Below are 71,251 nucleotides of genomic sequence, written 5' to 3'. Positions count from 1 at the left end.
TATAGACTTAATGGAAGAGACAAAATGGGAACAGATGTCAAAGGAAAAGCAGTCCTACTAAACTCTTATTTTGTCACCATTTTCCTTTGAAGCGAGGATTTTTAAGTTGGAAAAGGTAGATTAAACATGGTTGTAATATGGAAGCCAAAATAAAAAGGAAAAAGTTTCTTGTTGCTCCAAAATAATAGCTGTCCTGGATTCTGGGGATTTTAGCTGACCAGAAAGGAAACAAAACCCATTTGTGCTGTGATGGCATACAGGGTTCCCCTGTCAGGAGGGGTAAAGGAGTAATAGGCATGGAACCGGGACCCTAAAGACCACCCAATTCAGCTCTTTGTCTCATGTCACTCTATATAGTTGACTAGATTTTGCTCAGTTCTGGGCAGACTATTTCGTGGGAAGCATTCTTCAACCATTCCATCCATGTCCAGAGGAGGAAAAGCTGATGGTAAAGAGTAGATGCTGTGCTGTACAAAGATCTCCTGATGGAAGTGGGGCCCCCTGTGACTATAGATGTAACTTTTGCATGGTACATCACCATTCGGAAAGTGCTTTCAGGTGCATTATCTTCCTTGATCCGCACAATATTCTTCAGCAATAGATGCTTCTGGCCTATTTGATAAGAAGGTTAGAGGAGCAACCCAACACTCTTGCAGAATTGGAAATTAGTTTACACCAAAAGCTCTGCCCACTATCCCAGGCTCCCTCGTGGTTGCTGTCTTCAATCATCTGAAGGGCAGTTGTGTAGAACAGGGATTATATTTGTTCTCTTAGCTCTATCTGGGATCCAAAGGGAAAGGAATTTCCCAGCAGGGTGGCACCCTGATCCTTGAAGTGTTCAAGTGGAACCCAGAGACTAGCTTGTAAGGTTATGCTACTGATTGGAGTTTGGTCTGATACCATAGTGGTCCTCAGACTTAAATTTCATGAACAAAACAGCAATGACAACAACAATAATGATAATAAATGGAGGACCGACATAGGATTAACACTCTTACCATCTGCCTTTTATCAGCTGGTTAAAAAAAGGAAACTGAACACTGAGAGAATAGTCTACTGCTACATTGCTTTTTTTGTTTTCACATTTTGCTGTAGACTGGTAAAAAATTTGTCACAAACTGGCAACAGTCCACAGCCCATTATTTGGGAAACATTGGATTAGAGGGTTTCTAAGGTTCTTTCTAATTCCAAAAATTGTACACCTCTAAATCATACATTTTGTTACCTAATTATGCCTTTCTTATATTTTAGCTAACATCCTGAAAGCATTCTCAGTGCCAAGCCTTGTGTTAAGTTCTTTACATGTCAGGCAACTTAATCCTCTAAATAACCCTATGTCATCGGTAGTTGCTGGTCCACTTTCAATGGAGACCGACTCAGAGAAGTTCTATGACTTATCCCAGGTCACACAGCTGCAAATTCAACTTTGGTCTCTGCCTTCAATGCCTCTGCTCTCAACGACAGTATTACATGTTTTATTATTAAATACAAACAAAGTATTTCAAATATCTTCCTAGACTCTGAGTTCCTATATGGCAGGGTGTGTACATTTTAGCTTCCAAATCCCACGATTGATGTTAGCACAGTACCTCTACTGCATTCAACAAAATTAGAAGGTATTTATTAAATACCTACTGTAGTTCAGCTCAGGGCTTCCTGAGGCTCACAGAAGATATTTGCTGATTAGCTGATCAGCAAATTAGTATAGGAGAATGTTGAATCTATGAAATTGGTTAAACAGTTCTCTCATTTCACTTATATGCTGTCTGAGTATTCAATTTCACAGGAATCACCAGCAAGGAGAGTCTTTTCTCTGACTTACTAACTCAAAGGAGGAAAGTCCTGATGTTCTATTGCTTCTTAGACTCTCCTCCCACGCCAAGGAGAACAGCAAGGACCCTGTCCTTTATTTCCTTCATTCTCCAAGCAGCACCAGCTGCTTGCCTTGCAGCCTGAAAGACCAAATAGACTCCCCTCTGGGTCTTTTTGAGCCTCTGCACTGTTAAAAGGTTGTTGGGAAGAACCCACTGTGAGCCAAATAGTGGGAAGAGCTGGTTTTCTGAGAAAAGGGGAGAGGACTTGGGGTAATATGGTGAAGAGGAAAGATTCGAGAGGGACCAAGAGCCCGGTGGTTGACTTCACAGTTTATTTTCACATATAATGTTCATGACGTGCCCACTGCCCTGTGTGCAGAAGGGGTTTTATTGTACTGCACTGCCACCAGAACAGTGAGAAACCATGTAACTTGCCAAGAACGTCCAATCAGCATAGTTGTTATCTGAGTCTGAGCACAGCAGATGTGACTGAGCAGCCTCCCCCAGCTTGTCCTGAGGACAGGGACTCAGGCGAGGCTGCTGGAGCTGCCCTTGCTGCCCCTCTCTCTGCCACCAAGCTGGAGCTGGATGTTCCTGTCCCCCTGTCAGCACTGCCCTTCCCACAACACCTTTACACAGTCATCCAGTGTCGAGGCTCGGGGATTGTGGGCAGATGAGAAGCAAAGTGAGAAGAGCAAAATCTATGTGTGACAACCTGAAGGTGGCAATAATCACATTTACTTGAAAATTGCCTAAGAATGAACTATGCATTCTTGGGTGGGTATGCAAATGCATGCAAATGAACCCAAATGAGAGACTCTCTTAACTAGTTTCTGCATCTGGATGTGGCCATTGTGGTGAGGCCAGAAGGAAGTGGGCTCTGAGTGATGGATTCTGCCCAGTTCTCCCTTTGGGCTGGGGGACAGGGGTGGCTGGATAAACATATTCTTTGTTCTCTAGGCCACCTTTTCCCCATAGCTGGGATTTGGGATTTGAGGATTTGGGCACGTAGCTCTTGATCAATCAATATATATTGCTTTGCTTCAGTGTGATCTGATCTGGAGAAGATGGGCTTTGTGTTCTCTGGCCCCTTCCTCATTCCCCAGCCCCTCCCATCCCAACCTGGCCCAGACCATGATGTGATAATATGACAACATTATCATGTTGCCCTCAGTACCACAATAAAAAGGGAACATTCTATACCTCTGAGCCTCAACCATCAGCTAGAAAACAAGAAGGCAGAAACTGATTCACTTTAAGGTCCCTCCCAGAAGGTCATATCTGAATGTCTGGAATCGCTGATGGAAAATATAGCAACAGGGCTGTGCTGTGATGACTCATCACCAGCTGGATGCAAGAGAGGAAGAAGCAAGGGCTTTAAAGTTGAAGTCGTTCTGGAACACAGACCCGGATTCAAATCTTAGATTTTTCTGGTTCTTAACCATTTATGCTTGAACAAGTTGCATAATTTCTGATTAGATATTCCGTTTTGGTACTTAACCTCTGTCCTCCGTACATGCATTAATACACACAACAGACATTTAACATTTAAAATGCATACTTTGTGTCCAGTACTGGGCTGGGTTATAGAAATTGAAAGATAAGGAAGCCATAGACTCTGTTCTTAAGACACCTAGTCTAGTGGGAGCAACACACAGGGACAGAGACTAAATAACACAGGGTAAAGTAACTATTGTGCCCAAGATGCTTTGGGAACACAGAACAGGTGCACTTAATTCACCAGCCCAGCCTATGGGGATGCAGAGGATAGTTACAGGTTAGGGGACACTTGAGTCGAATCTTGAAAGACAAGTTTAGGCATTGACCAGACAAAGGGGAGGTGTAAGGAGCTTTTCAGTCCAATAGAGCATCCCCATGCAAAGGCATGGGGCCCTGAGAGAAGGTGATTTGATTCTGGGGAGTTGTGCATCGTGTCTGGAACTCAGGATGTTTGGCGAGGCTGGAGAGGTGGGTTAGGGGAAGCTTCGGGAGGACTGTAGGTGCCATGCTAAAGCTTGGCTTTCCTCTAGGATGATGGGCCCATCAGGAGGCTGGAAATGCTAGTTCCTCCACTTGCCCCAAGAAGCTGGATCTGTGTAATCCCAGCCCACATCCTACACCGTGGACCAGAGCTACTCCTTGGCACAATTATGAGGCTGGGAGAGTCTATCTGGGCTCTCCCACCTCTGCTCCTCCTTCCATTTGGCTCTTTGTTCCTCCTCAGCTGCCTGATTTTCTCCTGTTGCCCTCGACCCTCCTTGGTGTAGCATTTCTGATAAATTAACTTGCACTTAGTGTCTGTTTCTTAATTCATTGCCCCTCTTAAGGGAATATATATGTTAAAAGCGGAACCCAGTTGAGGGCAATGTTTACCAGTGAGAACGAGGTTTCTAACAGCCATCATTTCAGGAATCAGCAGAGTGGACAGGGGTGGCAGGGACTGGGCTATGAGGCCTGACCCGCACCATCCCGTCCCATCCCCGTCCCATCCCCGACACTCTCAGACCACACAGTAGATCCGAGACAGCCTGCTGGAGTTACGTCGGTGCCACCAAATGCAGACAAGCCCTGGCCAGTGAGGATGGGGCAGCACGGCCTTTGCCTAAAGGGCACCGTGCCCAGACAGCATCTGGAAGGGGAATGTGATGTGTGGCTGTGCCCACAGGCAAGTGTGAGTGTGCCTGCCTGCCTCTGTGTACTGTGTGACCCTGTGCAGTCCCCTCGCTACCTAGAGGGAGTGATCCTTTTCCATTCTGTGGCTGGTAACCCCTCTACACGTGGTCACTTCTTAGCCTCTCTTACCTCATATCTGACTTACTGACAGTTTCCCACAGTTGCCCTTCCTAGAGATCCCGCTCACCCAGAGTAAGAGGAGAAAAGACAGGTAGAAAGACTGTATTTCCCATTGCCCCACAGCCCTCAAGCCTGTGCCACTTGGGGCAAGACTTGAGGAAGCTCTATCCTTCTGGGGCAGGGGGAGCCTGGAAAGGAACCTGGGTGTGGTTTTTATCTCACTTTGTCTAAAGCATGGAAACAGTCTGTGCAGGACCTCCCCCCTCCCCCCCCCCCACCCCACATGGTAATTCCTGAATTTTGAAGTGGAGTCTGGAAGGCAGGGAGACTGGAGAAGCGAAAGGTTCAGGGAACCAGGTCTCCTACCTGCTGGGGGTGGGGTGGTAGATGAAGGATGCTGGGTGAAAACAGAGCCCAGGGTGAATATCCAACAAAGTGTGCGGTGCTCCCCAAACTTCCATGAGCCAACAAATCACCTGGGATTTTGTTAAAGTGCAGATTCTGATTCAGTTGTGGGTCTGGGGTGGAGCCTGAGAGTCTGTATTTACTACAAGCTCCCAGGTCTTGCCAATATTGTGATCCATGACCCATACTTTGAGTGGCGAGGGTGTAGAATATGTAGCATTAATCTTTCCCAAAGAGTTGGGGGAAGCTCACCGTGGGCGGCTGAGCAGGCAAGTTCTCCCACAATAAGGAGCCTCCAAAAGACGCCATATTCCAAGGGACAGAAACTATAGGAGAGAACATGTGAGAAGAGCTGGAATGTGGCCATTTTAGGGTCCCTGGGGAAAGGTTGGGTATCATAAACAGCATTTAGGTGATATCACTTTTTGGCAGTCCAGGAACACTTTGTTCTCTGCCCTAAATAATACTGTAATGCAGCAAAAGCCAGCCCAAATGCCAGCAAGATGCCTGCAACAGTCCCTATTATTACCAGCACCATCACCCCCACTGGATCAGCCTCTCTTTTAAAGGCACACTTCCTGGGAGCTTCCTATTAAACTGTCTCAGACAGATTCTGTTAGCCCTTTGGTCACAGGGTTCAAGTGGAGACACAAGGACAGAAGTGGAGGTGAGTCTCAGCAGTCCAGCTCGTTCTATGTACTATTGCCTTTGTAAAAACGTTTCAGTGGAATGGCCCAGAAGGCAATGGACAATTTTCCCAATTGCCTGCCCGGCAAACTTTAATACTAATTGCATTGTATTTCCTCCTAGCTGTAACTCATTTTACAGCTTCCACATCTGTCAGTTCACTTAGTCTTTATGTCAGATCTGTAAGCTAGGCAGGCCAATGCCATTACCTGCTTTTTCTCAGGTGGGAAAACTAAACCTCAAAAAGCTGGTAAATGACACATTTCAGAATGCCATGATCCCTGTCTCCCAACTCAACCCAATGCTCTATCCAAATACCCATTTCTCATATATTTTGTATTTTCCCATGGAATTGAAATGACCCATGGGAGTCCCTAATTGATGGCCTGGAGTCCTGGGGAGTTGTCAACTCTGGTTTTTATAAGTTACCTAAATTGAGATAGTCTAAGACATGGCAAGGGGCAGGAGGAATTTGGTCAGCAATTTCTTAGTTTTACCACTTCTATTTATTAACGTTAATTCTAGTGAATAACTTTCTAAAATATGTATTTAGGCTTTTCTGCTTTATTTTCATAAGGCCCCTCATCTTCATAGAGCCTGTGTCAGAAAATAATTCTCTGGCTAAACGGGGTTCTGCAGTAGTGGAGCTGAAGTGATAATTTCTGACCACTAGATGGACCCCAGGCACCAGCTACAATTTTTCTGCAGCAGCTGGTGCCTGGAATGGTACCCACCGCCTGGAAAAATTCAGGTCAGGTGCATATCTGGCTAAGAATCCCTTTATTGTTCTACAAACCAGGTCTGGAAGAGACCAAAGCATGCCAGCTCTGAACCAGAGGACTTTAATTCGAGGATCCAAGCAAAGAGATTAAAATCGTCACAAGTGAGATCCAGACACCAGAATCAAAGAATATGCATTTTAGTCTAGCCCTTTCATTTAACATATCACCTTAGGGTTTTCAGAGTCTTCTAGTCCCAACTATTAGGGTTCAGAATATCCTGAATTGAGTCAAGGGCTGTTGAAAAAAATCTCTCCCTGGGAGATTCTGATGCACTGCCAATTTGGGAAAAAGCTGTTGGACTGGTCCTGGCTCTATCCCAAAGCATGGGATATCCCTCGACTATATTTTGATGATTTATTACTGTCCAGACTCAGCTTGAGTCCTTTCTGTTACTGTGAAATCCTGACTCAAATCAGTTCTATCCTCTTATTCTTTTCCATGGCACCAGTTCTTTTCTCTTGTAACAGCATTTGTAATTTATCCGTGTGTTTAGTGTCTAATCTCTGCCTCTCTTACTGTCTCTAAACTTAACAAAAGCAAGGCCCTCATCCGATATGCTCATCACTGTGAAACAAGAACACAGAGCAGTATAGAGCACATAGTGTGTGTGTGTGTGTGTGTGTGTGTATGTGCATGCGCACGTGTGTGTGAGTTATTTTTTTTACATTATCAAGAATGCCACAGCCCATTCCCTGTAATCTGCAATCCTGTTGAGGAAAGTCTTTCCTAACATTCAGTCAAAATCAATCTCTTTTATTTCTCCGCATCCTGTGTTTCTAGTTCTAAAGCTCCAGCTACATATATGTTTAATTCTTCTTTCAAGGACAACTCTGCAGTTATACAAAGATAGCTATGTATTTTTCTACATTTTTCCAGTGTCAATGCCCCACCTGCACTCAACCCTGCTCTGCCAGCCCCTGCTTATAGAAGAGGCATGGTCTCCGGAGTGGCGTGATTTTGGCAACCCCCCTTGGAAGAGCTCTGATTTGTTAGTGTCCCTTTCAACATTTGGTACCCAGAGCTGAGCCGTTTATTCCCCAAATGGCCTGTCCTGGGCAGAAGAGGATGGTGTAGTGCCCTCCTTGTCCTGTACACCACATCTCTTAATGCAGCTGGAGTCTGCATTAGCTTTTTTGGCTGCTACACACACTATTGAATCATCTTTAGCCTGTGCCCAAGCGAAACCTCTAAATTTTTTTTTTTTTTCATAAGAACTTTTGTTGAGCCAGGCCTCTTCCATCCTGCTTTTGTGCAACTGATTTTTTTAAACACAGGTTTTGCATTAATCTCTCAAACTTTATTTAATTTCTGCAAAATTTTTTTCTATCTCAGTGACCTTCCCTCCAACTTACTCCTTTCACACTTCCAGAGTTTCCATAGATCTCCCTCTGTCAAACAATCAAGAATGTAAAGTGAGCAGCCCTCTTCTGGGGCCTGAAGGAGTGGGTGTAGAGGAGGAGAAATGTGGTCATATTTTTGGAAGCTTCCAGGCTGATAGTCAAGAGAGTCCACTTCTTCCTCACCTCTTTCTCAGGTCACAGACAGAAACGGGCCAACTGATTTGTAAACAACTTTCTTTTCCAATGCTCCACACCCATCGCCTCTTTTCTGGGTAATTGGCCTTCACTGCACTGGCTTCCAGAATTCACCACATCTACCTCATAAGAATGTGAAAGGGAAAATGTCCCTTATTCTTGTATTTCTCTGTATCTGTACATAAAGAACATTCTGGATGTGACAGTGAGACAGAACTACCCATTGGCTGGGGGCTTTATGGTTTGCTAAGGGTCTGTAGCTGTGAAATAGAGGCCTGGACGGAGCAGTCTATGTGGTGGAGGGCCTGGTGGATTTCCAGTGTGTCCTGGGGTCCGGATATGTTCATGGTTATTAGAAAGAGGGTTGGGAAAGCCTGCAAACCAAGGAAGGAAGGGGACAGGAGGGGACCAGATGAGTCCAGAGAGCTGCTGATGTCCAGAATTGTGTCTGATTCACTTCTGTGTCTTCTGGGACCTCTCACAGTGTCTTGAACTTAGAAGGCACTCAATATATCCTTTAAATGAAAGGAATTATACACCCTTAAGTGCCTTAAAGGGTTAACCCGACCAAGTACCTAGAACTGCAGAGAGATAAATGTCACATTCTGGCTACAGAGGCCAGAATAGGAAAGAAGGAACCAGAGTTCAGAGGTTGGGAAGGGCTAGGGGGCAGGGGCACTAAACTGGAACTAAAGAAGAGGAGGAGGGAGAACAGAGAAGAAAAAAATCAGCAAGGAGACGGAAATGACTTTTAGATCCAAGGAGGGTGTGGGCTCTCCCGCTGACTGTGATGAAATGTGAGGAGGTGGCTAGGCTCCAAGTTTGGTTCTGAGCCGATGGAAAACTGTCTCCCAGAATTCTGGTGAGTCTCCTGGGACTCACTTTTCTGCAAGTAAAGACGAAGAATGACAGCCCTTCCCAGCTCTCCCCTGCTGTCCAAAGCTCGCAGCTTTGTCCCAAAGGAAAGCACACATTATTCCTCCAACGTGGCTGGGGAACTGTGGTGAAGTGGTGAAGTCCCCCAGCTTCAGCCACCTGAAAGTTGATCCAGAAAACAGGTTCCCAGAAATCGTGTGCTGACAGCCCTCCAGTCTCTTCAGCCCCCAAATGCTTGCACGATGTGGGAGAGGAGCCCTGTTTTCTGGCAGTTCTTCTGTGCTAATTCCTTGCTTACTTGTTCCTCTTCCCCACGGGACCGTAAACCCTCCAGGGTGGGGACCAAGCTTTATTCATATAAAATTAATTAATTCCCATATTTAGCGCATGTTTACTGAGCTCTGACTATGCTCCAGTCACAAAAGGGGAAAAGTTCTTGCACCCTTGGTGTTTGTTTTCTAGTGGTGGGAGGAAGGGTAGATTAGGAATAAGCTGGTAAGCAAACAAATGAAGAAAGAGATGATTTCAATGTGTGATACATGGTACACTGGAAACATCTCAGGTGAATTGGTGGGGAACCAGTAGGTGAGTGAGGTGGCCGGGGGCTATAGCCCATTGGATGTCAGGGAAGGTCATTCTCGGAGGAGGCGAGATTCACATTGAGATCTCAAGTATGGGAAGGTGTCAGTCACGGGAAAAGCACAGGAAAGAGCATTCTGGACAGAAGAGATGTCAAGGGCAAAGACCCTTAGAGTGGAAACAGGACTTTCCCATTCAAAGAACAGAAAGTCCCCTAGGTCACTGGGCCTCTGGCTTAGTGAGCAGGGAGGAGACTTATGGAAGTCCCAATAGGCAGTGGGAAAGCATATGAGTTTAGCTCTGGATACAGCAGGGGAGAACTAAATACCAAATTGGGGGAGTAATATTATATTTTCCTGAAAAGAGACTTCACAACTTTCATCAGATTTTTCAAGAGACCTGCGATCTCCCCTCCCCCATACATTGATGATACGTGATGTAGAGGGAGAAGAGAAGGCCCAGGCCCTTCAGAAACATCCAGTTTGGAGTCACATGCAGTGAATTCTTCCAGGATGCAGAGAATTACCCAGGAAAAAAAGTACAAAGAATGATCCTTGAGGAGGTCAAGGGTGGAACTTGGGACATTATCTGTGAAATCTTAGGGAATAAAGAACGTCTAAGTGTCCCCCAAATATGGTAGGAACATACCCCCAAATATGGGGAGAAATGGCAGGTTTGGGAATGTTGGGGAGCTCATGGGAGACATCAGATTTGCAAACAAATGGACAATGAATCAGAGATATTTGAGCATTGCAAGGACCTCTTCCTCTTGTTCCTACAACTGTGTCTAAAAGGTTTCTAAAAGTCTAAGGGTGATGTAAAGATGCCTAAAATCCCCCTAATACTATGCCCCTAAATTTCCCTAAGTCAGTTTTTTCAAGGACCCCTTTCTTCTGGAGATTCCCTCTTCGCTTCCCCAGATAGTTATAGGGAAGATGAAAGCTGACATGCATTTTGGCTGAATGGACTTCTAACCTACCCCCACACCCCGTGTGCCCCACGCCCCTCCTGCCCCAATCACTAGAAGATGTGCAGAGATGATTTGGAAGGGCTTGGACTTGTTTATTAACCTAAACAGTCACATTTGTCTGCAAGGTGCTCTACTGTTAATTAAAACTGCGATTCTCCTTGTGCCCAGAGAATAATTGGATAGCCTACAATGGTTTTCATGCAAATCCCTGGCAATTAGAGTTGGCAAAGAATTGGGTTTGAAACCCCAGTGAAGTTTTCAATCAGAATTCTCTGAGGGTGGTTTCTGGAGGAAGGTGATGATGGGGCTGGGGGTTTATACAAATAGGAGTAGATAAAAGGGTGTGAGGACCAGGTATTTGCTTCCTAAATCCTTTGGGAGGGGCTGCAGTTTGAAATCAATGAACTATGGGCATCAATGTGATTCTTCCACCTTCTCTTAGGAAATAAGTCTCTCTCCATAAAGAAGCAATGCAGACTGACCCTACCCAGGGCGTGGAGTGTTCCCAAGAGCTTTTACCCTGGCTGTCATCTTTCTGAGAGGATTTTTTCTTTAAGCCCAATAACTCATACACAGCTAAAGTCTCTGCCTTCCCTGAGATTAAATTCTTCAGGGTTCAAAGGAAATAAGATTTATATTCCTGAAGGGTTGCAGAAAAGATGCCCAGAGTTAGACTAGTTTGGGAGTGGTTGGTGGCATTCAGTGGGTTAAATGGACTGGGGTGACAGGACCCCAGGAAAACCTTAAAGAAATGACTGAAGCCAGGGTTAGACTTACAGAAGAACTATCCAAATGCAGTGTAGATAACACAGGGAAAGGCCAGCCCCCTAGGGGACTGGGGCAAAGCTGTGGAGATGGAATGGGGAGGAGATAGCCATGGGGAGGCGTCTCCAACCCATCCTGACCTCTTATCAGCTGCAGGCTTCTGCCTCTGCCTTTCTTTTGTGAAAGATGTGAGAGCTGTAGAGCTATCTGAGGGTCTCTCTAACAGGACTGAGCAAAGAGGGATTTCTCTCTGGAGGCATGGCTTGGGGTGTAGATAAGACAGCCCCAGTGGTCTTAAAGTAAGCCTCGCTTGCATCAGGTTGACACTGGAAGATTCAGCAAGTCGAAAATGCCCTCTTCTCTCCCTTAACTAGGTCAGCCTCTGAATCCAGTAGCTTGTAAGGAAGTTGGCCACTGTCTGAAGGATTGAGAGTGGTCAGGTGCCGGAGGGGGCACACTACGAGAATAGGCGGGAAAGGGAGTAAGAAAAAAGAGAACACTGGCACACATGCATAAACTGTGGTTGGAGACCTTAGCATAATTTAGGTTTGTAAATTATGTCTTTTTTCTTCATTTTCTCTGCCTTCCTTTCGGTTTCAGAATGTCTCCCGCCTCTCAATAGGTCCCTAAATCCCGCCTTTCAATTTAGGATACACCAATCGGCAGCGAATCTGGTGGTTGCTAAGAGACAGGAGGTGGGGGATTGAGAGGATTTGTCACAGCACCCACCCAGGAAAATTCCCCGAGCCTAGGATGCTCTAACTCATCTCTGCTCCTCTCCTGCACTCTCCTACTTATCTCCAAAGTCCAGAGTCAAGCAGAAACGGTTTAGGGGAGAAACCAGTTATAGCACATCTTTGCAAAACGAAAGAACATACCTAGATTCAGACAGATATAAGGTACCTCTCAAGCCTCCCCAGCTTTTTAACTGGGTTGGAAGGAGAAACTCATTTGTGTGTGTGTGTGGCATCTTGGGTGGACGGTGAATTTGTTGGTGCCAGTAGAAGTTGTTTCCCTTATGAAGTGGGGCTTATTCATGGTCCTTCCCATCATCACCTGAACTTGGCTGAGAAAAAGCCCTCAGGATCATGACTAAGCATCCAGAGAAAGGGGGAGGGGGGCGGGTGGGGGTGGGGGGAGGGCGCCCAGGGCGAAAGGCTACAGCGTGGAAAGCGGAAGGATGTATCTGTGTGGCAAACAAAAAAGGTTTATTTTGAGAGCTGAAAGGTGTTTGAAAGGGAAATTTGGGGGATTCCAAGAAGATGACCCAGCCAGATCAGGCCCTTCCCATTAAGTATCTCAGGCTTCACAACTTCTTGGTTTGTTTAGTTCCCTCTACACATCCTTCATGGAGAAGACCAGATACAGAAACCGGAGTACGGAAAACTCATTTGGTAAGGAGTGAGTTACAAATCCTGATTCCATATCCTGAGAACAAGGAAGGAGAACAGAATGAGGTGGAGGGAGAGGCCTAAGAGAGATCAGAGCATACACAAATGCAAATCAGACACTGATGGAGAGGCAAGTATACACGTAGACATCTGTTATTACATGCATGCATCTACGTGGATATGGGTTCTAACAGATTGAGGACAGACAGATGCACACATGAACACACACACGTGGGGATTAGGATTATGCTGAGGAATAAACCACGGAGAGATGGCTCCTGGGAAGTGGCTTTAGAATTATGTTGATATGTTCCCTGGACTAAGTAAGGTCCCTCAGGATGCTTCTCTCCACCTTCCCTACCACCACCCTGATCTCTAAGCAAAGCCAACAGGGAGACAGACGGCAGGGAGGAAGCCTGGACAGGCTGAGCAGGGAGGAGGAGTCATGCTCTGGCCTCATCTTCAGTCTTCTCTGTTTTTCTCTCTGGCTTCTATTCCGATTTCATTTGCTTTCTGCAACAGCTTCTCTTCTTTCTTTACTAGCTAAGCCATCTCTTCTAGTTTGGGTTTAGCTGCTCTCCTCATATTCTGGTGCCCCTGCTCTTCCCCCTTGAGACGGCAGTAACCCCACACCTCAAGAGAACATCTGTGTGCCCCAAGGATGTTTGCACATCATTCATTTTCTCCCCAGGCCAGCCAGAGAAGCAGCTGCCAGGAAAGTCTGGTGTGAAATCTCTCTCTCTCTCTCTCTCTCTCTCTCTCTCTCTCTCTCTCTCTCTCTCTCCATTCTCCTCCCTCTCTTCTACATCCCCAGACAAAGCAAGAAACTACCAGCTTCATAAAAACAGTGTACACTTTAATTCAGGTTGACAGGTGGGAAGAGAGCTAGGATTTGCATCCAAGGATGTCCAGATGAGAAGGCTGTGTTGCCGAGAGAGGCAGGGAGGGCAGAGAAGTTTGAATGGCCTGGTAGCAGACCTGGGCGAGGAGCAGGGGTGTAGCCACACAGTGCAATATTGCCAGGGCTTCTGCCAGGTCCAGCAGCACGTCCAGGGCCTGCTGGGCCAGACATGTTGACACCACCATGGCCCTGGACCTCACCAGGGAGTCCAATCCCAGAACCATGCCCTGAGGCCACCAGAAAATGAACCAGACACATAGGATATCAATCCAGGGACATGGCCCCCTGCCCAATGCCTTCTTCAGCCCCTTGGCTCCCAACAAACCCAGTGGCAACAAGATGAAGATGGCAAAACAGGCTGCAGCATGTATGTACCGCAAAATTTCCCATTGCCCGCTGAAGGTCACTGTGCAGAGTCCATGGGAAGTGTCACTGCCCAGCGTGATTGGCAGTGACAATAGGGCAGCCACTCCCCAAAGTCCCACACCGATCCCCAGCCTGAGGCCTGGGACGTGACCTATAGCCAGTTTGGGGCCCAGGCAGGCACGGCACCCTATCAGCAGAGCTTGGGCAAAGGCTGAGCCATACGAGACCAAGTGAGCTAGGTGGCACAGGGAGGTGATGAGGGCCCCACTTAGCCCCCGTGCCAGGATGGGCACCATAATACTGAAGAGAGCACTGCCCACAGCCAACTGCACCAGGATAGACCGGTTCTGGTAGACCTGACGGGGGAACAGAGGTCTGAGAAACGCGTAGAGGACAGCTCCACTGATCAGGATGCCCAGGACACTGACGAGGATGAAGAATGGCAGTGAGGAGTCGTCGAGCAGGACACAGGAGTGGCAGGGCGCAGCTGCTTCCACATCGGTGAAGTTATAGTCTGCATCGTACAACTCAAGAAGTTCACTCCAAATCTTGTCTTCCAAGGCCAGCTTAGTAGAGTTGTCATCAGCCACCTGGAGGACATTCTCAGAAGGGGCAATCAGAGTTACCCCACTGAAGGGTATCCTGGGAACCGAGGGCAAGAGGTGGGGAGAGAAAGACAGTGGGGATGTGGGGACTGGAAGAGCTGGATGGAGTGGGGATAGTGGGAGAGGACAAGGCAGTGCGACTCAGGAGGAGCAAAGAGTCGTAGAAAAGCAAGGGGAGGGACTTCCCTGGTGGTCCAGTGCAGGGGGTGCGTGTTCGATCCCTGGTCGGGGAGCCAAGATCCCACATGCCTTGTGGCCAAAAAACCAAAACATAAAACAGAAGCAATTTTGTAACAAATTCAATAAAGACTTTAAAAAATGGTCCGTGTCAAAAAAAATCTTTAAAAAAAAAATAAAAAAAAGAAAAGAAAAGCAAGGGAAGGGGAGTGGACAGAACTGGGAGAGCGGGGAGGGGGGAGGTCTGGATGGAACTGACAAAGATGAATGAGGAGGACCTAGAACACTGAGGTAACAAGGGGAGAAGGAAAACGAGGGAAGGGACAAGAGATGAGAGAAGGAGAGAGGTACACAGACACGAGGGGCAGACAGAAGGAGTGGTGGGGAGCAGAGAGGGAGGGGCCGTGGGCTCAGCCCCACACTCACCGGGTGCAGACAGTTCCCCATGACACTGCTGGGCTCAGGGCAGGCAGAGAGATGGGCTGGGATAGTTCTGTCAGTGGCTGTGGTTCCCAGATAAGTGTCAGGGACTAATGAAGGCCATCGGCTCTGGGCAGGGCTATGGGGCGGGCAGTGCAGGATGGGGATGCATTCAGGAAGTCTTTACCCCACGCCCACTGCCTGCCTGAGCCTCAGGACCACTTGAGGCCCTGGCCAGGGGCTTCCTGTTTTGAGGGTGGATTCCGCTGGTGGGGATCTGCACTCAGGAAAGGAAAAAGGTGGGGACCAGAAAGTGGGTATTTTCCCGAAGTTGGAAAGGGAGGCTTTCCGAAGGTGGAGAAGCCAGGGGGTTCCCAGCATAAAGGGATTCTTCAAGCACAAGGAAGGAAGAGGGGGCCAGAGGTGAAGTGTGAGGCAGAGATAAGAGAGGTGCTGGGAAGTTGGAGGGAAAGGGCAGCTGATGGCTCTCACTGCTTCTCTGTCCCCTTGAACTTGATCCAAGGAAAGATAGTTCAAAAGGGATGTGTTTGTGGGAGTGGGGTGTTAGTGGTGCTTGTGGCTGTGTCCATGTGGTGCTGACAGCCTGAGCCACGTGTGTGAGAGCAGCGGCTCTTTGTGTATCAGTCTGGGTGTAGGAATGTACTTCCCTATCTGCTCTTGTCTGTGTGTGTGGCTGTGTATTGTGTATCCTGTGTATCATATCTTAGTGCTAGGTTTTAGGCAGGTGTCTTGTGTGTACTGCTATCTCCAGGTCTGGGCGTTTCAGTGTGAGAGGAGGGAGGGCTTGGGGGCAGCTGTCAAGGTTGCATAATGAAGCTACTTCAGGGAGCGATTGGGCACTTGCCCAGCCATCTCTGGGCACAGCGAATGCATCTTCCATACCAAGCAGAACACATGACGTGGCAAGTTAAAGCAGGCTCTGGGGGACAATGGGACAGCATATTTTAAAATGGGACTGTTGCCTATGGGGTAATCTCTATTCATATTTCTGTTGGGGGACATAAAAGCTCTGGAAATGCTACACTGGCTTGGCATATTAGCAAGATGTAAAGTTTCTTGTGGTGGGGGAGAGATATTTCTCTCTGGTTGGCACAGGGAGAAAAGGTGTGTACCCTGCAGGAGGATGCCCCTAAACTGACACCTCTGCTCCTTGGTACCCCCTCTCCCCACAATCCCACTGCTTTCACGTGGTCTCTGCTCTTTTGTTCCCTCCACCCCTACCCTGCATTTTATTTCCTCACTTGGGGACGCTTAGCCTGGACACTGGGAGGGGTGAGTCATGGAGTGTCCGAGTTGGAACGAGGAGATAAACAGGGTTGGTTAGGCGACACACTTTCATTTGTCCAAGAAAGCGCGGGATGTGGTAGCGTTGGAACTGACGAGTGGTCTTTCCCACTCACACAGCGCCGCCTGGAGGTGGAAGCAAAGGTGCAGCGGGATGGCCATCTTGCTAAGATGGTCCCCTTTTCCCCAGGACTCAAGCTTCAGTTTCAGGTTCAACACGAGGTGGGCTAGAAAGGGAGTGGGGGGGGGGGGGTCGGTTGAAGTGGTCCCGGAATGGTGTTGGGGGGGGGGTCTCCTCCTTCTCCAGCACAGCCTGGCAGAGAGCATGGGGAGCGGTCAGGTGCTGTGGAATGAAAGGACTTGGCCAAAGGGGATGAACGCACTTCTGGCCCTTGGAGAGTTATATCCATTCCATACAAGATGCCCTGGGGGGAGCACGGCAAGGCACACACCACCCCTGGAGGCGGCACGTGCAGGGGGACCAGCAGAACAGCCCTTACACACACGCATCCAACAGGAGCAGGGGCGGCAAGAAGGAGGCAGCCGAAGGACACGGATAATCCAGATATATTGAGGGTTGCCCCTCTGAGATGAGCACAGGAGAGTTAGAAAGATTATAAAGATACACGATGCCCTCCCTGCTCCCTGCCCCGCGCCCCCCCCCGACAGACACACACACACACACACACACACACACACACACACACACAGAGCACAACGCCCCCTCCCCCTCCCCCCGTACAAATATGGCTTCTGTGTAATATGGACAGAGTGGTTCAGCTCGAAGAGGAAAAGTCATTTTCCCAAAAGCGGGTGCTGGGAGGCAGGGAGCCCACAGGCCTGGGGCCCTAGGCTGCCTTGCTGCTGTAAGAGGAGGGGACCCCGGGCTCTAACCAGCGGCTGGAAGGTTCACAACGGTATTACCTGAACGGAAAGGGGTGGCAGATCTGCTGGCTGCAGCTGCCCCCACCTTGCACGCCCCTGGGTTGTCAGGGCAGGAGGACATGCTGGAGGAGGGGGAGAGCAGTGCCCAGGGGCACCCTGGGTCTGAAGCAGGGCGGCCGGCTGGCGGGGAGGGCGAGCAGTCTCGTCTCTACGGCAACCGGCTCGGCCACAAGGAAGACAGAAAATCAAAAGCAGGGGTGGAGATGGGAAGGAGACAGGCAGCATCACTCCCAGCCCTCAACGCGCCGGGTACAGACTATGGGAACAAGAAGTGACAGTGGTCATTCCAGGGTCAGCGCCAGGGAGAGGCCTGGGGGATGCATAGCAAAAGGCTGTGGCACTGACTCTGTGGCTCTGAGAGGGGAAATGGAGGGGGGTTTGAATGCCCTGTGTTTTAGGAAGAGATGAGGTGGACAACTGAGCAAAAACACACCCTGGGACTGTTTTCTCCATGACAGATGGGCGCTGGGGACGGCATGGAAAATACCAGGATGGAGTAACCTCCCAGGTGAGGTACACAGCCTGCCTAGGGACCGTCAGCTCCCAAAGCCCTCCTTTACAGGAGTCCTCCTCCCACAGCCCACCCACATGCCCAGGAGCTCCTCTGCCTCTCGCTCACACACACATATGTGCACAGACACACACAGACACACACTCACATTATTCCCTTCGTTTGGGCAGGAAACAGCTCAGTGCAGTGAAGCTCCTTTTAGTATTTTTGTTGTTATGTCTGCCTGGCTGCTGAGGGAGGGAGGGAGGGAGGACTAAGGGACAGCTTCGGGAACGGGAAGGGGCACAGGGCAGCACAAGACAGGAGAGGAGTTGCTGAGCAATGCCATAAGATGAGTGGTTGCCGTGCAACAGTCCAGGGCTCGGGTGAGAGTGAAGGGCCCCTCGGCGGGGAAGCGGATGCAGTTTAGGGCCCAGAGCAGTGCCCCTCCCACAGCTGCTGGAGCAAGGAGGGGCAGCCTTGCTCTGCTATCCCTCACGAGGGAGGTTCTTGGGAAAAGGGCCTGGCTTCCTTCATTGTGGGAGGCCATCTCCGCCATCCTTCCTCTCCAAATCTGCCCCTCCTGCAAGGACCTGTGTCCTCCCCCATGGGGAAGCCCTGGGCCCCCCCACACGTGGCTGCAGGTCACATCCCCTCGGGGACCCCCATTCACTCCTTTCCTGTTGGGGTGGAGAAGGGGTGTCAGATGGTACCTGCTCCTGTGTCCAGAGCTCAAGGTGTGAGACTAACAGAGGAAAAGCCACCTCCAGCTCCTGGTCACAACCTCCCCATCCCTGGAGAAGTCCGGGAAGAGCCCCTGCTGCAGAAGATGGAGGGCTGGTGAGAGCTCCCCACCAACCTGACCCCACTTCTTTCCTGCCCTTACCCTCTCCTCATTCTCCCCCTAACACTCTGGGATTTTTTTATTTTTTGTTTTTTTTTGTTGTTATTGTTTGCTTTCCTCACCCCAGGACCCCTGCCCCTCCAGCCTGGAGACTGATTTGATTTGGGATTGTTACAAAAATAATAATAACCCAAACGCAGAGAAGCCACGGAAAGGGCTGAGGGCAACCCTCCCTCCCCCCGCCCTCCTCCCTCCCCATTCCAAACCGAGTACAAAACCGCACCCAGAGCAGACATTCTGTACAGGGGGGTCGGGGGGGCTGGGGAGCAAGCGGGAGGGGCGGCCCTGGGGTCGCTCTGTACAAGTCCAGGTTGGTGATGGCCCCAGCAGTCCCCACGGGGTCCTTGGGGGGCTGCCCCTAGATGAAATATTCCTTCTTGTCGTCCCCGCCCGATTGCCCGCCTTCTGCGTTGATGATGGCTGTGTCCGCATCTGGGGCATCGTCAGAGCCTTTTGCCTCGTGTGTCAGGTAGGTTCCTGGGGAGAGAGAGAGGCTCCTTTTAGGAGCAATTTCCAAACCTCTGAAGCCCCTCTGTCCACTTTCCCACCACCCACCCACACCTTTGCTTCTGTAATTTTCTCCTGCCTAGAGCTTTCTTCCTCCCCACCTGCCCTAATTTGCATCTTGCTGCCAACATCCAGTCACCTGACCACACCTCCAAGAATTAATGAATCCTGCCTTTAATTAGTCTGATCTATAATACAGGCCAAAAAAGAAATGGTGTGTGTATGTGTGTGTATATGTGTGTGTATGTGTGTATATATGCGTGTGTGCATGTAAGATGGTGATAGGGAAACTGCTAGGTCAGCTCCATGACAACGAACCTGAGATCTGGCTAGCATTTGCCCAGTCCACGTAAGTCCAGCAGCTGGCTAGAAGGAATAACAGAGGGGGAAGATCTGAGAGGAAGGCATGTGAGGAGAGGGGAGGGAGAGATGGCATGGATACAGGAGAGGAGAGGAAAGTAAAGGGGTGGTGTGAGGACGAGGCACAGGGAGACCAAAGGACAAAAAACATGAGGCTAAACAGAAAGGAGGAAAGTGCGGGAGGGAATGGGAAGAAGATGCAGAGTTTCGGCACTTCTGTGTCTCATGGCAGGAGACCCTGGAGGCAGAGCCCCACGGGGGCAGCAGTTGACTGAGTGGGAAGGTTTGATTTTACTTGGATGGTCGCCAAGTGATCAGGCTCTACTGGGGGGTTGGGGGTGCTCAGTCATCACAGGGTTGGCTGTGTTCTTTCTTCCTCAGACTCTCCAAGGGGCCGACTGAGTCTCCAAAGGCCCTTCCTGCAGCCTGCTCCTACGGCCCCCCACCCCCACTGATCTCCCTACCCACTCCCAGTTCCTCCTGATGCTTCCCTCGTGCCTCTGACCTTTGTGCCGGATCAAGTAGTGGCCAAGGAAGATGAGCAGGATGAGCAGCAGGAAGACGATGAACGCTACGATCCCACCAATGACGGCGTGGTAGGTGCTGGCAGATGAGGGCACCGGACTGGGGTCTGGAGGGGGCGCGATGCACACAGTCAGATCTGGGGAGAGCCTTTATCTTACAGCATTTCTGACCTGGCCACGGATCATCTTACACAGCAGAGAACGTGGACTAACATCAGGAGAATGGAGAGGCATCATCCAGCACAAAGGGAGATGTCCTATTTTGTACCTACTTTCTTACAGACTATCTGGAACATAGTAATTGTTTTTGTTTGTTTGTTTGTTTTTGCGGTACGCGGGCCTCTCACTGCTGCGGCCTCTCCCGCTGCGGAGCACAGGCTCCGGACGCGCAGGCCCAGCGGCCATGGCTCACGGGTCCAGCCGCTCCGCGGCATGTGGGATCTTCCCGGACTGGGGCACGAACCCGTGTCCCCTGCAGCGGCAGGCGGACTCCCAACCACTGCGCCACCAGGGAAGCCCTAGTAATTGTTTTAAAATAATGTCATCATGAATAAATAGATATATCTGCTCACACTTAACCTTTTAAGTTGAGTTCGTGAACCTGAAGCTTGACCTTGGTCAAAGATCATCACTTTAATGTCTAAATCATCTCTTGTTCTCTCTCTCTCTCTCCCTCCCTCTCTCTCTCTCTCTCTCTCTCTCTCTCTCTCTCTCTCTCTCTCTCTCTCTCTCTCTCTCTCTGTGTGTGTGTGTGTGTGTGTGTGCATATGGTGTGTCTGTCTGTCTCTTTCTTTCAATTTCTGGGTTATCAGAGTATTTCTTCCCTATCCCCCATGCCCTCTTACCCTCCCATCTGATTTATATTCTGAGCTGGCCTTTCCAGGGGGGCTTCTCACCATGTTCACCCATTGTCCTGATATCAGATAGGGAAGGAGAAGTGAAAAACTGATGGAGCCAGGAATAGGCACTTTGAGAGCACCTTACAAAAGACGATGGACTGTGACTCCCTGTATAAAGAACAGTGTTCCTTCTTGGCAGGGGAGCTTAGAGTTCCAGCAAGACGCAATCCTCCAGCAGGTCTCATCAGAGAGGTCTGGGACTCCATCTTCACTTCCCCACCAACCAAAGGTTTTGTGGGAAGGACAAAGACTGAACTGCTTCCTCCCATGATGGCAAGGCCTCGGCCACTGGATATAGAGAATCTGTCCTCCATAGCAGCGTCTATACAGGATAGATTCCCAAGCACAGGCTTGGCCAGGCATGCGAAGGAGAGCCGCAGCCTTAGTCAGAGTTCCACAGATCTGAGGAGACAGTGCACAGGCCCAGGACACAGTTCTGATGTGTCCCAAATTACATGAGCTGTAGTTGCGGCTCTCCCACCCATGGGAGAGCTACTGTTTTTTTATAGACTCAGCTTGAGCCTTGATGCCTCATTGACTCCTCATACATTTTGTTTCTCCTACCTTATGTCTCCTCAGGCTTGACTGGACCAGCTTTTTAGTTCCTTGCCTGTCTCAGCCTTATTTGGAAAAAAAACTTATGCTCTGGTTTTTATGCTCTGCTTGGGAGGGAGGGAGAAGAGGGTCCCCGGGGCTCTATGATAGGAGGGGTGGGTGTGATGTTGTAATCTGGAGGAAGCACAGTGAGGTTATCCACTGTTCTGCCTCTTCTCTCCCCTCTCCCCCCACCCCCGGGGAGAATGTGAGACACAATCCACATTAAAAATCAGTCCTGGATAATTATCCCAGAGGCTATGGGAATGTAAATTCCCTAGAAGAGCATAGGTCTGCAAGACCAAAATGAACTCTGGGGTCATCAGTTACATGTCACTGTCTCTAGGTAGAGCTCCATTTAATTTCACTCCAGGTAGTTGGGAGTCAACACGGTTTAGGATGATTTCGGGAAGGAGATGAAGTAACTCATTCTACCACCAGGCGTCAGCACTGGCAGCAGATGCAGTCAAACAGGACAGCGCTTTCTAGCACAGGGTGGGGAGCGGGGGTCAGCAAGAGACCAACCACAAAGGCACAGGAATTTTCTCTCACTGCCAATCATCATCAGAGATCTGGGGGCAGACACAGGACCTCAGTGCATTGTCCTTGCTCCTGGCACCCTACAATAGCTTTGTTTGTTGTGCTGAGGCAGCTCCCACATGCTGAGGTCTGCTCCTGGAGTTGGAATCACCCCATGTAGACACTTTGGTCCCAAGATCTCTGATCTCTTATTCCTGGGAGGCCTGGCTGCTATCCCTACACTGCTTTAATGGGCATTTCACATACGGGAGTCTCTGATGTTCCCCTGACGATGCATTTCCCCTGCTCTGAGGAAAGGCTTATTAAGGCTTTCTGGCAGGACCCCTCTGCTGTTGGGGTCTTCAAAAAACCTCCTGCCAACTCTGCATAAAGAGGCCTCTGTCCTAGCCTGTCACTTCTCCTGAAGCTGGATTGTGTGGTCACACCTTTGGGAAGAACTTCAGAGAAGGAGCCTCATCTAGTCTCTCTAGAAAATATAGCATCTGAAAAAAGATTCTGACTGTCTCTCAGCATAGTATGAACTTATCTCTATTTTCCACCTGGATTCTGTATAGTGTGTCCAAGGTCTGCAGAAACAGAGATGACAGCAGCAGAATGCATCCTGTACTAGTCACAGGAGAAGCAACTCTGAGGACAGACTGTTGCAAAGGGAGATGCATCTACACTCACACTTGAGCAGCTCTGGGGTCTCTACACACAGAATTCTTATTCTCGTTGCCAGGTGAGTGCAGGGGCTGGAGGATGGTGTTGCCTGGGTCACCAGTGCTAAACAAAGGCAGATGAAAGTCCACCATTCCACTGATTTTTCCTTATTCCACATTCTAGGATGGACCTAGAGCCTAAGTCCTCAGGCCCTCTGGCGGTGGGCTGTTGCCCTACTAGTCCACTCCCAACTAAGGTCTGGGGATGCTATCAGGAGATGGAAAGACCAGGGTACCAGATGTTAGAGGAGAGGAGAAGGGGTTTGCTGGAGGAGACCTGCGGAGGGCTCACCGTTCACATTGAGAGTGTAGTAAGCCTTGTAGCTGCCCATGTTGCTGGTGGCTGTGCAGCCATAGGTGCCACTGTCACTCTTGTTGAGGAAGGGGAAGATCAGGGCGCTCTCCTGGGTCATCTTTAGCGGCGGCACACTGCCCTCCTTCTCCCATAGGTACTGCTGGGGGCTGTTGAGGCAGAGAAATCGAAGTGTTGAGAAAAGAGTAGGGCAGGGAGCTAAAGAAGGACATAACAAAACAAAACTGGGACCAAGGAAGTCAAGGACAGTTTGATGAAGGCTTGAGCAGTTATAAGGGCCAGAGACACTGAGCTGCTCAGAGGCAGGCGAAGAGTGACTCCTTGGGGTTCAGTCTGGGGACGAGGAAGATTGCCTAGCTTGTATCTAACTGTGACTTGGTTCCTTACAGGAACCTCAGGGGCTCAGCCAGGGGGCGACGCCTCCCCACTTCTGCTGCTTTGCAGGAGAAGCAGTCAGAGGATGGGTGTTGTTAGACAGTGTCAGGGAATATGAGAGGCTCAGACAGTACGAAGGAGATGGGAAGACTTTAGGCAAAGTCTTAGTCTGTAGAGGTGTATTACAATCCAGGAAATGGATCTCCTTACGTGGGATTGCCACGCCCCTCGCAGTGCAGCAACAGCTTCTGGCCCTCACGGGGATGCGGAGGGTCTGGCCTAATCTTCGCTGTTGGTGTGTCTGTGGAGAAGGAAATGGGGTCAACATGAAACTCAAGGTCACCTCGATCTCAGAAATCATCCAGTTATGCATTTCAGCCGCCATCCCTAAAGGCCTAGGAGCCCAAGAGGCTGTGAACAAAGACCACCCCCCAACCTCTGTGAGCAAAGACCACTATTGCTGTTGGGTGTTTGAGGGAGTCATATGGCAACCTTGCAGAGGTAGAATTATGGAAGATCTGTCCTTGCTGGGGACCCAAGGGATGTCTTAACAGAGAGCTGAGAAGAGGGGGCGGTCACTGGATCATCTGTGCCTAGCACATAAATGGGACTTAATACATATTTCTGATGGAACAAATAAACTTGAATTTGATCACTGATTGAGTTCACAAGCTCTCCATCCTCTCTGCAAGGGAGCTTAAACAGGAAGCAATGCTTTAATGAAGAACATCATTTTTAGTGGCTGGTCCAAAAATGAAGTGAGAGCTTTGAAACAGCAAGAGATGGAGGTCATATTTTGGCTGCAAAAAGGCCCCGATGCAATATAGATGGGTTCTGGGAAGGAATGATGGCATCTGCCACCAATGCCGAAGGGCTGCTTAGGAGGCTGGGTCCAGATGGCCACATAGAACAATACAACCAGATGCCAGTTTAGAACAACAGATAAAGAGGCCGAGCTTCCCCTAAGGAAAGAGCCAACCTTAACATCCGGTTAATGAACATGTTTCAGTCCAATCAAACGGGACAAAGAGAATCAGGCCAGGTGAGAGAATGGGTGTTCCAGGGCCGCACAGCCAGAGAAGCCTCTAGTGCAGCACCTGGAGTATAGCATTTGTTGACTGACTGCTGATCACTGCCAGATGGTCCAGTACCTAACAGAGAAGTCTTTGGGGCTCAGACAGGGGAGGGCCTTCTTTAGCCCTGACCAGGGACCAGGCCCTGGACAAGGAGCCCAAGGCCAGGGGCTTTACATTCAGAACTAGTAATCAGAGAAACACCTTATAGCAATACAGAACTTTGAAGTTTACAAAGTTCTTTCATTATATAGTGTTTCATTTATCCTCATGAAAATTCACTGAAGTAAGAAGGGGCCACTTTGAGATTAAATGCTTTGGTGAAAGTGACACAGCTAGTAAACAGTGGCTCTGCGGCTAGAATCCAGAGTGTCTGTTTCCAGATTGAGAGTCTGCTAAACGGACAGTGACACCACCCCAAACCTACCTCATGGTCAAGTTTCAGCAATGGGTCTAGCAATTGATTTAAAGAGCACTGAAGTCAGGCCTGGATCTTCCATAAGGAAGAGATGAAAGGTTTTTTGAGTTATTTTAGAAAAACACCCAGCCTTTAGATAAGTTAGGACAAGAAGTACATTCTTTTATAACTCATTATCTTCTGCCTTTCTACTTCATTTTTATTCCCTTGAATTTTCTACTCAGAAAAGTTCTTTTTGAAAATTTGTAAATTTCCTCAGGTGAGTGGGTCGTTTCCCACCCATATTCAAGGCAGATTCCATAGAGGGATGAGGATCCTTGGAAAGGTTGAGAGTAGTGATTTTGACAGTGGCCATTTCAGGTCAGAATCCCAAGAACAATCATAGACCTGGGGCAGACTAGTAGGGGTTAGCATAGGGAGAAATCTGGGAATAAAGATGCCAGAGAGAGCATGTTTTCCTACTACCTCTTTTCTTGAACTCATAGTATGTTAGACCAAGAAGAAGCTTTTGTGATTCCATGTCCATCTTCTCATTTAGCAAATAAAGAATCAAGCTCAGTGGGGTAATTTCCTTAACATCACTCAGCTAGTAAGCAGTGAAGGGCAGACTAGAATCTGTTTTCTAATTCTTGATTTGCTACAGTTACTTCTACAATTTACAATCTAGATGCATAACTCTGGCCTAGCCCAGGAGATGGTAAATTTACCTATAGGGCCAAATCCTGCCAGCTACATGTTTCTGTAAATAAAGTCTTATTGGAACACAGCTACGTTCATTTGTTTACATATGATCTATGGCTACGTTCCTGCAGCAACAGCAGAGTTAAGTAGTTGAGACAGAGACCACATGGCCCTCAAAACCTAAAATGTTGACTATTGGGCCATTCATAGAAAAAAGTTTGCTGACCCTTGGCCTAAATCTGGCAACTCTTGTCTTTTTTTTTTTTTTAACCTATTTACTTATCTGTGCCTGGTGCTTCATATACAGTAACCCGCACATTTCTTTTCCCCACTCCCCATCTCATACCAGATCACAAGCCCATGACATACATAAAACTTCAATGCGTTGAGCGGTGGATCTGTCAGCTCCCTTTAGAGATTCATGGTTCACAGAGCATACAATGTCTGCCCCATCGTCCTCCCGGGTGACCTGGAAGGTGACTGAGCTGCTCACGGTGAAGGTTTTGCCATTGGGATCTTCCTGTATTCGGGTTGGTTCCCCTAGAGAGCAGAAACAGACACATACTCGCACACACACGTAGACACAGAGTGAGCCCTAACATGCAGAGATTGTGTGGGCCCCACTGTAGACATACAGATGGTGCGTCTCAACTTAGGCAGACTTAGGAAGTTGTGAAATGGATATGTACACACAAGGAGGATGGAGTCCCCAACGCACGCGCGCACACACACACACACACACACACACACACATGACTATACACAGAATATCTGTCATTCCCCTTTCTTCTACACCATGCCTTATGTGCACATACACAGGCTTATAGACATGTGCCCCTCACTCCCTCTCTCCTTCCCGCTGTCCCAGCACGACCTCCTCCTGTCACTCCCAAGGCAGGAGGAACTTACCATGAAGCTCTTGGTCACCCTTCCTCCAGGTGAGCTGGGCTGCAGGTTTGCTCCCAGAAGACTGACAGTTTAGGGTAGTTGTATCCTTTTCCCGTAACGATGACTTGTAGCCAGTGATTATGGGCTTCTGTGGGATTCCTGCCATGGATAGGGGATGGCCAGGATAGGAAAGAAAAGCACCCTGAGGTCACACCTCATCTCTCCCTGCTGAGACAGACTCTCTGAGGGTTAGGATATCTGAGTTCTATTTTGGTTTATGATGGGCAGAAGGCTAGAGAAATTATCTCTCTCTTTGATAAGAGAAAGACCACCCTAGGGGGAGGAGATATGGTGGTGGGAGATTTACCATACCTGAGATGATACATGACCCAACAACCCAAAAGCACAACTGGGTGGCCACAGACATATGTGAGGCTCAGGGAAGCAAAGAGGGAAACTGAAATGTGGGATCAAGATGAGAGCATGCAAACAACTGGGGTACTCATCTTGGAAATTATAATCATACACTGCACATACTTCTCATGTTTCCCTTACACAATCTTGGGAGGTAAGTGGAACAGACACTATCATCCTTTTGTTACAGGTTAGGAAAGTCAGGCTCAAAGAGAGTAAGAGATTTGTCCCAGAGCAAACATTAAGTAAAGGAGAAGATTAGACACCAGCACTCTTTGCATTTCATTCCATTGCAACGGAAACACACGCTGAACTTTCCCAAAATGCTTGGAGACTTGCTTGGCTCTAGGCTGCTTCAGGGGCCCACGCAGGGAGATTTGTTTGCAAGGAATCACGCTGTGGAGACACTGGGGTTTGGGGGCCTCACCGAGCACAGTGACGAGGGACTTGGCGGTTCTCACGGGCATAGTGAAGATGGAGCAAGTGTATTCACCCTCGTCTGCCAGGGCCACGTTGCTGATGCTGATGCTGAGCTCATGGGGCGTAGATCTAACCAGCTGAATCCGATTATCTCGAAGGGCTGGGGGAAATTGGGAGAATTGGAAGCAAGGCTTTTACTGGTGACTCATCTCTATCTTCCAATCCCAGGCCAGTTTTTTTTTTCAAGAAATGGTCTAGTGTGGTTTGGGGCAGGGGAAAAAAAACTGCTCCTGAGTTTGAGTAGTGTTTAGTTTATTCAGTTACTTTCCTGGGCCATTGGGCTCAATAGCCTCAGAGATACTCAGAAAAGTAGATTGGATTTGTGGGCTACGTTGGGGCAACACTGACATCAGCTGTCTCTTAGGGCACCTTTGAGGTGAGTCACTCCAGGACCCTATAAGACCATGCATGGCCTAGGTCAGAGCTGTAATTATGAAGTTTCTCTGGAACCAGCTGAGGAGCCCATGGGCTGTTGCTTCCCCAAATAGCATCCCTTCACGTTTCTCAGCATCTGGACTACAGGGACATTTCCTCTCAGCTCTGCAGCCCTCTTTCCCAGCCCACGTTTCCCATGGAGGCAGATAACTCGTGGGACACTACCTCTCTTCTCCCCAAAGTAGAGAGTCTGCTGGGCAGGGTTAGACCATTGCAGGGATGAATCCTCATGATCTTTGACTTGGCACTTGAGCACCACGGTGCCACCAGCCACCACTGTCTCATCAGATGTCCAGGGCTGACTGTCTGCAGGAGTAGAACTGGGTTAGTTTCCTAAGGCAGCACTAGCCCCTCCACCCATTGCTGGGCCACAGTCCACCTCATCTAATTCAGACCATCCAAGGCCCACGTCTCTGTATTCTCTTAACGCATCATGGGGGAAGGAATAGAGGTGGGGGTAAGCCAGGGAAAGACAGGCCTTACTTCCTCTTTCTTTGAATGCACAGAAAAACAGTCACTTGTTGAATATTTGCTGAATGAATTGACAGGGCCACAAACATTTAGAGGGATAAAGGCACCCCCAACCTAGACATACCACTCCCCATGTATCTTTTCTGATAGAGTTCTACCATTCACCTTTGAAAACACACATACAAGTCTGTCATTCTGTTTTACCTTCCTGCCACCACCTGCATATAAGAGCAAGAACAGAAGTGGTTGTAATAATGCCCAAACTAAAAGCAAAGAAAAGGCCAACCCCCAAGAATGTGGGTTGCACATTCATTTACACAAGAGGTAGCTGATAAAACTGCAAAATGAACAAAAAAGATTTTTTTAAAAACCTAAAACGTTTTGACACAGACTTTTCAATTCCTCCAACAATAACTTCCCTTCAATCATCAGCTCCCTTAACATATTCCTTTCAGTATCAGTACTACCCGCCTCCCAAATCAACACACAAACCAAATCACTATCCTGACATTATTTTAAAGAATAATGGATTAAAGTTTTCCCTTCCATGTGATAGAAATATGGTTTCTAATCCCTCTCTACTTAGTCAAGTTAAACAAAAGAAGGACTAGTAAGATGTCGTGAGGATGAGTCATTTGAATCCCAAATGTGCCTTCTAATCAGACCTAGCTGTGAGCCCCTCAGTCTGTGTGACACTTGCTTCCTCTATCCAGTTTTGTCCCATGTCCCCCAAAGCATGGATTCTGATTCCTAATATTGATTCCCTCATCTTCAGGTCTGACACCCTGTGACCCAATGGCACTGACCTCTGCAGAGCTAAAATAACACCTTCTAGCTCTGATTCCTGAAACATCCACACAATTTCTTCTATGGTACTAAATTACTTAACCAGCATTGTCGCCTGTGAATCAGAAACCAAGAAACGTACTTCCAACATTCCCTGATTGAGCAATTTAAAACAACCCCCATGTTCCCCATGGCACCAACCTTACCCCTGCCCTATCTGCTTATTCCTGTCTTTCCTGGTCACCAGAGCTCCATTTCCAAGGAATATTCAATGAGCGTTCCTAGCAGAGAGGGGTCCCTGAAGAGTGAAGGTGGCACCTGCCGGAGGTGACACCAAACACCAACGCTTCTGAGTGGCTGTCTCCAAATTGGAGCCCAAAGCCTGGATGCTAGTTTTAGTGTTTAGAACCATAAAACTTAGAACGGACAGGGATCTTAGGGATCATGGAATCCAATTCCCTCATTTTACAGATGTAGACAATGAGGCAATGGAGGCGAAGTGATTGCTTAAGATCATTCTACTGATCAGTGATTGGAGTTAGGACTAGAATCCCAACTCTCAAGGCAGTGCTATTTTCACTGGAATGCGCCTCAAGTAATCATCTAACTTGAGAATCAAAACTATGACTTTAATGTTAGCAAGCCAGAGACTGAGCTGGCTGAATAAAGGTGGAAGTGATGTCTTCCTTAAATATCTCAATGAAACGTTTGGGAAACCTATCATTTACTGCTAGCCATATACCGATTTTTGACTGGTAATCCCATTGTCCCTGGTTCCTTCTGAAGAATTCTATCTTGATTGTGTCTTTCCAGAACCTCTTTATTCCAAGTAATACACTCCTCCTGGAATCATTTTATTTTTGGAAAAAGGTGTAAGGGATACAGAGGTCCCTGTACCGGAGTGAGGGAAGGAGGAGTAGGTGCCAGAGGAGTTGGTGGTGTAGAACTAAGTACTAAAATGTCAAATGGAGAGGGGGAAGAGTTGTGTGGTAATGAGGGGAGTGAGAACACAGGGTGGAGGCAACATGAGTGGGAGATGATGTGAGGATGGCGGAGGGAACTGCGGGACATTGAGATGAGGGGGCCTGGATTCTCACCTTGACTGGCCAGCATGTCAGGGCTGCTCCAGACTGTGGAGCTCATGGCCTCTTCGAGTGGAGCCAGAGTCCCCAGCTCCAAATTCTGCTCTTGCCAGTAGCCTGGGGAGAGAGTCTCCATGAAGGATGAGCCCTACATGTAAGCTGCTACCGTTTGGGATCTGTACTTTCATTGTTGGCGATGGGGGAGAGGATGGCCCCTGTGAAAAGCAGGTTCACCAGGGTACCTAAGAGAAGGTGGCTTTCTCACAAAAGGGGGAGATTAACTCAAGTCCTGAAAAAGGAAGTGAAGTCTTCCTCCGAAGGGGTGAATTAAAGGAGGAGGCTAAGCTTTAGCAGTCAATCACATAATGTTAGAGCCAACAGAGATCTTAGAGGTCATGTGGTCCAGTTCTCCCAGTTCACAGGTGAGGACACTGACACCCACTAGGGTTAAAAGTGACTTGGCAAAGGTCATACAGAAACAGGAAAGATAACCAAAGACTTTTCATTCCTGTTCCGGGATTCTTTCTGCTACACCAAATTATCTACTAAAATAATGACAGGTTTAATAATTTAAAAGTACGTTCCCATTTAATCCTTTTAATAAACCAGTTAAATAAGTACGTTGGTATTATCACTTCTACCTTGAAGGGAGGAAACAGAATGAAGTGACTTGCCCAAGGTCCTACAAGCAGAACAAAGACTGGAAATTAAATGCCTGATTCCAAATCCAAAGCTCTGTTTCAAGATGACACCCTTAGCACTGAAGACAGAGACCACAGCTGGGGTTGAAAGTTACCCCACGCCTTCCTAGATTGTTACCTTCTATCCGGTGCTCCGATTCTCAAGCTTTCCTCCTCCACTCTCAGTCCCACTCACCATTTTATATCACTGACTCTGCTCCCTCATCTGGCACAACACACGCCGAAAGCTTGAGTCACCGGCTCTCTTCCTAGCAGGTAGCCCCTAAACCCTTTTGTGAAGTACTGTATAGTTTCCATCGCCTATTTTCCCCAACTCGACCTCAGAGACAGAGGGACAAAGAAACCGGCCTTTGAGAATCTTTTCAGGATCTCCCGTTGCAAAGCCAGTAGCCAATCACATGCGCAAAATTCAGTAACGTCATCGGCTGCTGAGCAGAGTCCGGAACTGCTCCTTGTCCCGGGCCTGGAGTCCGGCAGAACTTCGCCAATTGTCCCAGCGCGCCCGCTCCAGAGGCAGCGGGGGAGGGGGGTGGGAGAGGAAAGGACGAGAAGGGGGAGATGGGACCGAGGAGGATGGGTAGGGGAGGTGGGGGGATACGGGGTGGCAGGGGTGTGAGACTAAAAAGATAAGTGGGACGTGGACTTAGGGTCCACGAGAAGGAAGGGGACGAGGAAGAGAGTTGCAGAATCAAAGGGAAAGAAGGGTAAGGGAGAGGAGAGAGTGGGGGAGGGAGGGAAGGGAGAGGGATGGGGAAAGGAAGAGGGTGTTAGAAAAAGTCCTAGCCTCGGGGTAGGGCTCTAAGATAGCTTCAGATGTTCACTGGCCTTCAAGGAGACGCCTCCCCTCTCCACTGTTCCTCAGACATACTCCAGGAGGTTTGAGAAATGACTCTGTTCCGGAACAGGAGAAGCGCTGCTAATGCCCAAATGGGGAGGGGGAGTAAAGCAGTGGAAAAAAAAAAAAGGGTATCTGTAACAGGTAGAAGTAGGCAAGAAAGCGAACAAGGAAAGTGTTGGTGAAAAGGGGCAAGAAAGATGAGGACGGGAGAAGGAAAGGCGGCCAGGAAGAGGACAAGGGCGCTCAGATCCAACAGAGTCCCCCTGGGTGCCCTCGCCCTGCTGCCTTCTGTGGACATCAAGAATGGAGGCAACCGGAAGTTGGTGAGTGTTTCACGGTATTTTCCAGGTCGTCTGTTTGTGGGTGCTTCCACACACAGTGGGAAGCCAAACTGGTTGTGCTAAAGCTTGGAATGGTGGAGGGACAGGGAGAAGCCAGAGAGGGGTCAGTGCTCCACACCACAGTATTGGTACCGAGTGCACAATGTAAGCACTAAATAGACCTTTGCTCAAATGGATAAAATAGCCATCTCCTATGCTGGCATAGGGCTTTCAGTTTGTAGAGTGGATTTTCAATCATGAATTCATTTCATGTCAAAACAACCTTGAGGGAGAGGCAGCCAGATAGAATCACTTTTTAGAGATGAGGTTTAGAGAGGTTCAGTGACTTACCTAAAGGCACACAAGTAACACCCCTCTCAAGGATCCTCTTTCTACTGCTGGTGGTGCACTCAAAGCTTTTTCAACAGCTTCTGTTTCTTATAGCATTGCAGTCCATTGTATTGCAATTTACTTGTTTAGTTATCAGCCTCCTCATCTAAACTCAGAGTTGGTGAAGAGAAGGAGCCTTCCCTTATTCATCTTTGTATTTTCAGCACTTAGCCCATAGTGGGCTCTCTCAGTACATTTAATTGGCTCTGGTAATTCATTCAGTCACAATTGGCACTCTGCTGTGTCCATTCTTACTCAGGCAGAGCATGTCTTCTGTCCAGATAGCATAGGTTTAGTCTTCATTCTCTTGTTCCTTATTTCATTTGTGCTGTTTTCTGCCTTCTCAGTTGCCTTTCTCCTTGCTTATATTCCTTTCATCCCTCCCCTCCTCCTGCATTTTGCTGGCATTTTTTTTTTTTTTGAATAGGATGAATAAGTGAAATGATGATGTTGGTCATTCAAACTAAACTGAATTGTTTAGATGAGGGGTCTGATAACTAAACAAATAATCTCCAATAAATGGCATATTGGGGATGTGCTTGATATACAGTATTGTCTCTGTAGGTTTACAAGGAACTCACTCTGGTTTGTTGTGTTTTAAGAAACTGATTAAGAAGTAGCTGGGGTTTTTTTCTTCCTGGGGGTGATATTTTACCTGGTAATTCTCCAAAGTACTTATGATCTCATGTCTCCTCTTGAGAACTGTCTGTTAATATGCCTGAATGTTTTCTTGCTGTTTTTATAAAATTGTATACCTGTAATGATAAATTCTGAATAGCCACTCCCCTGGGTGCAGATGAGTGATTATAATGTTATTCACAGAAACATGGATACATGGCAGAAATTATAACCTGGAATGGAATGTGAAAGCCTTGTTCTTTGGATTTAGAGCTTGCCAGTTGTTTATGACATCAGCATAAATTCCCTCAACGGATTCAGACTCCAAAGGAAAACTTAAGAGTGCTCTGAAAAGGTGGCATGCCCTTTGAAGTGGAAATAATGACAGTTCTGCTCAGGCAGGGTCACTGGAAGGAAATGCAGACTTTGAGTCTCCCCTTAGTAAGGGGAGGCCCAGGTTAATCACATTGAAAAACAGATAAAGAGAGCTCCAGTCATATGGGTCATATTGTTTCCCTGCTTAGAAACCCTCACTGACTTCCCATTGTCTGCAGATGATATACAGGTTTGTTAGCCGGGCTTATAATAAGATCCTGCACGGTCTGATGCCAATATGCCTTTCAGCTTTGTCTTTACTTCACTCACCCCATATCCCAGACATATGACGCTATTTGGAATTCTTTCTATAAACCCTTTCCTTTCCTGCATACATTCCCTTTCCCACAGTCACTCTTGATAATGCTCTTCACCCATCTTCACACATCTAAGCCCTAAAAAGCCCATTTTCTGTGGCACTTCCTTCAAGAAGGCTCCCCTGATTCCCTGATTGCCTCAGATGGAAATAATTTCTGATTTTTTTTGAGTCACAACACTTTATCTACTTTTAAAAAATTATGCATCACTCTTTACTTTGTACTGCGAGTTTCGCTTTCTTCCTAAATTTTAACGATTCTGCGGGTAGGGTTGATATCTGATTCGTCTCTGTATCTGGTACTGGTCCTAATACAGCATATTGCACTTAGAAGGTGCTTAATGAGTATTTATTTAATAAATGAATCAAAGATGCTTAACATCTTCAACTGTGAGAACTAGGTTCAAAATCTGCCAGTGAAGAGGAAATAGCAAACCAAAAAGGCTAGGAAGAAGTGGGCCAAGGAAGAGGGTAGATCATCCAGAAGCTGAAGCTCTATGAGTTTACAAGATGGGTGGAAATCTCTATTTATTGATTACCTTCTGTGTGTCATGATCCGAGCGAGGTGCTCTATATTCTTTATTCCAGAATAACCCTTTAATAGGTATTATTATGCACATGCTAAGGATGAGTTAACTAAGACTCAGAGACTAAGACTCAGAAAAGTTAAGTAACTTATCCATATGATGCATCCAATAAGTGTTGGGATAAACTTAGATCTCTCTGACCACAAAGCCCAGACTTTCTGCATATCTTCAGTACACTGCCTCCCTTGGTAGGAGCATGTGCTTCGTGTGTGTGTGTGTGTGTGTGTGTGTGTGTGTGTGTGTGTGTGTATGTGTGGTGGGGGAGGGCAGAGGTTATAGGTGGAAAGATTCCTTCTTGCATTGCTGGCCTGGGGGTGCTCACCTAAACAAAATTCACAATGCATACCTGCAATATGATAAAAAAAACAGTGTAGTGAGTTGGAAATGGGTGCTTGTGGTGGTGGTGTGATTTGTATCCACTGAATTCCATTTTTAATTGGATTTCTTGGTGTGTCTTCATCTATATCTTTGGGGGCTCAACCCAAAGGCCTTATAATTTGGGATTATTCTTCAGTTAACCAAGCAATAGACGTGTCTGGTTAAAACTAATAGAATGCCCTCACGTTTTCATAGCACTCTAGCACCTAGGCCACGAACTAAGATTGTCTTCTTATTTGCTCTCAGCTGTCTGGAGGGTTTCTTTTTTTTTTTTTTCTTTTTTTTTGCGGTACGCGGGCCTCTCACTGCTGTGACACAGGCTCCAGACGCGCAGGCTCAGTGTCCATGGCTCACGGGCCCAGCCGCTCCACGGCATGTGGGATCCTCCCAGACCATGGAGGGCTTCTTAATTCTTGGTCTATTTACTCATGGGTTCCAGTAGCTTTAAGACTCCCAGCATTTTAATGGACAAAGTAGCCCTTTCACCCACTGATTTCCTTCTGATTAATTGTTCATATTAAGAGTAGCAGAGGTGGGAACCAGGGACTTACTAATGTGCCTTTTAAAGCATACATTGCACCTGTGATTTCATTTTTCATCCATAGTACAGGACCTCACACATAGTAAGTGCTCAATATTTATTGAATAAATAAATAACTCAAATGAATAAAAATGTATTATGCTTCCAATTTAAGTGATGCTAGTAAGGAAGTTTATATGTCAGTATAACCCCTTATTGCTTGGTTTATGTCTCTTCTCTGCCCTTTCTGTTTCGGGAATCTACATTGCATGGGCCTTAGGGCCATGTACAGGGTCACAGGTGCACATTTGGGATGGTGGGACAAGGGGACAGAGCTCCCCTGCGTAACTGCTGCTGGCCTTGCCAGTGCTTGGGTCCAGAACTCCACTTCCCAGATTATAGAGAACACCAACTCCCCGAGTAGGAGTTGATGGTGATGGTGATGATGATGATGATGATGATGATGATGATGATGATGATTCAGCATTTCTCTAACTCCAGAGTTAAAAATACTCTTCATCACAGCCTACTTGTTATTCCTCACGACTACCATGACAGGTGGGTGGAGGAGTGTTATCTCCAAGGGAAAAACACACTGGGGGCTGTGGCCCAGAATGCTGAAGGGACCCACTTTTAGAATGGTTTACCCACCCCCATCACCGGGCTCCCTGGCCAGGTGATCTCACTCTGATTCTTCCCTAACACTAGCCACGCAGTGAATTCTTATATGTATTTCGATCACACACTGAAGAGAATGGCCATGTAAATAGAATTAGAACTCAGCGCCTTAATCTTTTATTTACACGCAGAGCCACATTTTTCTTTAGCAGTGAATGTCTGCTTCTGCGTTTGGAGGAAAGTGGACCAGTCTCATCTGAGGCCTCATTTAATAGATAACTCCAAGATTTGGGAGGGGAGTTACTTTGACCTGAGTAACTTTACAGCACAACACACTGATCACAAAGGACTCTCTTTAAACTTAATTTTCTACATTTGCTCTTAGGTTGCCAGGAATTATGCTACTTCTGCAGAAGTTACTGTGTAGTTTCCTAGTCTAAGACACTGAGGGCAGGAGTGTCAAAATATTCTCTCACTTCCTGCTCTACGTTCCTTTCTAATTTTGTCCTCCCCAAGCTCCCAATTCACTTCCGTTCCTAATGTTATAGTGCGGTCAGATGAAAGAAAGCTAGGGCCATAGAGGTATGAGTTATTCTGTCATGGGGACTTGTCTGTCTTTTCAGGTATACTTCCTTCCCTTCCTGTTGCTCTTCAGGGCAGGACCCTGTCCCCTCACAGGCAGTAGGATGCCCTAAAGGATCTCCTTGCTCAGCTCAGATATGCTCCGGCTCACATCCACTTCAGAGCCTCACAGCTCAGTCACGCTTCAGCTGCCTGCCTCCCTGATCCAGGCCTTCTCTCCAGCTCGCTGGCCCCTCCACCCTTTCTGGCTTGAGCTGCTGAGACCTTGCTCCTTTGTGTTCCCTCCCTCCATTATTTCTGTTGCTGTCTGGTTTTCCCTCCTGGAGTCTTGTTTATCTACTTTCTCTCTGGCTCCCAACAGCCTCTTGGGCCCAAAGTCACTACTCTCTGGGTGTAGCTTTACTCTCCCAGGAGGTGTACACAATATAAGTGAAACTGGAAGGTGAATAGCGTGGGGAAGAGAACCTTCCCTGTAAGAAGTTCCTACTATACTGATTAGCCTCATAGCTTGGTAAAGTGTGGCCAAGAGGTACAGATTGGGGCTTCCCTGGTGGCGCAGTGGTTGAGAGTCCGCCTGCCGATGCAGGGGACACGGGTTCGTGCCCCGGTCCGGGAAGATCCCACAGGCCGCGGAGCGGCTGGGCCCGTGAGCCATGGCCGCTAAGCCTGCGCGTCCGGAGCCTGTGCTCCGCAACGGGAGAGGCCACAACAGTGAGAAGCCCGCGTACCGCAAAAAAAGAGGTACAGATTTATAGAACCAGGGATCCTATTCTGTTAGATGATCCAAGAGATTTAGGTTTAGAAAGGACGGATCTGGGCTCAAACAGGTTTATTATTGCATGAAGGCAGATACCTTTTGGTTCCATCCTAAGCAGTTGTTGAAAATGAAAGGCTTTTGTTTCCTGGGTTTGGAATGGTGTGGGGCTTAGCTTTTCTAGGCTGAATGAAGAGGAGGGACTCTTTAGGCTACTTGGCTAGTTGGCTAACTAGCCTGTGGTGGTGGGCGTGAGGGTGGGGTTAAAACAAAAAGCACATCTTGATGTTAACCCTCTTTTCACTAAAAAAAAAAAAAAAAAAAACAGTTATTCCAAATGTTTTCCTATATCCAAATGTTAAAAAAGTATACAAGTTTAAGATGCCATGAGTAACTATATTTGCTATATATGCTAAAACCCTGCAGTCAATTTGCATGTTCTAGTCATTTTCTACTGACCCCTAATGGCCAGAGGTGGTTATTCCTAAGATCTTTTTTTTTTTTTTTCTTTTTTCTTTTTTCAGTACGCGGGCCTCTCACTGTTGTGGCCTCTCCTGTTGCGGAGCACAGGCTCCGGATGAGCAGGCTCAGCGGCCATGGCTCACGGGCCCAGCCGCTCCGCAGCATGTGGGATCTTCCCGGACCGGGGCACGAACCCGTGTCCCCTGCATCGGCAGGCGGACTCTCAACCACTGCGCCACCAGGGAAGCCCCCTAAGATCTTTTTGAGTCTTCTAGACAGAGGATGGAACTGATGTCCTTTCTGACTCCCTATTACCAAAGTTCAGTAATCCCTTGCCTTCTCTTTCTGCACCTCATTCTTCCTAAAATATTTTCCCATCTATGATTCTTAGAAGCATAGACTTTTAGAGTTGATAAGAATCTTAAGTAGCATCTAGTGCAAACTTCCCATTTAAAAGATGAAGAACCAAGGCTCAGAGAGGCTTAGAAACTTAAGCATGGTCACACAGGCAGCTAGTGGGAGCTGTGGTTATAATCCCAGTCTTCTGTTCTCGTTGCCATTTGATAGCAGTCCTGTGAACTAGCTAATTTGGAAGTTAAGTTGCCAGTTAGTGTGATTTTACTTCCAGTGACATCCACTCTTCCTGCTTTCCATCTCCCTATGCATTGTAGTGTGGAACTCCAGGACCCTAGATCTCAAGGGAAGTAACTCTACTATATGCCGGGCAGGTTAGAGAAGTTGGGGTGAGATGAGGAAGGAGTCCCTGAAGGTGCGAAGAATGGCATCATCACAAATGTCAGGGTCTTCATGGCAGATTCCGGTTCTCACAAAAGAGGAGGCCATGGGGCAGAAGCCACTTGCACGCCCTTTAGGGGTTAAAAGGGTGATGAGGAGGACAGGCCGTGTGTACGTGTACATGCTAGCATCTGTGTGGTGGAGAGCTGGAGGATGCTAACCTGATTGTGATGTGGGAGACAGAGACTAGAAGAGAGAAAAACGCAGAGGAGCTTTTCCTATTCTTGAGCTAGTGAGAGAAAAAATCTGGAGGCAGAAGTGGGCTTGCAGTAGGCTGGGCGGGGGGGGCTCTTTGGAGACTTAGTTAAGATTCTGAGGAGCAGAGACTGGGAAGTGGGTGGCAGAGAAGGAGGTGGGGACAGCTGTTGCTTTGATTTGCTATTGAGTCAGTGTTCTCGGTGCATTAGCACTGGGAGGGAGCCCTGGGCTGGCCCCCAACAAAAACAAGCCCCTCTGGAGCCAATACTGTGTTGTAGTAAGAACGGCAGTTGGGAGACAGAAAGGAAGGGGATCTAATCCCCAAAGAGCCCCTTCCTCACCTTAGCGCGTACCTTCTAGGACTGGGCTCTGTGCTCCAGACAAGTGTCTAGTGTTCTGTACTAAGAGGCTGTGGGGGGAGGTGATGAGATAGAGCAGAACGGATGGCTCAGTAAGGGCTGCTGGGAGTATGGGTTCTGTGCAGGGCTTTGACTTTCATCAGTTATTTCTCAAGCAAGTCCCTAAGGTCGGGCATGAAATCACTCCAGTTGGAGACAGCCTTGAGTCGTTTTAGAAGTGTCCTTTTACCCCTATCTCCTCATTCCCTTCCCTCCATGCTCACATACTCAGAAATCACAACAGGTATGACCTGGAGTCTGTATTCTAAAGCAATAGAGAGTCAGGAGTCTAGACTTTGAACTCTCAGATGTCCCTTGAACCAAGTGCAGGCACTTTTATACCCTTTCCCTAAATGTATCTAGCTGCTTTCACACGTATGTAATAGAACTGGGGGGGAAAAAATCACCCCATCTTAGGAAAGTACTTAGGAGAGGATACATAACAGAGTCAGTGTGGAGTAAATGAAAGCATAATTCAGTTTAACTTGTCGGAAAACATGTTTAGATATGAGAAAATAGGGACTGGGAATGGGAGGGAAAGCCCAGGGACCCTGGGGAGAAGGAAAGAACAGATTCCCTGAGGAATCTCCAACCAGGTGCCAAAGCCTTGCTCCTAACCCTCCAGAGCCTTAATACCTGTTTGAGTGCATGGATGCATTCTCTTCTCAACAAGCTCTATCTTATTCTTTGCTCTTTAATGTCGCACTTTAGATATTTCAGGCTGATGGCTTGGTGTGGCCGGATAACAATGCTGTGAAAAAGTTTAATTTGTTATAAGTCAGGCAAGAAAGCATTCATCTCGGCTGGATCTCATTTTACTGACTTGTTTTTACTGTTTCTCTTCACTGGGTCATCAGAATCAGGGTGTGGATGACAGGTTCGGGGCAGTGATCAGGAGGATCACATGGAGAAAAAGGTGGTCTGCTCTACACACCCACACTACTCTGGGTTCCCCTCTTCTGCCAATCCTAGCTGAGATGTAGTCTCTGCCCTTCACTTTTCTCACCTAAAAATGTATTTTTCAGCAGGTTGTTGTTCAATTAGCCTTACTTTGGGCCTTCCTGGGAATTTAACCCTTCTGTGAGATAGACACATTCTTCCAAGTCTGCAGACCTCACAGTTCCCGATATGGCAAATAATTCTGTTCTGACCCAAAGATCTCCTCTCTTTAAATCTTCTTGAGAGTCTCTTCTTCAATGTGGATATACATTCGATTTTGTTCCCCAAGATGCACATATATTCTAACCTGGTGACTCTCTTTTTTTCCTTCAGTATGTGTCCCTCACTACACACATGACAACTACAATTTTCACTATTTGTATCTGTTTTTGTTTTTTCTTGGTCATAAACATAGCGTTTTCTTATGACCCAGATACAGAGCCCTTTTCACAAGCCCGTTATTAATCAAAACCCCTAACGTCCAGCAAACCATATGGTTTAAACTCAGAGATCCTCCCCAAAGCAGAATTCAGGCTTTCTCTCCTGCTTAAACTCCCCAGGAGAGGGCCAGAATCCTCTTCTCCCCAGGGCTGAGGCTCAGTCCATCTGTCACTGACACTGGACTCTGGGGCTTGGAAACCAGAAGAGAGTTGGCATTAAGCAGCAGTTGAGGATAAATGAGAATGTGTGAGGCCCATGGGCTTAGTGATGGTGGTTTTTATATTTGTTTGAGATTATAGGATGGAGATTATAGGAGGGAATATATGTGTTTGGAAATATCTCATCCATAAGAACTAGTAAGAACAAGTGAGTATAATTGTCTCACTGTTAAGTTTGCATTTGCTGAGGGACAAATGATTAGGAGCAGATGGTAAAACGGGCCCCTCATTTTATGATAATGAGAGAACTTGACTCCAGGCTCTTCAAAGACTGACCTAGGCTAGGCTAAGTCTTAAGTTACTTGTCATCGATGTATTTATTAGAGGTTTGTTGGGTTTCCAAGGAGTATCAGGTATTTAAGTCAGAGACTCAAAAAACCAGTTCACCTTCTGGAGCTTTTTACTCTGTCTGAGGCTTTGGCTGGAATTCTAGAATCCAAATTGGAAGCAAAGAGCTAGGTCCCAGAAGAAAAATGAACACAAGAAACAAGGATCTGCATATTCCCAATGAAATCTGGTATTGGAAGTATAGGTCTCCATTCTATTTTGCTAACACCTGAGACTACATGAAGGAAATGGAGAACTAAGTAATGGCTAGCTTAGAGATGAATGGCTGAGATGTCAGCCTTCATTTCTTTTTCTGTTTTCCCTAGGGTGAGGTGATGCATCTGACCTTTCTGACCATGAACCGGAAGTAAATGAGCCAAAGGTGCTTATAATTAGCAATCAATACACAATTAGTGTAGGTCTAGCTGGGGTAAGGAAAAATAAATCCTTAGAGAAAACAACATTTTAGTTCGTTATATTATTTAGCTTTCTTATTCTCCTGGAGACATCCAGGAGAAAGATGGAGGGAGATGAGAGGGCTAAAGAATACCAGAGGTAAGAGCTCACATAGAAGAATGATACACATATTGAAACAAATGTTGGAGTCTCTGCATTAGAATCCTTTAAGAAACATGTTCTGCTCTTTATGAGAACGGGGTCTCAGGGAGATGAGTAGATGGGAGAAACTCCAGCTGTTACCATAACCCTAATTCTGTCTTCTTGAAGGCTCGCTCATGGAGATAAATCACTTCCATTACCTGTCCTTGGGGACTGAAGTTTCTCCTTGTATCAAATAAGGAAATGGAAGAGGGCTCCTGGAAATTAATTCTGGAAACCTGTCTCCCCAGCCTCACTCTGGTGTAGGTCATTCATAAGTGTTAACTATTATATGAACTATTATGCAAAACTGACATGGGGAAATCAGCATTTAGGGGAAGAGAAGCTTGTGTAGCTTTGATGTGATGGGAGGAACAGGCTGTCTAGTCTCAGACTGGCAAGGGCTGAGCATTCTCATTGGGATCATTGGCAGATACCCCAAAAGAGTAGCAGAGTCCAGTTTAAAGTTCCATTTCCTGAGATCTGGCCAAGGACTTGGACTCTGGGATAGGATGGTTATATTTAAGGCCATGTAGTCTGTACTAGATGGTTATAATGATGAAGGACATGAGTCGGGGATTTGATATTTATCTTCTATGCCTCCTATGTATTGAATTCCTCTATTATCTATTCTGATAACCTATCCTATATATTGTCTTTATGTTTACTGCTAAGGCTGAGGGGACAGGAACAATGGATACCATGACAGGACAATTAGAGTTGGTTGTCAGGCTCAGAGTGGTGTTAAGAGGTACATGCTCATAAACTGAGTAGGACTCATTTTGCATTCCACATTTATAGTGTATATGTGGTTATAGTATATGAGCAATGCTGTCTCAATCTAAACCACGACTACTTGTAGTTCTGTTTTAAATCTATGAGTCCATATATGGCAAAACATTCAGTTCTTTTGAGGCCAGTTGAGGTCACTGTATGTCCTAGTCTCCTGAACACTGCAAACAACACTTCTTTTCAACCTCAGTATTATTTGCTCTTTCTGTTCCCTTCCTACAGGGGATTAAGTGGTTATGAAGACCCTCCAGATCTATATCTACAGGTCTTGTCTACCTCTTTCTGGTGGAGCAGATCAGGGGTCATAACCAAGATCATGTGTGTGTTTGTGGTAGGGGGAGGGAAATTCCAGCCCTGTTCTGAGGGCTGCACTGTAGAGAGTAAAGAGATTAGGAGCTCGGATGGGGAGCAGGACCACGGAGAGCAGCAAGAAGAGCCTGGAGTGTCCCTGTCAGGGGCTAGCACCATGGAGAGCTCAAAGCACCTGGGGTTTGTTCCACAAAGAACAGGGCAACCAGGATCATAGGTTAAGGCAGCCAGCTCTCAAACATACCAAACAAACCAGACATCAGGGCTTCTGCTAGGATCATGCCACACACATCACTTGCTCTCAAAGGCCTCCTGAAGTACTCTGTTTGAACCTGCCACACATACAGCCAAGAGATTGTGCTAAAAAGTGAGGACCGCCACCAGACTGAGTTTGTCAACATGAGCCTCAGTAATTATGAAAATTACATTAGTATCAGTGGTGGTGGAAGAGGTTTTGACTTGCTACAACCAATTATGAATGAAATTCATAGTATCTTTCCTTGTGGGAAAAAGAGCACCACAAAGCCTGTGTCCCCTCAGAGACACACTAGGCATGAGGAAACCAACATGTGTATTACAGTCAGATAGGGTACGAGATGTGTCAAAGTCCGAGTGCTCTAAGGCACCCCAAGTTGCTGTGAACAGTCCAGTCTTGATCATACACAGAAAAATGGAATGGATTATGACTCTTAAAAAGGGTATTGTCCTCAGGACTTAGAGGCCTCTGTGTTAGTTGGGAAATTTAGCCACTCTCTTTAGACTTAGGGGAATTTCAGTAAAGGGACAGATAGTTCTGTCTTTCAGTACTTGTTGCTTCCGTGAAGAATATGTAGCTTTAAAGAGCTTATATTTTGTAAAAATCTCAGCAGCTTCATGTGTTCAAGACTCTTGACAACTTGACTTCTCAGTGCTAGAATGGATGGATCTACTTGTTATAACAGGATTGCATTGGGTTTTTACTTGGGTTATAAAACCTCTGAGCATCAGCTGGTTCTGACCTTGTAAAGAATCATCTCTGCTGCTAATCCTAGAGGAAGATGCAGATCTTTGGCCCCAGAGACTTGTTCTTCTCTATTATACAATTACGTGGAGTGTTTGTTCTTAATTTGACTGAGTTCTTAGAGACCCTGAATCTTTTTCTGATGGCTTGCTTTTCTGGTCGTTTGTTTCTCTCTATTTCTTATAAGCATTCCCATGAGGATGGCTGTTCTTGGAATTTATGGATGGACCTGTAGGACATGACCTTATCCAGGAAACAAAATGTTCCAGTACATGGACCTATAGCCAATGATTAAACAGGAAATATTAACTTTTAGCATGAAATATGAAAGGAGAAGATATAATTAACAAAACTACCTAATACCCTGGCTTTTTCATGCAGTAGTCAGTAAGGAGCTGGTCCAGTCCACAGCTTGCTTTCATGGAGAACCTGGAGCCTAGATTACCACCCTTCAGTGAAATTCCATTACTGAGAAATAGATGACAAAAAAGGGATTTGTTGGGCTGGTTCTATTGGAGTAGGAAACAACAAAGAATGTGACTAGCCACAGCCCCAGGGGTTTTATTATTTCTCTGATGAGAACTGTGAGGATATTTTCCTAGGTTATTTTTTTTGTGACCTAAGGACAAGCAGCTTTTGATTCTATTGTATATATTATTTGGACTGCAAGAAAGTAGTAGTAATAACAAGGGATACCAAAATCAGATCTAAGGATTTTCAGAGCAATGGCACAACTACTTAGTCTGCTGTTTCAAAGTGACCAGAGCACCCAAAAGATGCCATCTGTGGAATTTTATGGCTGCAGAGCTATGAGTCATTCTTCAAGTGAATAGTGAATGTCTCCAACAAGGCGCTCTTGAAATTAGATTTGGCCCTCCTTTTCTCCTCAGTTGGAAGGAGAGAGAGAGAGAGAGAGAGAGAGAGAGAGAAGACATCTAAGGGTAGTGAGCTGTCTCATTTACTGTCAGTCTAGAGCAGAGGATTTCAAACTGTATGTGGCCGAACCTCTTTCTGTGCCTTAAGGATTAGAGGGAGTATAGGGGAAGCCAAGAAGAAGGGTGAGAGGGCTCCAGGTCTTACTTATCTGTTTCAATAAGAGTAATTCTCCTTGGATCTGTTTTATTTATTTGATAAAGGAATTTCACATCTTTAAAGATAAAAGTGAGAAAACCACTGTACTAAAAGAAACTACTAAAACCAACAGGGCTGCCTAGCTCTAGGGAGAGCTTAGGACAGAATCTTTGGTGTAACTGCTGGATAGGCAGCTGATATGCCACAGCTTGAACCCCACATCAGACAGACTGTATGATACCAGTGTCTCTCTGATGGTTTCAACTTCTTTGTGCCAGAAAATGCACATGTCTGAAGGGAGAGCATCTCCTTCCCAGGGGTTCCCAGCTGCAACTGGGAAGAGAACAGGAACAGAAACAGAACAGCTACAGCTGCAACTAGGAAAAGAAACTGGATGGAGTAGGTCTGCCAAGCAGATCTGTGGGCAGCTCTAGAGTGAATGCCTGCTGGACTTCTCTGGCACACTGGGCATGATCTCTGCACTGGGCACCTGGCCAGGGGGCTGCAGAATGGATGGCAGTGGACAGAAGGTCATTGGGAAGGGAAAGATATTCATGTGTGAGGCAGTGCAGTCCAAAGTTAAACTGCTATATCCTGGTATAAAGCAAAGTGAGGCTGCCCACCTGTCTGTCTCTGCACTAGATCAACTCACAGAGTGCTGGAAATAACTTGAAAAGGAAGAATCCAAGGAAATCTGGTTACAATGTTGAATGTTGAGCTGCTCACCAGAAAGACAACCACAGAATACATTAAGTTCACAGGCCTTGTATCCCCCAAAGCTGGAACTGCCAACTTCTGCCAATACTAGTGGAGAAACGTGAGAAGGAAGGGGCAGGTAGTAAACTCTGAATATCTAAGCCATTCCTGAGTTTCTAGCCACAGCACTCATGGCTGGGTTCAGATAACAGTTGTTTGCCCTTCTCCAACCTCTCAACCCCTGTTCAGCCTTATGAAACCTAAAAAAAAAAAAAGTATGCTGTACTTCAGGGAGCTGTATACCCCAGCAGCATATGAAGTTTGTTTTCATCATTCTAAATGGAAATAGCCACTCTGCCATATACCCTTGACCACTCCAGCATCTGTGTATTAGGATATCTTGTCCTTAAACTTTCACACCACATCTCTTCTTGTTTTGGTCAAATGTTACCAGGTAAGCTATATACTGCCTAGCTCCCTGCCCAGGGGCCTCAGGCCAAGTCAGGGGTACTAGACACACCTTCTTCATGATCCTGGGCAGAATGGCCTAGGATCACCACCCATGAGCATTAAATCTATGCACCGACCTCCGCCATCAGAGTGGGTCTTTTTTGATCCTGAATCTAAGAAGTAGAATTAATTTAGATAGAAGATCACATGTGGTTGTGCCTCTTGTACATCAGTACATCCTGAGACATTACAACCAGACATATGTCCACTGTCTGCACAGACGATGCTCTACAAGGAAAATGATGCTTGATTTGACTGTCTTGGGAACAGATCTCCCTCCCCATCCCCAAATTCTCAACCCCTCCTCCAGACATTCTCCATTCAAATTTACTGCCTTCCACTCTTCCCTCAAGCCACTGCTCTGATATATATATATATATATATATATATATATATATATGGATAAAGCATTTCTTTTCCTCTAAACCTTAAAGCCAGAGTAGGAACTGGAGCCCAAATTGAAGACCAAGAAAGAATAGTGCAGTTGGTGAAGAAAGACTTGGCTAGGGTATGGATTTTCTCTCTTCTCCAATGTTTACATCCTAGAATTGAGCTCACAGCTTTCTGGGATGACTTCATTCTGTTTAGGTCTCAGCCTGGCCCCATCAGTTCCCATTGCCGAACAGAGGCAGTTTGGGTCATGCTTGTCTCTCGTAAACCCAGCTACCAGGATGGGAAGGCCAGGGGCTGCAGCTGAAAGTCAAGGCTTAGTAGAGACTTGTTATCGTGGTACATACACCCAGCAGCCTCTCCTTGCCTTGCACTTAGCCTGCCCTCCCTCAGGACTCTCTTCACCTCCTCAGTGAGTAGGGTCATCAGTACAGTCCTCTGGGGAAGGGGGATTCCACACAGGGGAGAGGAGGGGCCGCTGTCTCTATGGTGACTTGGGCAGGAGCTCCCCTGGGGACTGTTAATGGGTACAGAGTAGAAGGACTCAGCCAGCCAGCTGTAGGTAGGGGATCCCCTGTGTCCTCCTACCAGCAGAGACCCCTTTATCATGATGGAGACAGGGCTGGGGGAGCAGGTCAGGCGAGATGGAGCAATTATTCCTCCAGCACCCTGGCTCTTCGCCTGTTTCCTTCAGATGAAATTCTCTACATCATCATCCCCAGTTTCAACCCCTCCCCTCTCCACCCCCGCCCCGCCCTGTGCCCATCCCTTCTGGCCACTGGGTCCATCACCCAGGAGCCGCCTCCCCTTTCTCCTCCCCTGCGGTTCTTTCTGTTTTTTGTTGGCATCTGGCCGGGCATAGCCACCACCCTCCCCTTCACTGTCCCCACATCCCTTGGCTCTGCAGAGGTCCCGGTCCCTCTCCCCTCCCCCAGCCCAGCCTGCCTCAGATCGGGGCGGAGGAGACCGAAGGATGCATTCCTTTAGTCCCTTCACAGCCTGCCCTCCCTCCTCCAGGGACCTGAGACTCGAAGCTGTGGCTCCCTTCCTGGTCTCCCTACAAACTGCCCCCTGCCACCCCAGTAATCGTCAGCAGCCTTTAAGAAAGCTGAGGTGCCCCGACAGAGCTGACCTACATAGCCCGGTCCAGGGCAGGAGGGGGCCCCAAGTCTCCTCACCCCTGGCCCCGCCTCCTTTCTCTCCCCCACTCTCTTCCTTCATCTTTCTACCGTGACAAACCCAAGAAGGTCTGAGTTCCTGACTGAAGCAAAGGGGGCTAGGCAAGACACCCCACCCCAAATTTGGAAAATCAATCCTTAGTCCAGGAAAGCTTTGGGTTTTCTATGCCTCCTTCTCCCCAAATATCTTCATCCTTCCCTTTCGCCCAGCCTCTCCCCACTGCCCCCCCACCTCCTCCTCCGCTCTCGTCTGGGTTTCTTTTACCAGCTTCTGCCACCGCTAGGGATGTTGCCATCCCGGGGCCCTCTCCGCCCAGTGTTGTTGTTTTGCTCCAAGGAGAAGCCCCCCACTTCCTTGCCCACGCCCCCCTCAGGAGCCTCACCCAGGCTCCCTTCCCTGCCCACTCGGAGACCCGCCGCGGGTGCGGGGACGGGCTGGGGAGCAGAAATGTTTGTATACACCAGTTTGGGGGATTGCACTGGCTACCCAACCCCTCCAGACATACATACATACACAAACACCCGACACACGCCCTGACTGAAACAGCGACAAATCTCACTCCGCCCCCAACACACACTGACACAGACATACACACAGATACTGACACAGAAACGCAGAACCAGACACCAACACAGACGCGCACACCCAGACACACACACGGACATCAACACATCCATACCCCGGGATGCTTATAACAAACCCAAACCCCGACTGCACACGCAGACACACTCGACGGTGTACGAGGAGGGGGCATACCCGGCACACCCCACGATCCACAGAGACACGGACGCTCAGAGACAGACACAGGGGTATCAGCAGCGGCTGGCGACTTTAACCCCCGCTTCCAAACAAAGCCAACAGGCTCCCTCCGCCCCCGCAGCCGGTCGGAACCCCCGCCCCGGTCCCACCCCACCTCCCCTGGCGCCGCCCCCTCCCTCACTCACCGTCCTGGGAGAGGTTGGCCCCGCCGGGCGCCCAGCAACTGGCGAAAAGCAGGAGCAGGGGCAGGGCGGAAGGGGACCCCATCGCGCTTCCCGGCCGGCTCCCTGGCTGGGCGCTGGCGAGCCTGGGTCCCCAGGGCCTGGGGCTGGGGAGGGGGTAGACGACGACACTGACCGAAAGGGCGCCCCCGAGCCGCTTCGGAGCCCGGGGCCGAGGCGGGGACCGGGAGGGAGCCGGCGTTGCTGCAGTCGCGGGGATTAAATAGGGCGCTCGGAGCAAACCATTCGGCTGGAGGTGGAGGGGGGGGCGACGAGGGCTGGGCTGGTCGCGGGGGGGACAGGTTGCCGCATTCCCCACTCCCCCCCGCCTCACGCACCCTCTGCGCGCAGTCGTGGTGCCTTCCACCTTCTCCCTCGGGAGCTCCACCAGCCCGGCTCGGGCGTGGAGCAGAGCGAGAGAGCTGGCTCAGCAGTGGGACCTGGCGCCCACCCCTCTTAGGCTTGGGGTGGAGGGAGGGGGTGTCGGGCAGGGCCCTGGGCCAACTGGCGGGAGCAGCCACCGCCTGCCTGGGCAAGGGCGTGCCCACTAGCCCGAGATCCTCCAGCCCCGCCCTCCCTCCTTTGGCAACCGGGGATCCCCAGGAACCCTGGGGTTCCCTATCAACAGTATGCCCAGGGCCATCTCTTCCATGGGTAACCAGTTACCCTGGTCCTTCTGCAAAGTACTAACATCCCTAGCTCCACTGACCAAATGAGCCCCTAGTTATACGCCCAGTAACAATTTGTGGCCCCAGGCAATTTCCTTTGAAAGGTATCTTCCAGCAAGCCCCCAGGCCATGGGAATCAACACTTCCCTCAATCCCTCCTCAAAGAAATTACTCCCCATCTAAAAACAGTGACTTCCCTTCAGACTCAGCCCAACCAAGCTGCCTGCAAAGCAGCTCAGTGGTTTCCCCCCTTAATCCTTCCTATTCCCCCACTTTACTCCCAGCCCTTACCCCCAATATTTTTCTTCTTAATATTTCAAAGGAGTTTGTCCTTCCTTCTCAAATTTTAGTGAGTAAGATTCCTTGGTGAATGACCCAATCTACAGACCCTCAGGAAGCTGCCCTCTTAAGGGCCAGTGCATCTGTGGCTAATGCAGTTCTTGCCCCTGAGGCCAGATATAAGATGAATGAGAGAGGCAGGGTGTCTGTACTTGCTCTTGGCTCATGAGTCCCAAGCCCCTGGGGTTTGCTTTTTTTTTTTTTTGGTGATTGAAGTTCTCTGGAAGAGTCTTGGTACATCTCAGAAAAAGATCCTTCTGAGTCAGTTTTGCTCAAGCTTAGCTTTTGGGAATACATTCCTAAATTTTAGAATCTCTGAATCAAAGAATTTTATGTATATAAAGATTCTTAGAAAATATTTGGTCCAATCCTTTATTACACAGGTGCAACTGAGATGCAAAGAGTATGAATTGATCTACCCAAGGTTATACTGACAATTAATAGTAGAAAACACAAGTGTTGGCTAGGGCATGGAATCATATGATTTTTAAAATGCCATCCAATCTTGGGAGGCCGATTTTGTCCCTAGATGAGGGATTTGGGTGCCTGTCTTCTGAGCCCTGGACCAGTGCCCTCTCTGAACTGCCTGTACCTCACTGTGCTAATCTTCAACGTTTGGGTAATCTTTCCTCCTCTCAGATAGGCTTTCGCAGCTGTTTGTTATGGACTTAATGTCTCTGTCACCTAGTAACTCAAGGACAAGGATGTGGAAAGTACTTTGTAATCAGTAAAGCTCTATATAAATGTTAATCACTGGTGGAGAGGATGAGAGAGAGTATTCTCCAGGAAGACCTTTGAGGATAGCCAGAAAGCTGCCCCTCTGTTTTTCTTCTCGCTGTTTGTGGAGTTTATCTATGGTTTCTGGGAGAAGAGCTCTGCCTACCTCTTGAACACTTCCTGAGTGTCTGGGTGTTTATTAAGGATTATTTGTAAGAGTTTTTGACCACCTTGGGTTGCCTGACTTGCCTACCTTGACACATCTTAGTGACTCCAAACCATTCTACTGCCCTGGGGTTCTCTCCCTCCCTGGGGGTTCTCTGACACCTTGAAATCTGTGAGAGGGAAAGCTAGAGGGAGGAGTGTGGTTGAGGGATACACACACCTGGATGTAAGAGAGAGGTGAGGCTGGGCTATGGGGTGGGGTAGGAGGGGAGATAAGGGGAAAGTTGGACCTTCTGACAGAGGTGGGATTAGGTTGGCATGAGTTTAGTCCTGCAGAGAAAAGGAACAAGTGGGTGTGTTTTCAAAGAGAAGAATACAGCTTCAGAGAAGAACGATCAGGCTATCCTAGTTAAAGAGTCTTGATGGATAAAGAGTATTATCTTTGGAGCTACAAGTAGTTTTAGAGATCCTCTAAGTGGGATTAAGAGAGGACAGGTTAGTGTTGGGGGGAATTGGGATGGCAGGATGTGGGATTAGGTCCCAAGCTCCTGTAACTAATCACCTTTTCCACCTGCTATTCTGCCGTGATCGTGATCTCCTCCTGCCTGTCCTTTACCTCTCTAATGACTCTGCTGGTCTGTCCCCACCCTTTACTGTAACTGCACGGGATTGAGAATCAAGGGTGGGAGGAGAGGGCGAGAGCTTTTGTGGAGAGAGAGTATTAAGAGCAAGCAAATGAGACTCTGGAATGCTCTTTTCCTACTGGCTCCTTCTCTTTTCTGCATCATTAGCATCAGTTTGGCAGCACTTTAGGCCCTGGGAATAGGAAGCAGTCATTGGATTTTAGAATTATAGGATGAAAGAGTATTAGAATTGTAAGGGACCTTCAGGATTACCTAATTAATACCCCTTGTTGAACAGATGAGAAGAATGAAACTCAGAGAAGTTAGGTGACTTTCTGTGTTCACACCAGTTTGTAGTAGAGGGGTTAAGGTATTGGATAAAGGAGGCAGATATACTCTTGGGGGCAGGAGGAATAAGGAGAATCATTACTCTCCAGCACTGTCCTCTTTGAGGAATTTCCACTTCTGCGTATCTCAGAGTGAAAGGGTAGTGTCTCCTACAGAGGCAGATGTCTCCATTTGGAATAACTCATTACCTATAATCGCTCTAATGCCCTTTGTCCCTGTGTACCCAGCATCTTACAGGCACCCTTTTCACTAGGAATAGAATTTTACAAAGAAAGCCTGACCTACAAGGATTATCCTCATCCTGAAAACAGGTAAAATAAAAGTATCCATGTTGCATTGTGATCTCTATGGTTACTGTTTACTCTAAAATGCTATGACATACAATCTGTGTTTCCCAGAGACTTGCACAAAGTCTGGAGTAGGTTGTCTGTGGGATTAAAGAACTGGTCACCACAGTTAAAACTGGGGGGAACAGTGAAGGGGAGTGGAGAGAAGGCGAGTTCTGGCTCCTGGGGGCTCCTATCCACTCAGCAGCAGCCTGGGTGGCTAGGGTTGAGGAATGTGGCGCTGGCACCGGTGCTGGGCTGGATGCAGCTGTGTGGGCCCTGGGCATTCCTTTCCCCACGCGCCTCCTCTCAGGGAGGGGGGAGGGCAGGAACTCGGCCTGAGTAGGGTGAATACTACATATTCATCTAGGAGGGGGATGACAGCACCTGAAGGAAAAAATCTGAGAAGCCTGGCTCAGTTCTGCTTTGCCCTCTAACCCTTCGCCTCTGTATGACTTTTCCTTTATCAGTAAATTCTACACAGGTTTCCATATTTGCTTTCCCCTTTAATTTTCCACCCAACTAAACCAGGATTCCTCATACTGCTTCTTGTTTCTATTATACAGTTTTAACTAACCCTATCCTTAATAGTAACCTTTGTACGTGTTTTAATTCTAACCTTAATTGAATTCTAATTTCAACCCTAACCCTAATCTATTACAGACTCTAACTACTAATCCTAATACCAACCCTAATTTAATTGTTAATTTTAAGCAACATCTTAATTCTAACTTGTTATAAGCCACCAATTTAGGACAGCAACTTGCACATAATAAAAATGATCACAGGTACCAATTTTGGGGAATCCGTTGTATGCCAGACTTTGCACTGGATACTTTACATGCATAGTATGTCATTCAGGTACCTGAAAGTACCCTAATATGGTTGGAATTATTAGCTGCCTTACAGATATGAGGAAATAAAGGTTTAATGAGATTATGTAATTTGTAAATAGTGGATCCAAATCCACTGTTGATGTTCATCTCTCTTTCTGCTAACAAATACTTTCTGATCCATTTTTTCCAAAAATCCTAATTCTGACTAGAATGACTTCTAAAATACTGAGTTTCTTGAAAGTATATTATTAGTTACGTTTAAAAAAAAAAAGTAGTGGTACAAAATAGAAACCAAACAAACCAGCAAAAAGGCCCAAATTCTCCCTGCCCAGAAACCCCACTGCCACTTTAAAACATTAAAGTAATGTATTTATAGAGTTAAACTAATCAAACTATGGAAAGAAACAAACTAAAAGGAAAAGCCTCCTTCTCCTCCCCAGGCTTGTCCTGCCCCTGGGGGCATTGTTCCCATTGGAGTTTTGCAGCGCAGCTGCCCTGCCTCCCACTGTGTATCAGGAAAGCACTTAAAGTCAAAATAAATACCTACCAATGAAATCAGGTATATATGCACGACTTAGGCTTGAGGCCCTCTAGACAATTTGAATTTACAATTAACAATGTCTGTTAAAGGCTAAGGGTGTGCCAGGCTCTATGCTAAGCTCTTTACATTTATTATTCCTTTTAATATTCACTAGCTCTGGTGCAGAGTATGCCTTACCCCTGTTTACAGGTGTGGACAGCAAGGCCTGGAGAAGCCAAATGACTGGCACAAAATCACAAAGATGGTGAATGAGAGACACAGGTTTCAAAGACAGATTTGTCTTACTACACAGCCTCAATTTTTAACCACTAGACTTAGTCAGAGAGGCTTGTTAGAGAAGAGGTCATTTGAGCTTTGTTCTAAAGGAGAGAAGGGAAGTTGCTTGATATTAGAAAGGAGGATGACCTATGAGATTGTAGATAGACTCAGATCGATATGGGAGGAGACAATACAAGGGGAAAAGGAGCAAGATAGCAAATGGAAGGAAATGAGTAAAAGGTGAGAGCATAACAGGGAAACAGAACAAATATGAGCAGAGACCTGGGGAATATTTTGTGATGAATTCAGGCAAAAATAAAATCATGTAATAAATATGTGTGCCACTGTTGTTTCAGCTACAGGCTGATTGATGTATTTTGGAAAGACAGTAGACACACATAATCATCTGCTAACAAAAATACACATTTCAGTTACATGGCTATCTGTAGCCTCTCCAACAAAATATCTCCACATCCCTCCCCTTACATTCCGTGCTCCATCCATATCAAACGGCTTGTAATTTCCCAAACACAGTATGTTGTTTCATGCCTCAGTGTCTTTGCACATACTATTTTCTATACCTGGATTGCCCATCTCATTAAGCCTGATGAAACTTGTGTTTATTCATCCAAACTTTGATCAGGTGTCGTTGCCTCTGTGAAGCCTTCTGCACAATCACTCCTTGCTAGGTGCTACTACGATATTGCATATATCCTTCCACTGTTACACTTTTTTCACTGTGTTATGATAGTTTGTCTACATGTTTTTCCTCTTCTAACTGTGAGCTCATTGAGGGCAGGAATAACATTTTATGAATCTTGTTATTCCCAGTGCTTAGTGTAGAAAGAGAAAAATAGTAGAGTCTTAGTTAATTCTGCTGAATTAAACTGAAATGATATGTTTACAAACATAGGCTTAATCAACCGATTCTTTTTCAGAAGCATGGGCACACTGATTTCACTGGTATACTTCCTGTACGTTTATATGTGTTCATATAGATACAATGTGTCCCAAATTAGGTGAATGAGTCTAATATACATGTACACATATTTTCATCCACTTATTCAAGATACATTTTGTAATTCTTGGAGTTGACTTAGAGCCTTCCACTTCCTTTTGCATACCTTCAATTGTGGAAAAATTTTATCCTTGGAGGTTAGCTTTTAATTTTGAAAATAACCAAAGTCTTTGGGATCCAAGCCTTATGGATAAGTGGTGGTTCATGTTGGGTAATACAAAAACAAGATTTGGCTGTAAAGTAATAGTAAATGGCTTATAGGTTGACTAATATGTTGGTTCTTAAGGCAGTTTCTGAAGAGGAGGTCTAGAAAATTTCTGAGCAGTGGCATTCTGATCAGTTTGTTAATACAAACAAAGTCAAACCAGAGTTTTGTCATTTTATAGTCACACTCGAGTATAAGAACACAAAAAATCATTTGTCCAGAACAGATCCCTGATCATTCATTCATTCATTCATTTATAGTTTATTGAGTTTTTATGTGCAGTGCACAGTGCTTGTTGAAAGTGGGTGTTTTGACACAGCTGTTTTGTTGCAATCTATAAAAAAAAATCTATAAACCCAGGTTTTGTTTTTATAATGACAAAACAAAATGACCAGTGGATGCTCTTACCCCATCCCCAATTCCCATTCTGTTTTTTGAGCCTCACTTTATCTGCAGGGAATAATGCAAGGGTCAGGATAATATTCAGGGATGCAAAGTTCATGATGATGAAGACCAATCTGACAGTAATGGCTTACTTTTTAGAATCATAAAGTAAGAGTGAATGTTAAAAAATGTTATGTCTAGTGTTGGCCTCTAGAGAATACAAAAATAAGTCTTGAAATTTACCTTCATGAAACTCATAGTCCAGTAGGAAAGATAGGCAAACATATAATTACTACACCATGTGATAAATGCTACAATACAATTATATATAAGGCATCATAGAATCAGGGAAGGGGCAGGGATTAAATTTATGAAAAACCTTAAGAAATGACTAGGAATTGGTCACGTATAAAAAGGATGAAAGGTATTGCAAAAGGGAACAGCATATACAAAAGCAGGAAAGCAGGCAACAGTATAGTCTGTTGTGGCTAGATTGTGAAGGGAATTTATGCTAGAGATTGCTCTTTATTCTGCAGACAAGCAGTCATTGAAGGGTTTTAAGCAGGGAAATGTCAGTGCCACATTTGCATTTTAGAGCGATAACTCTGGCAGTGGTGGATAGATGTACTGGAGGAGGCACATTATTTGATTCAGAAGGCTGACCCTTCGGGGGACCACAAATCCAGTTCCATGACATTGAATAGGACCCACTGAGTATGGTCTTGTCTGATCCTATGGGTAGGGTGAAGATAACCCCAGGATACTGTTGTAGGACCCGGACATCAATATATAGTGTAGACAATGCTGTGGGGCATACAGACCCAAACAATGGTGCACAGCAATGTAAAGTTGTACAGAGAAAGGGGTTAGGTACCATGACCAACTGTCCCTGCTTGCCAGAGGCACTTGCCAGGACTTTCAGTGCTAACATTGGAAAAGCTCCAGACAAACTCAGATGAGGTTGGTCTCCTTAGGCAGTTCCTGGCAGAAACAGCCTGCATTCAGGGGCACCTGTTACTTAGACCATCTCCCTGGCAAGCAGCTGGGGTCATCTCCAGGGCAGGCTGTAGTGGGAGGAAAGCTGAGCGTGCTCTTTTCTGTTTTAGGGGAGGGTAGCAGTGGGAAGGGGTAGAGGTGGCGATGAGTCAGAATAGCTAGGCCAGTTGAACAAGAGGGAAGAGGAAAGGCTAAGCAGGAGGCAGACGGTGGAAGCTGGTTTCTGGTCCAGGATCTCACCTCCATTCTCTCTGAGATCCTGGGCTCTCTGCTGGTGGTAAGGAGCACTGCAGACTCGAAACAGAAAGGATTGCAAAGAATGAATTGACTGCATATATTTAGCTTTTCATTCATGCATGGGGTTCATATACAGTTGACCCTTGAACAACACGAGTTTGAACTGCACTGGTCCACTTACACGTGGATTTTTTTCAATACATGTAGTCAGCCCTCTTTGTTGGAGGATGTGGGACCTGACGATACAGAGTGCCAATTGTGAGGGACTCGAGCATCTGCAGATTTGGTATCCTGGGGGTGGGGGTGGGGGCCTGGAACCAATTCCTTGTGGTTACTGAAGGGTGACACATATTCACACATACATTTATTCCTTCAGCATTCATGGAGTGCTTACTATGTGCCTGACACTTTGCTCATGCTATATCATTCAGCCTTCACACACGGCCCTGTGTCTTGGCGGTATTATTGTTCCCAGTTTACAGATGAAGAAAATGAGGCTCAGGAGATGCGGTCACTTCCTACAAGTCACATATTAATTGGTGGAGTCCTTGGTCATCCAGAAACCCAGTATATCCATCTGTGCCTGATCATAGGAATTACATGGGGGCACTGGTTAAAAATAATACAGGTACCCAGGAGATTCTTGTTCCATAGGGTAATAATGAAGATTCCTGACCTCATTGTTAATAAATGCTTCCAAATGATGCCTAGGTCCTGACATTCCTGAGAAGCAACACACCACAGCTCGTGTCTCCTCATAAGGGGCTCATTGACTCCTGAGAGAACTGTGTCTGTAAGTAGTCTTTTGTGTTAAGTTTTAAAACCAAAAAATATAACTGAGTCTTTCAACACATAATTTCCTTGACTCTTCCTCTCCAGCAATTGCTAACCTTGTTTATAAAACCCTATGCAATCTGGCCCTTGCCTATGCCTCTGACCTCATGTTACTTTTTGGCCACACTACCCCTCCTACACTGTTCTTCCTTTTGTATCTCTAACACACCAAACTCATGCCCACCCTAATCCCTTTGCACTGGCTGGCCTTCCTGATCTGGAATCTTCCCTCTCTGCTCTATGCAAAGCTGGCCTTTCTTGCACATCTCAGCTTAAAATGTCGCCTCCTCAGAGAAGCCTTCTCATTCCCTTGTAATCAGTTAGCATTTTCTGCTATTTTCTTAATAATTTATCTTTGGTTTATTTGTTGTCTGTACTCCTTCTCCCAGTAGATGTAAACTTCATGAGGAAGGAAACCCTGTCAATTTTTCTGTCAAGTTGTGTTGTCAGAAACAGAAAGGATATTGCACATAAGAATGCTTGGCACATAATCGGTGCTTATTAAATGTTGTTTGAATGAATGCATGAAAGAGAACTCTATCCATCACGTTTGGAGAAGAGTGTCCACATTCTTTGATTCTACATGTTGATTTTACAAGCAAGAACCTCCCACTGTCATTTAAGGCTTTTCCCCCTGGTTCATGAAAGAAGACATCTCTTTCTCTTTCCTAGCATCTGTGTAATGTCCCTCTAGAGCCTTCAAGACTGTTATTAAATTGCCCCTCAACCTCCTATATATCAGGTGAAGTGTCCTAATTCTTAACCTTCTGCCATTTCCTTTCTCATTTCAGAACCTCTTCTCTGATTTCTCTTAGATAGTTGAGTTCAGAACAGGTCCTAGTAGGTAAGGACATGGCTGATGGTTATGAGTTGAACATGAGATACTATTCCAGGCTCTCTTGTATATTTTTCTGCTATCCTTGATTTTAAATCTGTCTTCCTGGCTAACTCATGATCACTTGTGGTCCATGTTGGTCCTAAGACCTTTTTAAGCCCTAAAATTTCAGAGTTTGCTACCACTCGAGTAGTATTCCTTTGCCAGGTGACACTTGAGATTCGCCACCAGAGATTCCAGTCCCAGGGCTTCCTTGTGGACTACTGTCCCCACTACCTCTCACCACCTGTCAGGCTGACCATTGCTGCTGTTCTTCTTGTGGCGAATGAAGCCAGACGCCGAGGCAGGTACATTAGGGTGTTCTTTCTACAGTCACATGGAGCCCTGGCTAGTGCTGGTGTGGATGAAGGAGGCCAGGAAAGGCTGTGTGTCTTGCTCTAAGGAAGTTAAAACAGGGCTCTAGGGTCCAGCTGCAAGGAGCTATTCCTGACTCCTTGTAGAAACAGTGCAGGACAAAGGATGGCTTTTGAAGTTGGACTGTCCTAGGCTTAAATACCAACCGTGCCGCTTCTTTTATTTGAGATCAGTCTTTTCACTTGTCGAATATTCCACATTATTATTTTCCATCCTGTTGTGAAGATTAAATGAAGAGATAATCTGCAAAACTCCTAGCTAAGAACTCAATCCATGTTAGTTACCTTTCTCTGTGCCCCTTCACCTTAGAGCAGATGTGTGAGGGACGTTTCTCTGTTCTGCCTTTGTGTACCATACAATTTTGCTCTGTGCCCATTGTCTGAATAGAAAGTACTCCTTGGGTATAGATGTTCCGTTCCAATCACTTGTTCACTCTTACCCAGAGCGTTTCTGTTTAGTCTGCTCTCTGCTACCCTCGTGTGGCCACCCTGACCCCTCACCATTCCTGGTCCTCTGCTCCCTCGCTGTGGTTGCTTTGCTGTAATGCAGCCTCTTCCCAGCTTCTCAGCTGAACTGGCTCCCAGCTCCTGAGTTTTGAACACATACATACAGCATTTTTCAGGTTAACTTCAGTATTTTCTCTTCAGGTAGTATTATCTCAGTTCTTCTCACCTCTCCTGATTCCTTTCTAATACTCATCTCATCAGTCAGAGATTCTGTAAGAAATGTATCCTGAATGTTATGAGTTTGGATGCCAGTAAGGCTTCTTCAAGTTTCAGAGCCCATTATCTGTTGCCTTGTTTAACACCAAGTTCTCTGGCGTAGGAATGCTGAAAGAGCGGAATGTTGCCATAGGTTATTTAATCATAGAAATCCCCTCTTTTTCGCCCTCAATGTCAGAGCTTTTTAAGTTAATATGAGAAAATACACCCATTCTTGCCTTGCCAAAGGGTAGTGGTGGACCTTGGATAGACCCACAATGCCCGTGCTTCAGACTAAAGATGTGTAGGCAAAGGATGTATCTGCTTTCTTTCTCTCCTAATTGCAAAGCATGTCTAGCAAAGGTAATGAAGGATTATTTAGGATACAGTCAAGTACACTAGTTCGTTTGAAAGACTTTGCGGATAAGAATAAAGGGAAATAAATTTGGTGAGGTGGCTTTAACCCAAATTTGAGAAGGTAGGACGTGAAAACCAGACACTGAAAAGTTTTATCTTTAGCCCAATGTCAGCGGGAAAAATTTTTGTAGCAGAATGTTATGTGATTGAATAACCAAAGTGATTCGGTTATATATATACATATATCTATTCTTTTTCAAATTCTTTTCCCATTTAGGTTATTACAGAATATTGAGGAGAGTTCCTTGTGCTATACAGTAGGTTACTGCAGGATTTTAAAAAATTGATATAATTGTAGACACTGTAGGCAAAATTTAAAAGTAAGTTACAGATTGGGATAATTTTATTTACAACATATATAACAAATTATTAAATTGATAATATGTAGAATATTTAATAAATACACGTAAAAGACAAACAATTCAATAGAAAATTGGACAAAGGGCATGAGTAGGAATTTTCAGAAAAAGTATAGTTGTCCAATAAACAATTGAAAAGATGATCTACTGCATGTGAATTTTGAGAAATGCAAGTTAAAGCAACAAAGAGACCCTAGATTGTTAAAAATTAAAATGATGGATAATATCGAGGTTGCAAAGCATTTGGAAGAACGGGCACCTTTATTTATTGTTAGTGAGAATGTAAATCGGTGCAGGTTTTTTTTGGAGATATTTTGGCAGAATGTATCAAAATTAAAAATGGAAATACCAGCAGTGCCATTTCCACCAATCTGTGCTATAAATCTATTCACATGAGTGCCGTGATTTATGTACATAGGAATCACATCATTGTTTACAGTAGTGAAAAATGGAAAGCAACCTGAATATCCATCAGCAGTGAACTGGTCAAATAAATTATGCTATAGCCATACTTTCTAATAACATATAACAAAGAATGAGGTGAATTTACATGTACCAACATGGAAAGATAACCAAGATGTATCGTTAAGAGCAAATACAAAGAAAATACACATACTGTTATCCCTTTTGTGTAAAATAAGAGAAAGGACTAAAACGATATTTTTGCATATGTTATATTTCACATATAACATATGTGAAAATGTGTTTAAGTAAATGAATAGCTACTTGCTGGCTGTGTGACCTTGGGCAAGATGCTTAACCTCTCAATAGTTTATTCTCCTTGAATGGAAAATAGAGATAATAAGAGTACATGTGTCCCAGGGTTGTGTGATGTGAGGCTTAAATAAATTAATCTATTTAAAGTGCTTTGAACAGTGCCTGGCACATAAGACATACTTGATGAGTGCTCCTATTATTCAGACACATATTAAACTTGGAAAATTATTATTTTGGGGGTGGGAGTGGGATTTTCAGATTTAAGATAATTTTAAAAGCTTACTTTAAAGAGGTTGTCCAAAGATGATTATAGAAATCCAAGAACAAAGTCGAACAGTCCTGAGCTAGGGTGATGGCGCTGCGAACGGAAAGGAGGCTCTGTGTTTGGTGTTGGTGATGGAAAGGCCGAGAGAGGGAGAAGGCAGGGGCCGCTCTCAGTTTGCGGGTTTGAGTGATTGACTTGGAAAATGCTGAACCCTGGAAAGAAATAGTGGAGGCAGGAGAATCTTTCTGTGGGGTGTAGTATTTGGGGATGGAGGGAGGTGAGTTTCATTTAAACTATGTTGTTTAAGGCTTCTGGAAACCCATCTAATAAATACTCAGTAGACTGGATATAAAAACTGGAGCTCTGGAGAAAGTTCCAACTACTCCTTTGAGGTAGAACAGCAGAAAAAGTCTCCAATTCTTAGGACTCATTTTAAGGGTTTCCATCTAATATTTCCATTATAAAAAAATTATTGTAGTATTATGGGATAATTTCTGGGTGGCTGGGGTGTGGGACAGAGACCAGTTCTAGTCAGTTTGTTTGTCTATTCATTTTTTTTTTCCCCAGCAAACATATGTTGAGCAACTCCCATGTGCCAGACACTGCTGGACTGACAAAGTAGAAGGAACTCAGTTGCTCACCATCTGGTTGGAGACAGACCTGCACAAAATTGATTGCAGTACAGTGTGCTTGGTGCTCCAATAGCCATCTGCACAGGGTTGTGTGAAGATGGGTGTGATCCAGTCTGCTTAGGGTTATGGGGGAAGTCAGGGAAGATATGATAGAAAATGAGGTGATGGAGTTGAATCTTCAAGCAGGAGGAGCAGTTCTCCAGGCAGATGTGAGGGTGGGAAGAAGGGAAGGGCCTTCCAGAAAGAAGGAGCATTGCATCCCAAAGCATGTTAGCATGAGATTGGAACAGGTTTTTCATTCTGGTTTATTTTGTTTCTATTTTAGGGAACTGTAAGTACTTTGGCATGGCACAACATGGGGGTAGGGGTTGCATTGAAAAGGGGGGCAGAGATCAGATCATAAGTGGCCTTTAGGCTCTTCTATAGGCCATGGAGAAACACTGAGGAGTTTCGTCTTCCAGAAAAATCACAGTTGCTCTTGGTGGTGGTATGGCAGATGGGTAGAAGGGGCACAGGGGTGGTTGCAGGTAGACAAGAGATGGGTTATTAAAATTTTTAAATTGCCCTGGTTACAAAGGATGAACTAAAAGCAATGAGAATGGAAAGTAAGGGATAGATTTGAGAGCTAGAGAAGAGGCAGAATTGATAGAACTCAGTAGCTGATTAAATTTGGAGGATAAAAGTGAGGGAAGGAGGCTTGACAGTCTCCATGTTTCCAGTTTAAGTGAATGGATGACCAGTTCTTTCTCGTCAGTACTCTTTATGTCAAATCAGTCTTCTCCTGTCAATTTACTGTTGTGTAATCTCTTCTATTACTGGGGTCCAGATCGCCATCATAACTTACCTTGATGACTGCCAAAGCCTCCTCACTGTGACCTCTTGAAATTATCCACCATGCCTCATCCCGAATGATCTATCTTAAATGCAAATCAAATCATAGTTCTCCCTCACTCAAAACTCGTCCGTCACTGCCTCTGCATCTGCTGCAGGATGAAAATCGAAGCCCTTCAACATGACATATGAATGTCTCCAGGATGTGGTCTTTCTAGCCACGTTCTTTGTAACTCCCTGCCTGAGACTTTGGACTTAAGCAACCCCTCATTTCTTGTAGTATCTTACACAGAGCTATATCATTGCTTGTGCTGTCCCTTCTCCTTAGAATGCCTTTCTTTCTCTGTTTCCCCAACACACATATACACACATACACACACGCGCACACACGCACATACGCATGCACTCTTCCCGCTCTAACCTATTTTGCTCAGATTCACAACTGTTCTTTTTTTAAACCTCAGGTTAGGTCTGCAGCTCTAGAAAACTTTCTCAGGTTCTGCAGCCTGGATTAGTTTGCCCATATTCTTTGATATTGTAGGACGCTGGACCTAAGTCTACAGTTGGGCAACTTTTTTGTTTTATGATTCTGTTTATTTTGTTTCTGACTGTGACTCTATCCAGGGCAGATATGGTATCTTCATGATCTCTGTGTCTCAAATGCTTTGCGCTTTCTTGGTATATAGTACATGTTTGTGGGTTTGCAAAATCAATAAATGAATAAATGAGTACGTGGATGGCACTAACATTAGCTAGATTGGTGGATTATGAAGAGCAGTAGATTTACGGGGAACTATAAGTTCAGATTTGTACATTTTACAGTTGAGATGCCTGTGAGTCACATAGGGATGGCTATTTCAAGGCAGCCAAATACACCAATCTGGCTTTCAGGTAAGATGTCTGACTTTAAGATATGGGTATGACGGGGCTTCCGTGGTGGCGCAGTGGTTGAGAATCCGCCTGCCGATGCAGGAGACATGGGTTCGTGCCCTGGTCCGGGAAGATCCCACATGCCGCGGAGCAACTAAGCCCGTGAGCCATGGCCACTAGGCCTGCGCGTCTGGAGCCTGTGCTCCGCAACGGGAGAGGCCACAACAGTGAGAGGCCCGCATACCGCAAAAAAAAAAAAAAAAAGATATGGGTATGGGAATATTTAGCTCGCAGTTGGTAGTATGTGGTATAGTGCTATTTAAGATCATTCAGGGTGAAAATACGAGAAGAGAGCAAGGCACACTTTGGGACAGTATTTTTGACCACAACTCACAGAAAAAGTTAATTTTTATTGTGCCCCAGAACATACAAGCCCACACAAATCCATGTACATGTAACTAAAACAAAATTTTATGAGCCAGTACATGGTCTTATTAGAAGGTAATGCCCTCTGATATTTTCTTTTTTATTTTGTCCTGTCTCATCCTATCCTATCATTTCTTTTCTCTTCTATTTAATAATATAAAAACACTGCTAACATTCTGACTGAGAGTCTGATAAATGCTGCTCTGTGGAACACTGATATTTAAGAAGGAAGAGGAGGGGCTAGTGAAGGAGACTGAAAAGGGGTGGGGGGCAAGAAGTAGGAGGCAAATTAGAAGAGAGTAGCGTGTGTCACAGAAACCAGAGGAGTGAACATTTTCGAGAACAGAGGTGTGGTCACTAATGTGAAATGCTGCAGAGTGGTGAAGTGAGACTATTGAATTTGGCGATTAGGAAGCCATTAGTGACTCTAGTGAGAACATTTTCGCATTAGCTAGGTTGAAGTTAATCGTGGCATGGGTCGGGGGTAAGGGAAAAACCCTGGGTATAAGCTCTTCTCTGTAAAAATGGAGACTACCTGGCACTAATCTACTAAGGATTTTCTCATCCCTTATCTCATTTATTCCTTATAATGACCTCACATGGCATTATTACTTGTGTGCATTTAAAAAATCAAATGAGTAATTCAAACCTCAGAGAGGTACATTTAGGTGCCCTTCGGTGCCCAACATCCCATAGTAAGTTGCAGAACTGAGATTCAAACCTTGGTCAATCCTGACTTTAAAGTCTGTAGTTTTCCAATTGGACCATTATGGTTAGTCTATTTTTGTAATTTTGGATAAGTAATTTAATTTCTATGGTCATGAGTTTACTAATCTATGTAATTATAGATGGAGAGGGTTGACAAAAATTACAGACTACAGAAATATAGAAAATAAAGAGCAAGCATGCACCCACTTAGCATTATCAATTTAATCTTCAAATCAGTTTTTTTAAAATTTATTAGTGTCATAAGAGCATGTGGTAAAAATTCAACTGATGCATAAGGTTAAAAATGGAGACAATTATTTTAAACTCTTTTTCTATTTTGAGCCTTCAGTGATTCTGGGAAGAGTTTATTCAATACTTTTGATTTTTTAATTTATCAGTTAAGACGGAATACTAAGCATGTTGGTCTTCCCTCCCCTTCCCCACACTCACTGCATAGGGACGATATTGAAGATTCAAGAGTGAATTGGTGACACTATAATAGAATAAAAAGGGCACTGAAGTTTATCACTGCTGTGTGTTATCTAGGAAAGTTGTTGGGAGAGCAAATCCTGAGAGTTCTCAGCACAAGGAAAAATGTTTAAAAAAACTGTATCTGTATGAGATGAATGAGCGCTGTATTTTATCTAAGGATTGAATCTGTTAAAATGCTTTTTTCGCTTACCTGTTATTTGATGTATTTCATTAAAAGATGTTTGATGTTTTCTGACTCCTACTTTTTTGCACTAAAGTCGGAGTCAGAAAACCTAGAATTGAGTGCCAGCTTTGTGAATGACTAGTTGACTGATCTTGAGCAAGTTATTTTATTTATCTGGATATCAGGTAAATGTTTCCTGTGTTTTGACTTAAAGTAACTGAAAGGGGAGTGAGCCACTAAAGGGGAGCCCGTAGAGAGCTGCCTTACCCAATGCTGCTGTCTGTCTTCTAAGCACCATAGCCTCTTCCTCTGCCCTGTGGCTCTTTCCAGACCTGCCTGGCCCTTCTGTCCTTCCCTGGGCCACCACCCTGTGTATGCAAAAGAGGGGGAAATGTCTCAGAATCTCACTGTCTGGGACGAATCTTATGGGAAGCCCGTGCCTGTTCAGCAGATCTCTTCTGTGGACAGCTGGCTGGAGTGGTGGCAGAAGTCAGAACACGGCACCGGTGGCTCTTCTGCCCCACTGCTTCTGAGCTGAGTGACTTTGGGCAAGCCACTTAATGTCTTTGTTTTAAAATATTGTGTTATTTATTTATTTATTTTATTCATTATTTATTTTTGGCTGCATCGGGTCTTTGTTGCTGTGCGTGGGGCCACGCTTCGTTGCGGTGCGCGGGCTTCTCACTGTGGTGGCTTCTCTTGTTGCAGAGCACTGGCTTTAGGCACACTGTGTTCAGCAGCTGTGGCATGCAGGCTCAGTAGTTGTGGTGCACGGGCTTAGTTGCTCCGTGGCATGTGCGATCTTCCTGAACTAGGGCTCGAGCCCCTGTCCCCTGCATTGGCAGGTGGATTCTTAACCACTGCACCACCAGGGCAGTCTCAAGCCACTTAATGTCTTTGATCAAAGTTTTTCTTTGTAAAAGGAGGATAACGATAATCACTTTTTCCACAATCTAGGGTTGTTCTGATGATAAAATGAGATAAAGAATTCCAAAACCTTTTATCATCATTATGACTACGGTTAATAGTGTTTCTTAGAATTGTAGACAGGTAGCATGAGGAAGGACCTTGAAAATTCAGCTACCACCTTTTAAAGGAGGAGAAGCTGAGCCTGAAGGAGATTAACTCGCTTACTCAAGGTAAAATGCTTTCCCTTGACCCTGTTTTCATTGTGGGGACTGAACGCTCTTTAGGACAGACTTGAGAAGCCCCAATCCTCTGTAGACAGTGATGAACTGTTGTGTAAGGATAAACTGTATATAGATGTTGCTATGGTTTGTCAAACAGAAGGTCCTTATGTAAGGACAAATTTAGTTCCTGGGATTGAAACTTTCATGGTTGTACTTTTTTGTTTAATTAAACTGATGCACTGTAAAAGATGAATACCTTTCTTGTCTGGCCATTGTGGAGACTGCTTTATGTGTTCACCTCAAGGTTCCGTCCAGGCTGAAAGGGAAGTGGAGCTGAGTAGGCGAAAGAGAAAGAAAGCTCAGTTTACTCCTAGTATTAGGTAAAACCAAGGTTCTTGAATCCCTTGGCCAATGACTACAGAATAATTGGCCTTTTAAGGATCCATCTTCTAATTCTTCAGCCTCTGTCCTAGAGCATCTGCCCCTTTAAGGACCAATGGCCCCATGGTCACTGTGAAGATTAAGGATCCTGGTTGCCAGCCCATCCCGTGGTAACTCAATGCCCTGGGGATTAGCAGGGCCCTATTCAGGGTCTCCCAGTTTTAAAGCCAGTGGTGCATGGAGTCCCAGGCAAAGAAGTAAAAGAGACACAGGTGTGTTGTAGAGACTGGAAGATTCCAGGATGTCTGGAGGTGAACATGGTGAAGAAGGGAAGGACCAGCAAGTCATTCTGGACAACCCTCAGAAACCTGGTACCATATGGACTGGGTAGGAGGAGATTCAGAACAGGTACTATAGACTGCAGATTTAAGAAGGAGAAGAGATCTGGGCTGAAAAGATGGGAGGAAAATAAAGAGATCTGGGGAATGAAATCTAGAGGAAGGAAAAAGCCTGAGGATGAAGGAAAGACAATACCAAGACTCTGGAGCCAAGGGACAGAGTATAATGATTGAGGGTGAGGGTCGAGGAGCTTGGGGGCCTGTGAAACTCAGAAAGTCTTCAGGATGGTGGCTACGGGGACAGAGACAGAGAGGAGCAGTGGGCTGAATCCGGGAGAGACCAGGCACAGTGAGTTTGGGCAATGGTCCTTAGAATAGATGAATCCAAGGGCAGATGAGAACAGGTAGGAAAATGGCCAAGAAATTGAGCCTTGCAGGAGATAGGGACTGGGTGGGAAAAGATTAGGAAATGTCAACTGCAGAATGTGGGAAGAAGTGAAATGAACACGAGTGAGGAGTGATGTGAGCAGAGGGGGAAGGGACATTTTAAATCAGGAAATGACTAAGGCTGATGTACCCTGAGGAAGAAGGAGAAATTGATGGAGATGATGAGAAGAAACCGTAAGAAAACATGACGGGGGAGTTAGTACTGAACACACAAGAAGGGGATGGCTTGGGGTTAGCAAGGGAGGCATAGAGACCCTGGATTTTATTTTATTAAATTAAAAAAAAAACTTTTTTAACATCTTTATTGGAGTATAATTGCTTTACAGTGATGTGTTAGTTTCTGCTGTATAGCAAAGTGAATCAGCCATACATATACATATATCCCCATATCTCCTCCCTCTTGCGTCTCCCTCCCACCCTCCCTATCCTCTAGGTGGTCACAAAGCACCGAGCTGATCTCCTTGTCCTATGTGGCTGCTTCCCACTAGCTATCTATTTTACATTTGGTAGTGTATATATGTCCATGCCACTCTCCAACTTCGTCCCAGATTACCCTTCCCCCTCCCCATGTCCTCAAGTCCATTCTCTATGTCTTCGAGACCCTGGATTTTAAAAAGAAGAAAAGGCATTGAACTAGAGAGGAAATACCAGAAATTAATTCATTTTGGGGGGAACATTTTCCAGCAAATTCCCAGAAAGATCTGGTGGGACATATCGACTCACTTCCTCTTCTTTTGTTAGACATTGCTAGCTGCCTCATCTTTTTTGACCAAACAGAGAATTCATATCCTTGGAGACATGCCCTCTTGAACTTTGTAGACATTTTACTAAAGAAGGTTGAGAAAGCTGGGAGATAGAGGCAACCAGGAAAGGGAGATTCTATCTCCAGCTACTTTGGCATTACTTAGACTCCCATCGGAGGTTGACCCTGTGTGGACTCCATTGTGACCTTGACTAGTCATAGGAAGTCCAGCCCATTGTCAAGATAGGTTGGTTCTAGGTCTACCTTTGGGGAAGCTTGAGAGGGCTGGGTAACCCAATGGGACTGGGCTAGACCTGGAATGGTTTCTGAAAGTTGGATGTGATGATTAAAGCAAAATTTGCTCAGTATTTGTCCTCCTTTGCCTTGATCTCAGGCTCAATTATTACCTGGATTACTTCACTTCTTTCTGCTTAGATAACAGGAAAAAGATGAGGATGTAACAAGCAATCTTCAGTCAAGCTCCTTGACTAAAGAAGGAAGGAAATAGAAGGCTTTAGGAACATAAATGCTTTATTATCATGGGTTAGAAAAATGCATGAGAGGAATAGACAAATGACACGGAGCAAGGCCCAAGAAGGATGCAATATCTGGAAAAGAACTCAAGGCCTTTTGCCAGCCTTATGGATATGTCCCTGCTGCCCTTCTTTAAGGGGTAGGGAGTTAGGAGCTGAGCATCTGTTACTTCTGCAGAATGGGCCTAGCCCCACAGGCCTAACCTTGAAAAACACATTTCTCAACCTCTCTGGGAGGTGCTGACAGGAGGAATGAGGTGGGCTTACTTGTAGGGGTGAAAAAGTAAGAGGGAGCTTTTAGTCATTAGGGACACTAGAAAATGGTATATGGAAACCACTTCTGGAGGATGTGCCCACACAGATGTGAATGAATAAGGTTTGGAACATTGTAGGGACTGAAAGATGAAAGTATGGTGTTTAAAGGCTGTGCTATCCGAATGACTATTACACTGTCTTACTCCATCTAATATCCCTTAGTATTTAAAACATGGACTAGTTAGTATAAGTACCTTTAGGGAAGCTGTCAGCAGGACCACAGTAGGATGTGGGATTTAATTGTATTTGTTTCTGGGCCAATGGAAGAATTTATTTTGGCATTTATCGTATGTATCCCAGCAACACTTTGTGAATGAAATAATGTATGAGCATCACCAGTCTGTCTGTGGGGTCAAAGGGTGGTATTCAATTAGAGGCATGAGTAATGCTTGAGTCACAGATCTTTGGAGAATTCAATCAGTACAAAATTTCTTTTGGAAGGAGAATGTACTCATCTTCTTAAGGGTTTACATAAACACAAATGACATACCTAGTTTAAAAGAAGAAAAAAGATGTACTCTCTTTAATCATTTTGAATGGCTTAACCTTATCTTTCCTGCCCCTTTAAAAACTCTCACTTTCTTTGATTGTTTCCCCTCTTATTTTTACATTAAAAACCTAGTTGAGAGACCGTATTCACACTTATCAAGAAGCTTTATCTGATTTATGGATGTAAAGTGAAATAATATATGTCAGAGGGCCATTCCTTATTTGATAAAAACCCTTGGACTTTGTCCAAGGGTATTTTTATTGATACAGATTGTAAGTATAAGGGGTCCTGGAAGGACTCTTGTTGAGGAGGGGTGTTTTTTGTGCTAGAATGGAGAAGTTGCTGTGGGGGTGAAGGAAAGATAAAGGAAGGGTATTTGAGAGGAAGGAGGCAATCCAGGCAAGATAGTCAAGAATTATAACTCATGGGACACAGGAAGGAAGGGGACAACGGCGTGTACCATGAAGTCTCAGATCATCTTTCTCAACAGCATTTTTTTATTGCCCTCAGTTTATAAGGAGGAAATGGAAGATAGAGAAGATAAGTCATTTTCCCAGGGTTTTGAAGCAAATAAGCTGCACAGCTTGCCACTGAAGCTGGATCTTTCTGTTTCCAGAGCTACGGTCTTGGTGTGAACTTGGAAAATTGACACCTTATTTGGTGGGTAATAAGACTGATTCCGTCTTTTCCTGTAAGTCTTTCAGAGTAGTTCCTAGATTAGAATTTGCCTACAGGATCCTTGAGGGTGGGACCATGTCATTATTATCTCTCATCATTGTATCCCCAGCCCCAAGTGAGAACATTACGAACAGCGAATGAAGGTCCTGGAGGGAGTTGGAGAGCTGGAGCTCTTCATTCAGGTTATGGAGAACACATGATCTCTTAGGGTAGTGAACCTTTGGGCAAAACTTGGGACTGATAGATTTCTTGGGTATAGGGCTATATCGTTATGAAGAGCAAAGGATGTGTGTCGTGTCTCAGAGAACATGGACAGAGCCTGGTGCAAAGTACCCTGAGAACCTAGGCTTTCCTATTCCTTGTGCCCAAGGGATTCATGGCTGGCCTAAGAGTTGAGTTTCCCTTTACAGGCACACGGATCTCCTGGTGAATTCCTTGACTAGCACCTCGCTACTAGCCACTCAGAGTCTCTGGCCAGCATGGAGTTCTATGTATCAGGTTCTTGGGCTTGTCTAGGGTAAATGTATTAAGAACAGCCTATAATGTGCCTCCTTGCTTTAGGTTTGTAATATGCATAATCTATTTCACTTTTCTGAGCTCCTATCTCTAGGTCCTAGACGGAAGGCAAGCTTGATTGGAGTGGCTGTTTTTCCCCAGGTGTTAGAGTCTTCCCCTTGCATCCCAGCCCGACTGAATCACCTTGGTCCGTTCTCTCCCGTTCTGTCCCAGATCCCATCGTTGGGACTATAGGAACAGGTAGGGAAGTGTGAGATATTGTACTAGGATGTAGTCTGAGAGTTAGAAGAGCCCTTAAAGATTCCTCTAATTGAAGCCCTTCATATTGTCGTAGTGTTCTTCACTTGGCCATCACCTAGATCTTGAGTTATAATTGTAGTCAGTTGGCAGTGCCCAGAGCCGTGGGCCCTGAGAAGCATGCACTGAGGGAGCAGGAGGGGAATCTGAGGCAGCGCTTTGCTCTTATTGCAACCTTTTGAGTGGGAGTGGGGTCCTGAACACTGGATCAAAGTCTTTAGATCAATGCATTGTCCCCTGATGTATCTGGGAATCAAATAAGATAAAATGAGCTGAAGGTGAGGTAAGAAGGGCTTAGATTAGACTTTCAGAAGGACTGGCATAGTGGAAACAGTGATTATGGCATTGTCTTCTCTAGGAGGCTTTTCAAAATAGGAACTGTGTTATTGGGTCTCGGCTGGGTATGGAGGTCTTTATGTACGGTTGTGGAGGGATGGTCAAGTTTGATTGTCCTGGGACACCTCTAGCAAGCCCAGACAGCTGAGAAATGCTCATTCTTTAAATGAGAC

General features: G+C 46.1%; 2 protein-coding genes across 3 annotated transcripts; both read right to left on the bottom strand.

The window, feature by feature from the left end:
- Window positions 1-13,432: 13,432 nt before the first annotated feature.
- On the bottom strand, window positions 13,433-16,876 carry ACKR1 (atypical chemokine receptor 1 (Duffy blood group)). The gene is given in 5 exon segments (XM_059077271.2): window positions 13,433-14,466; window positions 15,073-15,205; window positions 16,329-16,453; window positions 16,456-16,620; window positions 16,623-16,876. Coding segments are annotated over 5 exon segments (1,566 nt in total). The 5' UTR covers window positions 16,782-16,876; the 3' UTR covers window positions 13,433-13,482.
- Window positions 16,877-16,922: 46 nt separating this feature from the next.
- CADM3 (cell adhesion molecule 3) lies at window positions 16,923-49,019 on the bottom strand. Of its 2 annotated transcripts, XM_059077057.2 has the most exons (10): window positions 48,515-49,019; window positions 30,267-30,368; window positions 28,078-28,218; window positions 27,425-27,577; window positions 26,605-26,742; window positions 26,065-26,235; window positions 23,734-23,824; window positions 23,128-23,297; window positions 20,083-20,208; window positions 16,923-19,187 (listed from the first exon to the last, which is right to left on the bottom strand). In XM_059077057.2, exons 1-10 carry the CDS (start codon window positions 48,594-48,596, stop codon window positions 19,069-19,071), a joined length of 1,293 nt encoding a protein of 430 aa, XP_058933040.1. In that variant the 5' UTR covers window positions 48,597-49,019; the 3' UTR covers window positions 16,923-19,068. The 2 variants fall into 2 exon arrangements, with proteins under 2 accessions (XP_058933040.1, XP_058933010.1); XM_059077027.2 differs by lacking the exon at window positions 30,267-30,368 and having other exon boundaries at window positions 48,515-48,985.
- Between the last annotated feature and the right edge of the window lie 22,232 nt (window positions 49,020-71,251).

Source organism: Kogia breviceps, chromosome 1, assembly GCF_026419965.1.
Source record: "Kogia breviceps isolate mKogBre1 chromosome 1, mKogBre1 haplotype 1, whole genome shotgun sequence".
Lineage (NCBI taxonomy): Eukaryota > Metazoa > Chordata > Mammalia > Artiodactyla > Physeteridae > Kogia > Kogia breviceps.
This window is presented reverse-complemented; position numbering and strand designations above follow the sequence as displayed.

What these genes read in the sequence shown, in the direction of transcription:
- CADM3 (XM_059077057.2), bottom strand. Translation starts at nt 48,596, where the DNA reads ATGGGGTCCCCTTCCGCCCTGCCCCTGCTCCTGCTTTTCGCCAGTTGC. An exon ending in GGGTGACCAAGAGCTTCATG is followed by an intron (nt 26,236 to 26,604) that starts GTAAGTTCCTCC and finishes TCTGCTCTCTAG; the next exon opens with GGGAACCAACCCGAATACAG. An exon ending in CTACACTCTCAATGTGAACG is followed by an intron (nt 20,209 to 23,127) that starts GTGAGCCCTCCG and finishes CGCCCCCTCCAG; the next exon opens with ACCCCAGTCCGGTGCCCTCA.